Here is a 72,089-nt window from a genome sequence, read left to right on the forward strand (position 1 = left end):
CAGAGGAATACTGATTTAAATGACAATAAATTTCTCATCTGAAATCATGGAGGCAAGAGGAAGTGGCACAACGGTTTCAAGGAATGAAAGAAAAGGACTGTCAACCATGAACTCTAAGTCCTACAAATTATGTTACTTAGTGAAGAGGATGGGAGTTTATACACAAAAAGCTCTGTTAACAACAGAGGGGAGAATGGTTACTGGAAGAATATAAGGGGTAAATTTGTTTTCATGTCAACTAAAATATTTTTCCTTTTTCACTTTTTGATTATTATTGTTTCTGTATTGTTTTAGAAGGAAAATTGGATGTCCTTTAATACTGGCCAATCCCAAATATTTCACTTGAAACAGTGAAACAGTATATGCTTCACTTCCCTGTGTATGGAATTTTTGACTCAAGCTGAATTAAGAATGTGTGTATCTCCTTGGGGCACCATAGGAAGCATTTTTTAAAAATCCTTGAACTTTTGCTTTGGCCTAGGATTGCCTTATTAGACCAATTTTATATGAAAAAGAGAAGCATTGGGTTGTGAGAGTTACTCATAATGATGACACCAAATTCTTATCTAGATTAGCTCTTTGCAACTCAGCAGGAGTAGGTATATGGTAACTGAAGATCCAAAAATGTTGGTTCTTCTGCTACCCCCAGTGCAAAAACCTTAACAGTTGGGCCTGTAGGGAGGAAGGCAGACTATCTTGCAGAGCCTCAGATAATGGAAGGAGGAAGAAAGGGGAACATAATAGATGGGTAAGACCGGTGGTTCTGCCATTTGAAAAAATAGATAAAATTGCTCAATCAATATCTGGATTCTGTTACCGAAAGTTTCTAAAGCACTTACATTTTACTTAAGAATTCTTATTACTTTTAATATTCCTCATAGTCCTTAAGTAGATTTGCCCTGTATGATTGTTCTCATTCCTCAGATGAGAAGATCATTGTACAGAATTTACATGGGACAGTTAGGTCTGGCATCTAGAACTTGAAGCTATTTTAGTATCTTATCTACTGTACTATAGACCTTTGCTATAGATTTAAATCTTGTAACTTAAATGATCTCCATCTTCCTAGTCCCTGGCCAGCAAGGGTACTGCAAATAGGCTTTGTAACACAGTGGTAAGGAGTTAGTTCTGTCATGACTAAATGGATCTTGCAAAGAATCATTGAAGAGAGGCCCTTTTTACTCAGGAAACCACAGCTTGAAGGCTCAAAGCTGTGAAAGATAAATTAACCTTCCCTCAGACTTCATCCAACTGCCAAGCAAACTGGAAGTAATTATTTTATGTGGGATGCTTATTGCCATTACAGTGGCATGGACTTGATTTCACCATTTAGCAGACCCATCTGTTCTCTCTCCTTGGCAGGCTCTCTGATCACATCTCACCTGGGGCCCTGGCATTCTCAGGCCTTGGTTGTAGGGCATGTCCGAGGTTGGATGTGGGGTATATATATAGAGAGAGAGAGAGAAAGAGAAGGCCTGAGTTCCACCTCCAGTCGAGCTCCAGCTGGGGAGATGGAAATAGGAGTAAAATGATAAATATCCTTAAGAGGCATGAAAGTACCAAAATATTTTATCAAAAAATACATATTCCAAAATAATTTTTGCAATAATTCACTGGACTTACAGCACAGGCCCTGTTCTATCACTTGCTAACTCTGTCATCTTGGGCAAGTTACAAAGTCTCTATGTGCCTCAACTTTCTCAATTATAAAATGGGCATAATAGCTCTTACCTCACACAGTATTAAATGAGAATGGCATAAAGTGCTTAGCACATAATAAGCACTCAGAAAATGTTAGCTATTATGATAAAGAGTTAAGAAGAGGGAGAGCACCTATGGGTGATCAAAAAAACCTTTCTTTCATTTGGAAACACTGCTTTGTCTTTTCTGCTGCACTCCCACACCATTTTGCAGCTCTGCCCGCCTCCTTGGTCACAGCTGATTGGTCTAAGTGTGGTCACCCAACCAAGAAAGAGCCACTTAGAGATATTCCAGAAATGTAGACCTGGGAAGCCATTATCCCCCTGGTGGCTGAAATTGTAAGAAGTAAAACTTGGGAGAAATATTGGTGAATGAGTTTCCTGCTAGGGGGATGAGAGAAAGCAGGTTGGGAGAGGCTTACGGGGCCTGCTAAGGTTGTTGGTTCTCTGTGTGATTAAAAAAAGATGGGGAGGGGTGGGGAGCATTGGTAGGTGTTTTTGAGCAGAGCCCTGGAACTTGCAAATGAGTGTTTTAGAAAGGATTGGATCTCCTCACTCAGATACAGGGAGTCTGTTTCCTAGATAATAACTGCTTTTTAATGATGCTGAAAAGTTAGTATTAACTGCAGATGCAGCACAAAATTTATAACCAGGATTTAGTAACATCAGTAATCTTTACTTCTAGCGTGGTGATAATATTTTTACTTTACAGAGAAGTTTCTGAAGTCCTGGCTAGGCCTTAACTACCATTCTGACTGCCCAAATCTATTTTTTTCAGATCAGAAAATCTCATTTCCTTATGGGGGAAATTGCCAATACTTTCTATTTACATCAGAAGGCATTTGGTGTTCTGTACCACATGGCAGCAAGAAATGAAGAACTCATATGAACTATCACTTAAGTTCTCATCTTCATAAGCAACAAATCCAGCAGTGACAAATGACTTGTTCCTGGAATTCTGATTTCTGACAGAGACCTTAAAGAGGTAGAAATGGTTACCCATTCTTCTGCTTTTGTGTGTATGGGAACCCAGATGTTGTAATAAGCCTTGGGTTCAACACCATTTCTCTATCTACCTCCTAACATTGTTGGGAAGAATAGACCTGGGAAGGCATCAGGAAATGGCCTGACTCAGAGTAAATGCTTAATTAGTATTTGGAATTAGTATTATTTTTAGTGATAGTTTTCCAGTATTTGTCAATTTTGTCATTTTATCTAGATTACCAACCCCCTTAAGAAGGAATGATAACATATTGGCATCTGCTAAGGTCTTGGATTATTTATCCTGTCCATCCACTTTGTTTTTATTTTTCTGTATGTTTTATTATTGTGGGTTTTTTTTTTTGTGTGTGTGTATGTATGTACAATTTGATGAGTTTTACCATATCTGTAGATTCATGTAATCACTGTCACAATCAAAATTCCATCTTTTCTAGATATTCTAGTATAATATTGAATAGAAGTGGTCAAAGCAGACATCCTTGTCTTGTTTCTGATCTCAGAGGGGAAGCTTTTAGTTCTTCACTATTAAGTATGAAGTTAGCTGTGGGTTTTTTGTATATGTCCTTTGTTATGTTGAGGAAGTTCCCTTCTCTTTATGTCTGGTTTGTTGAGTGCTTTTGTCATTGGAGTGTTGGATTTTTGTCAAATGCTTCAAATGTCAAATGAGATGATCATATTGTTTTCATCTATTTTTCTATTAATTAAGTGCATTGCACTGATTTTCATATGATGAACCACCCTTGCCTTTTTGGGATAAATTCCAATTGGTCATGTGTCTGATCCTTTCTCACATGTTGCTAGTATTTTGTTCGCTAGCATTTTGTTGAAGATTTTTGCATCTATGTTTGTAAGGGATATTGGTCTTTAGTTTTTGTTTTGTTTTGTTTTGCTTGTGATGTATTTGTCTAGTTTTGATATCAGAATAATACTGAACACATATGAGTTGGGAAATGTCCTTTTCTATTTTATTTTCTGAATGAGTTTGTGAAGGGTTGGTGTTACTTCTTTACAAATACGGTTGAATTCACCAGTGAAGTCATTTGGTCTTGATCTTTTCTTTATGGGATGTGTTTTTTTAAAAATTTATTTTAATTGCCAATTCAATCTTCTTACTTGTTATAGGTCAATTCATATTTTATATTTCTTCTTGAGTCATTTTTAGTAGTTTGTGTCCTTCTACATATTTTTTTTTTTAAAGATTTATTTATTTATTTCTCTCCCCTCTCCCCACCACCCCGGTTGTGTGTTCTCTGTGTCTATTTGCTGCATCTTCTTTGTCCGCTTCTGTTGTTGTCAGTGGCATGGCAATCTGTGTTTCTTTTTGTTGTGTCAGCTCTCCATGTGTGCGGCGCCATTCTTGGGCAGGCTGCACTTTCTTTCACGCTGGGTGGCTCTCCTTTCGGGGCGCACTCCTTGCACGTGGGGCTCCCCTATGCGGGGACACCCCTGCGTGGCAGGGCACTCCTTGCGTGCATCAGCACTGCACGTGGGCCAGCTCCACATGGGTCAAGGAGGCCCAGGGTTTGAACTGCAGACCTCCCATGTGGTAGACGAACGCCCTAACCACTGGGCCAAGTCTGCTGCCCTCCTTCTACATATTTGATCATTTTGTTTAATTTATATAATTTGTTGGTATATAATTATTAATATTATTTCTTTATAATCCTTTTTATTTCTACAAAATAGTTAACAATGTCCCCTCCTTCATTCATAATTTTAGTAATTTGAGTCTTCTCTCACTTTTTTTGGTCAATATAGTAAAGGTTTGCCAATTTGTTTGATATTTCTGAAGAAGCAATTTTGGCTTTGTTTATTTTCTCTATTATTTCTGTATTCTCTATTTTATTTGTTTCCACTGTAATCTTTATTATTTCCTTCCTTCTGCTTACTTTAGGTTTTATTTACTCCTCTTTATCTGATTACTTAAGGTGAAATGTTAGGTATTGATTTAAGATATATTTTTTTAATATAGGTACTTAGAGCTATAAGTTTCCCTTCAAGCACTGCTGTAGTTTCATCTCATAAGTTTTGGTGTGTTTATTTTCATGTTACTTTTTTGTTTTCTAATTTTTCTTGTTATTTTTCCTTTGATCCATTGACTAGTTCGGAAAGGTATTGTTTAATTCCATATGTTTGTGAATTTTCCAAATTTTCTTCTGTTATTGATATCTATTTTCATTCTGTTTTTGTCAGAAAATATACTTTGCATTATTTCAATCCTTTTAAATTTATGGAGACTTGATTTATAGTCTAACCTATGGCATAGTCTGGACAATGTTCCAGGTGCACTTAAGAAGATTGCGTATTCTGCTGTTTTGTGTTGAGTGTTCTATACATGTCTGTTCAGTCCAATTGCTTTGTTATGTTTGTCAAGTCATCTATTTCCTTTTTGCCCTTCTACCTAGTTGTGTTATACATTATTGGAAGTCAGGTATTGACTTCTCTAACTATTACTGTTTAATTTTCTATTTCTCCTTGTAAGGCTATCATTTTTTTGCTTTATGGATTTGAGACTCTATTGGTAGAGGCATAAACAGTTGATTCTCTTTATTTGTGGTGATTATGTCCATAAATTCCCTGTGAACTCTAAATTAGCAAATACCATACCAGCCTTGTTTGTCCTGATTTGGAAAATTTTCACCAGTCCATGCATGCCTGTTAATGATTGTTGTAGCACTACCACAGTAAATAGTGCCTCAAACAGTGGAGTTTCTGAGAACTCTAAAGACATCTAGACCCTATAAGTAGGGCAGACAATCTCAGGAATTTGGCACCCTGTCAGTGGGACTTGCTTTGAAATATATGCTCCCCAGTGTAACAGAGTTAGACTCAGTTATAATTTCCTGACACATGGGTCATCTGCCCCTTTTATTTGAACCTGTAATTAGCACTAAATTTGTTAATTATATGTCCCATAGACTTAAATCTTCAGTCTGTTCATATGTTGGTTGAGCATTGAATCTCAGCAGAGTTGCAACACCTTCTCTCCAGTTCACTGGACTTGCCCAGGACAACTAACAAAAGGATGATGATGGACAATGCCCATCCCCAAAATAGAGAGTGTCTATAACTGCAAGCAAGACAAGTTCCATCCATCTGCCCCATGGGATCTAAGCACCCACTCATTTAGAAACAGGGTAGGCATCACCATACCAAAATTCTCAAGATAGGGGAATGAACAATGGACTAAAGCAGACTTTTCATTATTCTATTATAGACTTATTTTTATTCTAGCAATGGAAGAACTTGCATCATTAATGTGAAGGCAGTGTCCACCAGAGGTTCTGAGGGATGGAGAAGGAAGAACAGGTGTAATATGGGGCATTTGGAATAGTACTGCATGACATTGCAAAACAAATACAGGCCATTATACATTTTTTCAAAACCTATACAATTGTGTGGGGCTAAGTGTGAACTATAATGCAAACAATGGTTCATGGTTAGTAGCAATACTTTAATATGTGGTCAATTTTAACAAATGTACCACACTAATGAAAGATGTTGTTAATGTGGGAAAGTGTGTGTGTGTTTGGGGTATATAGGAATCACCTACATGTATATATATATATTTTTTTTTTTAAAGAGTTATTATTTATTTATCTCCTCTTCCTCACTCCCCCCTGCCATTGTCTGCTCTTTGTATCCATTCTCTGTGTGTTCTTCTGTGTCCACTCACATTCTTGTCAGCAGCACTGGGAATCTATGTCTCTTTTTGTTGCATCATCTTGCTGATCAGCTCTCTGTGTATGTGGTGCCACTCCTGGGCAGGCTGTGCTTTTTTTGCATGGAGCAGCTCTCCTTTTGGGGTGCACTCCTTGTGCATGGGGCTTCCCTATGTGAGGTACACCCCTGTGTGGCAGGGCACTCCTTGTGCACATCAGCACTGCACGTGGGCCATCTCACCACATGGGTCAGGAGGCCCTGGGTTTGAACACTGAACCTCCTATATGGTAGACAGACACTCTATTAATTGAGCCAAATCTGCTTCCCAGTCACCTATATTTTTGATGTAACATTTATGTAATCTAAAGCTTCTTTAAAAATAATAAATAAATAAATAAATAAATAAATAAATAAATAAAGGTAAGTTTGGAAATATGGAATCTTCAAATAAAGAGTATTGGCTGTATATTTATAATTGTATCTTCCTGATAGAGTGACTCTTTTATTGTTAAAATTCCCTTTTTGTCTCTAATAAAAATTTTTGTCTTAAGGTTTATTTTATCTGATGCTAAATAGAGACTCCAGCTCTCTTTTGATTACAGTTTGCATGGTGTATTTTTTCCATCCTTTTATTTTCAACCTAGTTGTACCTTTGAATCTGAAATGTGTCTTGTAGATAGTCTTGTAGATAGCATATAGTTGGAGCTTTAAAAAATAATACATTCTGCCTATCTCTTCCTTTTTGATTGGAGTGTTTAATCTATTTACATTTAATGTAATTATTGAAAAAGTAGGATTTACATCTATTTCCTTTATATATATTAAGTCTTACTTTGGTCCTCTATTTCTGCATTACTGCCTTCTTTTGTATTAATATTTTCTAGTGTACCCTTTTGAATCTCTTCTTTTTCTTTAAATAATTTAAAATTATTTTCCTGCTTATTGCTCTGATAACTCTTATAAGGCAGGTCTACTAGTGATCATTTCTCTCAGTTTTTGCTTATCTAGGAAAGTATTTATTACTCTTTCCTTTCTAATGTATAGTTTTGCTGGATATGGAATTCCTGGTTCACAGTCCCTTTTTTCAGAATTTTATCCTATTTAGAGAGAAAGAAAGGAGAAGAAAGGAATTTGAAGAAATAACATCAGAATACTTCCAAAATTAGATGAAAAACAGTGATCTACGCATCCAAGAATCTCAACAAATTCCAAGCAAGATGTACTCAAAGAAATCCACAATTAGACACATCATAATAATACTGTCAAAAGAAAAAAGAACCTTGAAAACAAAGGATAAGTATCTCTGAATATACGAGGGATGCCAAAAAAAATGAACAGCTCATTTTTCCTCAGAAACCATGGTGGCTAGAAGGTAGTGGGATGGCATATTCAAAGCATCAGCTTCTTGAATATTCATTTATGCTTACCACTAAATTTTGGAGTTTTCCAGTCATTTCTTCAAAAAAAATTTCTTTACAGTCCTCTTTATCATCTCCTTCTTGGATTCTGGAGACATGAATGTTAGCACTTTTGATATTTTCCCACAGTTCTCTGCAACACTATGATATCCACTCCCCAATATTTTATCTCTCTCTTGTATGATTTGGTGTTTCTATTGATCTGTCTTCAAGTTCGCTGATTCTTTATCATGTCATCTGTATTCTGCTATTGAGCCCATCCAGTGAATTTTTTTATTTCAGTTATTGCTCAGCTCCAATGTTTCTGTTTAGTTCTTTAAAAAAGAATAGTTTTTTGATCTTCTAGAGCTTTTAAGTATCTTTTGTATTTTTCATTTTTCTGCTGAAACTTTCTATTTTTGTGTTTTAACATTATTCATTCTTACTTCTTGATGCATGGTTGTATTAGCTGCTTTAAAGTCTATGTCTAATAAGCCCAACATCTATGTCATCTCTGAGTTGGTGTCTTTCATTCTTTTCCCTTTCCAAAGGTAGAGATTTTCCTGTTTGTTTGTTTTTTTTGTATGTCAATTACTTTTGAATTGTACCCTGTATTATTCTATTAGGTTATGACACTATTCCTCTTATTTATATCATCAGAAGAATGTTTATTTGTTCATTATGTTCAGGTTTCAAGTTCCTACCTGCTTTCTCTGAGCTATTGTTCCAATGTGAGTTCAGTTTTCAAAGCCTTTTTAGAAACATTTTGATCTATTCCATGTGTGTGCCATTCAGGTGCCAGTTTTGTACCTGGCCAGTGGCCCACCTCATATTTAAGTTCTTAAAGTCTTTAGTATGTTGTTTGGGATGAGACCCAAGTGTGCATATTGCAGGGGTGAGTACAGGAAGACATATACAACTTTATAATCTCAATTTCTTGAGCTCTTTACTCTCTGTGACTTCCCAGACACTATTCTGCTCAACAGAATCTTCTTTCCTGGTCTTCTGGCTAGAAATCTGTGGCTTAATTTCTCTTTTCTGCCATGCCTTTCCCACAATTGTGTCTGCCCCTGGGGCTAAGTGGAAAGAGCACATACACAGAAATACAGCAATGGGCTCTTTTAACCCAGTGGTCCTGGGGCCAGTTTCTGTAGTTGGAAGGAAGGGGTCCCTTGCCTCTGGTATTAGGCACCTGTCCAGCTTCTGCTGCCTTCACCACCACAAACACCACCACTGTAGGAATGTTCAGGGCTGGAGTAAGAGCAAATGGATACAGGGGAAGAGAAAATATGATTTCCCTCATTTTCTCTTATCCAGCGATTTCTGCCTTCCTCATTCATTGGACCAGAAATAGAGTTCTCTTGGAGACCTTATGTCTGTTCTCATATGCAGTTCTGAATTTCAGGCTGCCTATGAATCTAGGGTAGAAGATACTGGAGAGGTTAGGGGAAGGGAGCCCACTACCAGTATAGTGATGCTTAGAGTTCTGGTTTCCTTTCCTAATCTACTTACTGCCATTCACTCTTCAGAGTCACAACTAGCTGCTCCATGCTTTTTGTTCAGGGTCTTTAGTTTAGCTGAATAGGAGAAACAGTGGAGTGTGCTTACTCTGTTTTGAACAGAACTGAACCCTTTTCTCTATTTTGCAAAGGAAAAAGATCTTTTGAGGCTTTAGCTAATTCTAGTACTTTATTTAATTGTGAAAATTGCAAAGAATGATGGCAAATTGCATGGGCTCTGGAGCCATATGCTTATGCTTAGGTTCAAATCTTGGTTTCACCACATTCTATATCAGCAACCTTTGACGAGTCACTTGATTTATATACCCAAAGGGGACATTTTTTTATAATAATAGAAGCTACATCACAGGATGCTAATATTATATGAGTTAATATTTATAAGGCATTAGAACTGTGCCCAGAACATAGTTAATCTAAGTATTTGTCATATAAAATAATGTCTGTTTGATTCATATATGTGTTTTTGACAAAAGATGTGTCTTTTCTGTATTTCCCAGTTCACTTTATGTCTAACATTGCTTTGGTCATAGAAGACCACAGAGCAGAGTAAAAAGATGATGGACATTAGAATCAGGATCACCTGAATTTAAATCAAGTATAAATTGCTCTCAATGTCAGTCACATTTTGAAAGTAATGTAAATGTTCCCTCTTACTTAATTTAAAGAAAATGTGTATAATATAATGTCTGAAATCCAGCATTCTTGATTATTAGTCTATGCTTCTCTTCTCATCCTTTCATCCATCAATTCATTCCTTCATTTATTCATTTCTTCATTTGTTCATAACATGATTATTAAGTACCTTCTTTGTGTCAGGCCATGTGCTAGGGGCCAGGGAAAAGATGTACAAAATTGGCATGATTCCTGCCCTCAAGGAACTTAACATTAATCAAGGAATCATTTAACATATAATTACAAACCATGATGGGATGTTGAAAAAAATGTGCATGGTGCTTTATCAACATATAACAAAGGGGTCTAACCCAGTTGGGGGATGTGGGGGAGGATGGTGGCCAATGATTGCTTAAACTGGGCTCTGAATGGAGACTAGAAACTAACATGGCAAACTGGTGAGGCAGAGAGGAGTAGAGGAAGGGAGAAGGTCTCTGGTAGAGAGAACAGCATGTGCAATGGCCCTGTGGTGGGATGAGAGTGACATGTTCAGAACTAATGCGGTTGAGTAGGTAGCTAGTGCAGGGAGTTCAGAGGAGAATGGCACTAGAGAGGATAAAGAGAGATGGAGAGGTTGTTCCAGACTGCTGAACTTTGTGAAGGACTGTACTGTAAGAACAAGGGGGGCAACAGAAGGAATTTAAATGGAGGGTGGGGTGGGAAGGGGCAATGATGGATTAAGGTTTACATGGGAAAATAATGCTTATGACTGCTGTCACACAGGGAATGGTTTGTGGCCTACAGTCATTCTCCAAGCGTAGGTTTGCTTCAACTGAATGTCCTCCATGCTTTCATCCTCTAGATTTTGAAGGGATACCACCAACCTGTCAAAGACAGAAGTAAAAAAGCTGGTGTCAGCAATTAGAAATATTGTTGGTGAAGACATCCACTGCTTAATGTTCTCCCCACATCTTCCGGATGTATTTTTTTTGGTTCAGGCATATAATCTTCCTCTGGAAGCTAAAATAAAAAACTGTGGGAAAAGTGGGTATATCTCAAGTGGTTGAGCACCTGCTTCCCATGTACAATGTCCTGGGTTCAATCCCCGGTACCTCCTAAAAACAAACAAACAAACAAACAAACAGACTCCCATTGTGAGAAGATGTAGTTCAGTGGTTGAGTACCTGCATCCTATGTATGAGGTCCTGGGTTCAATCCCTGGTACCTCCTGAAAACAATTACAACAGCAACAAAACCCTAAGGGTTATGAGTTTTCTCTGTGGTGGAAAAGACAAAACAGACCCACTAAGAGAGGTACAAGTAGGAGAGAGGATTCCTAACTAGGGTTGAGTCTCTGGAGCAAGTCAATCCTGAAACCTCTTCCACTCCTGCCTTTTCTATGGTTTGGCTTTCCTGGGCCAACAAATTCCCCCTTGTGTTAAAGCCACATTTTACTTTGTGCATTAATTAATTTAACTCAAAGTTCAGTTGGAGTCACCCTCTCCTTTGGATCTGAGTAAAATTTTGTGCAAACCCACCGTTCAGAGGAAAAGGTTAACATTTTCCTCTTGGGGATTCATGTTTGTATGTGTGTATGGATGGAGGGAACAGGGTAGGGGAAAGAAGGGGGAGTGTGAGCGTTCCCTACTGCCTGAGTTGCTCTTATTGAATGCTCAGCCATATTCAGTTCTCTTCTCTGGTCACTGTTCTCTTTCCTCTGCCTCCCAGATCAAGAACACAGTCTCTTTACCCTAAACCATTCTCACTAGGCAAATCTTGCTCAAAGCCTGAGGCAGCTGAGATACAGACATTTATGACTGCAAACAACTGAAAAGTAGGCATTGGGCATCCAATCTACTTAAAATAGTCCAAGAATTTCCCATGGCCACTCTTCACTATATCCTTTGCCTCCCATGGTGCTGTTCCAGCTCGTCACCTTTGCTACTTTGTCCAGCTGTCCAGCCCTAAATGCCTATTAATATCCTATATAGGGAAGGTTGGCTGGCTTTTTTTCTTTTTTTTGAGGGGTGAGGGACTGGGGATTGAACCCAGGACCTTCCATGTGGAGGGTGGAAGCTCATCTGCTTGAGCTACATCTGCTCCCCTTGGCTGGCTTCTTATTTCACTGTTTCCGTACAGACCCTCCCAACCAAGAGAAGTCTAGCAAGGCATAGCCCTTACAAATACAGTCTCCTCCTTGAGGAAAATTCCTCCAGGTTTTCACCCTATTATACTATCTGGCTTATCTCTTTATCATCTCCTTTTCTTTCTATCATTTATCTCACCACTACTATATCCTTTCAATGCGGCAATCAAACAAACAAACAAAACTCCTGGCATTGATTCCAATGATGAATACATAACTTTGAAACAATCATTTTCACTCAGCAACTTGGATTTGGAAAAAGGTCCCAGCTCCCCCCGCCCTACCTCCACCCGATAGAGTCATTACCTTTTGGTTCATGCAACTTGCCTCCTTTCTCCCTCTCCCCAAGTCCAGTAAAAACTTTGGCAAAAAAGAAAGATGAAAGAGAAAACTGTCTGGGCTCTAGCTCTTCTCTTGCCGATTTCTTTCAGGTCTCATGTTACTTGAATGAAGGTTCTCTGCTGATGGAAACTTCTGTGTTCACTCTTTGACATAAGTTCCCTTTCTTCTCCTTCCCTGAGAAAAGTTTTGGAGGTTTGGTGTGCTATCTCTGCCCTGACATGGAGCTGACTTCGAGGAATAAACCCTGCGGTTGCTGGCCTCGTCTCCTCTGTCCGTTTGTAGGCAGTGGGCATCTTGAATGAGGAAACACAAACACTGACTGGTAATCTTTTGTCCCAGGCATTTTTTTCTCCTCCTGGGACAAAGAAGAAGGAAATGTGAGGAGGGCAGAGCAGTGAAGTGGGCCTATTGTGGCATAAACACAGCTCTTACTAATGACAGTGGTTGGGTGGCTTTTCCTAATCACAGCCAGGAAGAAGGAATGTTTGTGGGAGTCAGAATAAGGCCATTTCTGCTTCCCTTTAAAAAGTCAACTTTAAAATGCAAGCACTATGCATTATTTTTGTATACCATACAATTCCTAGAGCCTAGATTCCCCATGTCAGACCCTAAAAACTGTCGAAGTTGATATAAAAAGTGAAAAGATGCCAGGTGCCCCCAATAATGTTAATTATAATAATCATTATTAATAAAATTATCAATAAATATTACTATTTATTGAATTCTTAACGACATCCCAGGTACAGGGTTGTTTTACATGGAATGCTTCACTGAATCTTTCCAACGATCCTATCAATTAGACACTATCATTATCTCCATTTTTGGAGACAGAGATGTCTCTTCAGTGGCAGAGATGCCATTTAAACCCAGCAATATGTAGTGGAGGCAGAATTTGAATCCAGACCAAGCCCATACTTCATGTGCCCAATCATACACTGTATTTATACATTGGGAAGGTGGTATTGGCTCTTGGTGGTTATCATGCAGCTACCCATGAGAAATTCGTGTCTAGGCACAAGAGAAACAAAGGGAAATTTTTTTCTGCTTTGGATGTTGTTTGTTTTCCTGCAGCCACCTGAGATTTCTTTGGATGGCTTCAGCCTGTGATGCCAGGTAGACTTAAGGAGTTCAGATGCCCTGAGAGGTACCTTTGAAGCAAATGTGAGAGTGCAGAGACTGTGCTCCTTATCCCTCCCACTGCAAAAGTGCTTTAAAGAACAGGAAAGCTGAAGCTTTGCCATGCAATGTAGAAACACAAAGTAGAGAGTTACAGAATGTTCTAGAGTTTGGATTTTCAATATAAACTAAAAAGCTTGATATCTACTCACTCTAGAGGGAACTCATCACTCCCTCATTTAGCCCACAATACGGAGCTACTACCATGGGTCAGGACTGACAGCCTGGACTTGACCCCTGGTGCTTATAGTTTAGTGTGGGTAGATAGATGGAAACATAGACAAATAAATGCAATAGATTCAGGTGATGGTAAATCAGTGTCACCTAGAGAGTAAAGCATGTAATGGGATAGATGGAGGCTGCTGGACCAGGTCATCTGAGAAGACCTCTTTGAGAGGGGGAATTTGAGCTGAGACCTTTTAAAGACAAAAAGAGTCAGGACCTGAAGAGGAGGAAACCAGAAATATTAAAGGCGTTGAGGCATGGGTGAGCTTGGCTTGTTTGAGAAACTGAACTTTTGCATCTTTCTCTAGTGCCATTGAAGAGTACTGGGTAAGAACAAGGGTGGCATGAGGTGACGTTGGAAAAAGACACTGTGGCCAGATAAAATAAGTCTTTGGGGGGCATTGAGGGCTATTTGGGTTTATTTTAAGTGCAATAGGCTATCACTGAAGGTTTTATGGCAGGGGACTGACAAGATCCAATTTACGGTTTTAAACCATCATGCCAGCTGCTGTTTGGAGAGTAGATGGTTGGTTAGCAACCTCTGAGGCAGGGAGACCATTAGGAGGTCTTCAGGCTCAGTCAGATGAGACACAAAGGACACTTGAGACAGGGAATTGGCGCAGAAATACAGAAGAGGGGACAGGTATAACATCTGCCTTTTTTTAAATTGGGTTCTTTAGTTTTCTTCTTATTGAATTTTGAGAGTCCTTTATTCTGTATATAAGTCCTTGATGAAATACATTATTGCAAATATTTTCTCCCAACCTATAGCTTTTCTTTCAGTTTTTTTAGGAGTGGCCTTTCAAAGCAGAGGTTTATAATTTTGAAAAAGTCCAATTTATCAATTTTCCCTCTTCCAAATTGTGCTTTTGGCATCATATATAAGAATTCTGTTTATCTCAGGAGTGCAAAGATTTTCTCCTGTGTTTTCTTCTAGAAGTTCTATAGTTTTAGGTTTTATACTTGAGTCTACAATCTTTGATATAATTTGAGCTAATTGTGTACTGGTGTGAGGTATAGATTGAATTCATTTTTGTTTTTTGTTTTTTTTTTTCATCTTAATAACCACTAGGTCAAGCAGCATTTGTCAAGAAGACCAGCCTTTATTCACTGAATTGACTTTGCACCTTTCTGGGAAATCAGTTGTCCATACATATGGGGGTTCATTTCTTGATTTTTTCATTCCGTGATTTACCTGTCTATCTTTATGCCCATATCGTACTCTTTGACACTTCTAGCTTTATACGAGCATTGAAGGCAGGTAGTGTTAGTCCTTCATCTTTGTTCTCCATTTTCCAATAAATTTTACAACCAGCTTGTCAATGTCTACAAGAAAGTGTGCTAGATTTTGACTGAGATTGCATTGAATTATTGATCATTTTGGGGAGATTTGCATCTTAACAGTACTTAGTCTTTCAATCCATGAACATTTATTTAGGTCTCCTTTAATTTCTCTCAACAACCTTCTGCAGTTTTCAACACACATGCCTCATGCATCTTCTGTCAAATTTATTCTTAAGTATTTCACATTTTTTATGCTATTGTGCATGGTATTGTTTTTAAATTTTAGGGCTTCCCTCATTTTTCTCCCATCTCTCAGAGGCCACTGTCCTTTGTTGCCTGATGTCCAATGTCTTAAAAACCATTGTTTCACATATTTTCTCTGTATTTGTAGTAGTTTTGGGAGTAAGTGTCCCTGTTATTTCATCTTGGCTGGGAACAAAAGCCCTGGAGATTAATTTTTCTTTTTAAGGGGTACCAGGGAATGAACCTGGGATCTTGTATATGGGAAACAGGAGCTCAACCACTTGAGCTATATCCGCTCCCCCTGGACATTAATTTTTATTGAATGACTTATAAGGACAAAAAAGGTTACTAATAGTATGTAAACCCTTTGGAGTTCAGAAATCTCCTGAAATAACTTAGCCTAGCAGGCAAGGGCATATTAATTACATATTCATTGCAAAAGATTAAGAACACTTCATTTTTTAAATGTTCAAAGTTTAAGGTACAAGGTATGTGAGTTTAACAGTAGTATTTGAATACTGATTGACTCATCTTTTAGAAATCTGTGGGTTACACTTGATGCAATATCAGAGGAAGGATTCATAATACACAGGACAATTACCGATGACAGGCCATTTATGGTGCTAATGGAACAAATGATGATTCTGTAAAGGCTTAGAACAGATGGGCAGTTATTTCTGTTTCTACAAAATTGACACTTGAGATAAGAGTAAACTCATTTTCTTCTAACAATGGGATTTTGTTTATGATGCAGGAAAACTCATGCCTCATAAAGATTAGGAGTTATTCTGTTATTACCTTAGAAGGTATAGAAGAATCCCAGACAAATGATAGTGGCTTTAATTGATGTTTACTAAATGAATGATTACCTGTCAATTACAGGAATAGTAAACTGGTAGCTTATATGTAGTGTCCTTTCTGCCTACAGCATGTTCTTTAAAATCAGGCAATTTCACATAAAAATCCAGATTCTCAGTTTCACTGTGATCAGGGGAGCTGGTGCATTCCAGTTTGCTACAGACCTCACCACTCCCTATTACTTGTCACCTTTTGTTCATTTACATTAGTTGGCTGGTCAGTTCCCTATCCTATCTAATTTTTAAAAAATTGAAATATTCTCCTAATAAAGATAATGCCTAGAATATTGTAAGCAGTGAAAATACATCATTGAAACAGAATGCTCTCAGAAGCCCTTTAAACTTATTATGTCTATCTTGTGGTGATTTTAAAGGGTGGCTAAAATCTCTGACATGCCTTCCAATAAAAGAAAGGATCTATGCCCTCTCCTCTTTTCCCCTTCCCTTGAATCTGGGCAGGCTTGTGATTCAGTTGCAACAGAATGTAGCAGAAGTGACACTGCATGACTTGCCTAGTCTGGGTAATACTAGGTAATGCAACTTCTACCTTGATACTCACTTTCAGAACTCAGAAATGCCTTTTGAGAAGTTCAACATCCCGAGGCTGCCATATTGTGGGGGAACCCAGACCACCTGGACCAACCGCTTATAGGTCTTCTGAATATATGAGTACCCAGACAACAGCCACCATCAACTGCCAGGTGTGTGAGTGAAGATGCCGCCACGTGTTTCAGACTCCAGCCATCAGATCATCCTCAGCCATCAAGAACTCCCAGCTGGAGCCCTCAACATTATGGAGTAGGGACAAGCCATTCCCTCTTGCTCTGCCATGATTTTAACCCACAAAAGGTGTAAGCCTAATAAAATGATTGCTTTAAGCTGCTAAATTGGAGGATGATATTTTAGGCAGCAGTACTCATTGGAATATACCTGTTTAAAAAATGATTTGTAGCTATAAACACTGCTCTGAATCTGAGTTCTTCATCTGTAAAATAGGGATAATAGTTTCTATAGATCAGATGAACACAAGTGAGTAATATGTTGATCCCAATACCTGCAGGTGGTAGATTCTTGCTTTTAAAAAGAACTGAAACAAAGATAATTTATCTCTATGAAAAGGAGATCTTATTATAGAAATTTAGAAGGGATACTAGTAGTAAAATGATTTTGTCTTATTCTGTTGGTTGTTTTTTTCTTTTTCTTTTTCTCCCAAATCCCAGCCCTTAGTTACTAGATGGAACTGGTGCAGGAGAAATTATTTGGATTCTGAGTGAAAAACCTGATTAAATGGAAATGCCTATATAAAGGCAATGTTCTAGGCAAGCTGGGGAAAGGACAAAAGCATGATTTCTTTTGGCCTTTAATCAGCTGCAATTGGGACCTGGAGGCTTTTCAGTTAATTGAAAAAGTTGGTTAATTGCAGGAATCAAAAAATTTGATACCTTAGCTACTGAAACTATTTTAAATTAACACACTCACATGTCCCTCCATGCATATGTAAATATGCACTTTACTCTAGGCTCAAGGGCCTTTCTTTTGGTATGGGTCTCCTAATAAGAGTTTCATATTGCTTTTGTTGCATTCAATCATGCCTGTGAAACCTTGGCTATGATTTTTACTTTGGTTTCTCTAAAGAGGAGTGAGAACTTAATGGAACTCAAGAAGGAATTGAGGGCAGACTTCTCTTGAAAATTATTTTTGCAGCTTTTTACAGGCTTCTCACCGACTCCTAATTAGATGGCCATTTTTTTAGTCATTCACCACTTATTGATTCCTTTGGAAACACTTAGCTTAGTTTTACACCTCTTCTCTTTTTTTACTCATATTACATAAATAGATACACCTATTAGCCATGGAAGCTCCCTCACGTTATGTCTTTCCATGTATATTGTGGTTAAGTGCCATAAAAGGGTTATAGATAACGTGCAGTGGGATGCAGGGCAAGGAGTTATAGCTTTCCATCCTGATGTTGGAAAGACGTCAACAAGACTTACTGAAATAAGAAGTTCTTTACTGGTTCTGGAAGGATGGTAGAGCTGGGAAAGGAAGCGATACAGAGGAGGACACCTTGCAGATAGGAATTTGTGTGCAAAGATGGAGGCAGCCAAGGTCAGGGCATATTTGGTAAGTTATGCATATGCAAATTTCCCAGGGGTGAGATGTGCCTATAGGGAAAGGGATCCTTCCTGGGACATTCCAAACTCAGGCCGGTGGTTGAGACACCCATTCAGTTTAGCAGTGGTCCCAGATGAAAATGTCCTGATTTGAACAATAAATTACATGGTCACCCTACCTATGGGAAAGGAATAGAAAGGATGAAATGCCAGGTAAGGTTTTTCCACTCTAGAAGCAGTTGGGAGTCATGGAAGATTTGGGAGTTGAGAGACTTGGAACTGATTATTAGAAGGACTTACTAGGTGACACCCTGAAGATTACATGATGGGGGAAAGAAAAGAGGGTTAGAGGAGGAGAGAAAGAGGTTTTTCAAAGATATTTCAGGATACAGTCAGGAAAAAGGTGGGGGGTTGAGGCAATTCAGGTGAAGGTATGGACAGGAGCAATGTTGAGAATTTAATGTTGAAGCAATAATGTCGTTCACAGGTAAGGTGGATCAGAAATGGATGGGGGGCGGGGAGGGCGCAGCATTTCCTGTCCTTTCCCTTCAGTCACTTGGAGGCATGGGTCAATAGTTAATCCAGGCGCTTCTGGAATGGAAAGAATCAGAATTAGGTCTTGCAGCCCTTCCAGCTTGGAGAGCAGCCTTGTGTGTGCTTTTCTGCCATTGAGAATAAATCTCCTTCCAGGTCCCATATATTGATCGAGGGCAAGATGGTGTCGATTTAAGTGCACACTCAACACCTCTCTCACACACACAAACAACAACAACAAAAAAAACAGTTGCTGTGGGGATCAGATCCTGCCCCAGTGAGCTGTTTTGGGAGCCCACAGAGCAGGAGGCTTCAGGGTATGGATCTGAAGAGAGCTTGACAAAGAGATAAATTGTTCAAGGTAAAACCCTGAGTTTCTAGCCCCTGAGGCTGGAAACTGCAGAACCAAGTGCTAAATCCCACCCTTGAGGCAATAAGCCTCTCTGAGCCCTTACCCCGAAGGCCACCCAGAGGGCGGGAGCATTCTCCTAGCGTTCTCTGAGAGTGGGAGGGTTCTCTGAGAGTGGGAAGGGAAGAGAGGGGTTTCCTTTCTGTGGGTCTGTTTACCTGAATCTCCTTAGAGCCTTGAGGAGCATACCATCTGACTTAAGGTGGCAGCAGGAAGGAGAGGTGAATCTGCTGAGGCAACCTGATTTACCTAGCCCACCTGGGAGAGAGGAACCTGGCCTGGGAGAGGGTAGGGTCAGGCAATTGACTAGTCCATGTTGAAAACTAACAAATATCAACTCCCCTAAGGGAGGCGGACAGTAGGAAGCACTTAATAAGTTTCCAAGAGCATATTTAGGGCCTTGTGGGAGGATGGGGTGGCTTAGTAGAGGGATGAGTGTCTTTTTTTTTGCAGTGAAAGTCAGCAGGGTCCCATTTGAATTTCAAAAGCAAACTCAACCTGACCCAGACATGTGAGGGGAATTCCCTCCTACAACACTATTGATTCCCGCTGCCCTGGGAGAGAAAGCAATAAGAAGAGAAAGGGCACCCGGACAGACCTGCCTGAGGGAAAGTGACTGGATAGCTTTCTGAAGAGGTAACTGACCCAAAGAGAAAATTTAGCTCAGTGGAGGAGTTTCCACCTTGAATACACAAAGTCCCTAGTTTGACTCCTGACTCCTCTTAGAGCAGTGATCCACTGGGATATCAAACACCCAGCTGAAACTTTAGGTCAGGGAAAACATAGACATTATATTTCTGCTACCTTCTCTAGCGTCTCTTATTTTTCCTTAAATAAAGATTACTTTAAAAAAGAAATTTAGCTTAGTTTACTCACTAAAACTTACTTCAAAACCTGCAGAGGGAAGGCTGCAAGGTAATTGATGAACATCAGCAGCCCGAGACACACCAGGCACCTGAGAAGGAAGGCTGTTCTTCCTTAGTGTTTGTTTAACTGCTTACTTGTGTGTTTGTTTTGTTTTCTTGTTTTTCTTTCCTCTTTCTCCCCCACCCACCCCCTTTTTCTTTTCTTTTTTTTTTTTAAATGTGATGGTGCTGGCTTGTCTCTTGTTTGCTGTGTCTCCTCCTCCATGATTTCCCCGTTTCTGTGTACACCAATTTTGTCTACCAAGGCTATCTCTTTTCCATCCTTTATCTTCCTATCTTCCGCCTTCAGTTGTTATTCTTACATCCCACCTCTCTGTTTAGTCCTCAATTTTTCAGGTTTATATTTCTAACTCTTCTATTCTGTTTTCTTTCTTTCATTAACTTTTTTTTTCTTTTGTCCCTTTCTCTTTCTCTCTTTCCTCATCATTCTGGCCTTTTAATTCATTCTATATATTTTGTCTATTTGGATTCCCATTTCATTGTAGGTACCCCACATTATTATTCCTATTATTCTACACTGCTTACATGAGTTAAATACACATTTGCCTATGTCTTTTATGGTTCATTTTCTAAGGTTTACTATTATTATTATTATTATTATACTTTTTATTTTCTTATCCCTTTCACTCTTTCTGGCCTAATCTTTTTCCTTCAAGGGAACACAGAAATCAGCAAAATAGAACAAGAAGAACAAAATGTGAAAGAGAAAACTTAACACACACACACACAAACAGCAGCTAAATAAAGCCCTAGAGTAAAGAGAGAAACTAATCAACAGAATACACCCATCAAGATAAAAAGATGACCAAATAGCAACAAAAAATTATAAACCATACCAAGAACAGGAAGGCATGGCCCAGTCCAATGAACAAACTAAAAACCAGGGAAAGATGCAGAGCATCTAATAACTAATCAAAGTTGTCAAAACAAATATCATGGAACAACTTAATGAAGTGAAGGAAGAGATTAAAGATACTATGAAAATACTGGGAGAACATACTGAAGAAATTGTAAACATACATAAAAAATAACAGATATGATGGTGATGATAGGCACAATCCAAGCAGTCAAGAATGCAGTGGAAGCACATAATAGCACAAAACAGGAAAGAGAGAGAGAGCTGGAGGAGAGTGTAAGAACAACAACAACCACAAAAAAGAGAAATAAAAAAAAATATGACAAACATATACCCAAAGAAAATATGGGTAATGTAATTTCTTGAGGGTAGCAACATTGAATGTTAATGGATTAACTTCACCAGTCAAGAGGTACAGATTGGCAGAATGGATAAGGAAATATGACCCATCTATATGTTGTCTACAAGAAACCCACCTTAGACCCAGGGATACAAGGAGGCTGAAAGTGAATGGCTGGAAAACAATCTTACAAGCAAACAATAATGAAAAATGGGCAGGAGTAGCTGTACTAATATCAGGCAAAATAGACTTTAAATGCAAAACTATTCTAAGAGACAAAAACACACTACATATTAATAAAAAGAGTAGTCTTTAAAGAAGAAAGAACAGTCATAAACATTTATGTACCTAACCAGGGAGCCTCAAAATACATGAGGTAAGCACTAGAAAAACTAAGTGGAGAAATAGATGTCCATACTATTATAGTGGGGTCTTTAATACAGCATTATCACCATTAGACAGAACATCTCAACAGAGAATCAATAAAGAAACAAAGACTTTGAAAAATACTTTAGAGGATCTGGACCTAATAGACACATACAGAACACTACACCCAAATACAGTGGGATATACATTCTTCTCAAGCGCACACGGATCATTCTCTAAGAGACCACATGCTAGGTCACAGAAACATTCTCAATGAACTCAGAAAGATTGAAATTGTACAAAGTAATTTCTCTGACCACAATGGAATGAAACTGGAAATCAATAAGGGCCAAAGAACCAGATTAGGCACAAAGATATGGAAGTTAAACAACATAACTCTTAGACAAACAGTGGGTCAAGAAGGAAACTGCAAAAGAAATCAGTAACTACCTTGAAATGAATGAAAATGACAGCACAATATATCAAAACCTATGGGATTCATAAAAAGCTGTACTGAGAGGGAAATTCATAGCCATAAATACACATATCAAAAAAAGAGGAAAGAGCTGAAATGGAAGACCTAAAGGCACATCTGAAGGAATTAGAAAAAGAACAACAAACTAACACAAAGGAAGTAGAAAGAAGGAAATACAGATTAGCACAGAACTAAATGAAATGGAAATTAAGAAAGCACTAGAAAAAATAAAATCAAAAGCTCATTCTTTGAAAAGCTCAATAAAATTGACAAACCCTTAGCTAGACTAACAAAGAAAAAAAGAGAGAAGATGCAAATACACAAAATAAGAAATGAGGAAGGGGATATCACCACTGACCCCACAGCAATAAAGAGTATCATAAGAGGATACTTTGAAAAATTACATGCCAACAAGAAGGACAATTAAGAGGAAATGGACAAATTCCTAGAAACACATTAGTAGCCTCTACTGACAAAAGAAGAAATCGATGAACTCAGCAGACCAATCACAAGTAAAGAGATAGAATGAGTTATCAAAATCCTCCCAACAAAGAGGAGCCCAGGACCAGATGGCTTCACAGATGAATTGTACCAAACATTCTGGAAAGAACTAACACCAGCCCTGCTTAAACTCTTCTAAAAAATACAAGAAGAAGGAACATTGCCTAACTCATTCTCTGATGTCAACATTATTCTAGTACTATGCCAAACAAAGAGGCCACAGGAATTAAACCTAGATGCTAAAATCCTCAACAAAATACATGCTAACCATTTCAACAACACATCAAATGAATTATACACCATGACCAAGTGGGTTTCATCCCAGGTATGCAAGAACAGTTCAACATAAGAAAATCAATGTAATACACCACATAAAAAGATAGAAAGAAAAAAAATCACATGATCATCTCTATAGATGCAGAAAAAGCATTTGACAAAATATAGCATGGTTTCCTGATAAAAACACTGCAAAAGATAGGAATAGAAGGAAACTTTCTGAATATGATAAAGGGTATATATGAAAAACCCACAGTTAACATCATATACAAAGGTGAAATCCTAAAAGCTTTTCCCTCTGAGATCAGGAACAAGACAAGGATGTCCACTATCACTGCTTTTATTTAACATTGTGTTAGAAGTACTTGCTTGTGTGTTTAGGCAAGAAACAGATGTAAAAGACATCCAAATTGGAAAGGAAGAAGTAAAAACTTCACTATCTGCAGATGATATGATCCTATAACTAGAAAGCCCTGAAAAATCTCCAACAAAACCTCTAGAGTGGATAAACAAGTTCAGTAAAGTGGCAGGATATGAGAACAATAGGAAAAAAAATCAGTAGCATTTCTGTACACCGATAATGAGCAATCTGAGTAGGAAATTTAGAAAAATATACCATTTATAATAGTAACTAAAAGAATCAAATACCTAGGAATAAATTTAAGTAAAGATATAAATGACTTATATGCAAAAAACTACACAACACTCTTAAATGAAATCAAAGAAGACTTAAATAAATGGAAGAATATTCCTTGTTCATGGATAGGAAGACTAAATATCATTAAGATGTCTATCCTACCAATATTAATCTACAGATTTAATGCAATCTCTATAAAAATCAACATAACATTTTTTACTGAATTGGAAAACTACGAAATTTACTTGAAGTGCAGAAGGCCCCAAATAGCCAAAGATATATTGAAAAAGAAAAATGAAATTGGAGGAATCACATTACCTGACTTTAAAACATACTACAAAACTACAGTGATCAAACTGCATGGTATTGGCACAAGGTTAGACGCACTGACCAGTGGAAATGAATCGAAAGTTTTGATATAGAACCTCACATATACAGTCATCTGATATTTGACAAGGCCAAGAAGCACACTCAACTGGGAGAGAATGGCCTCTTCAAAACTGGTGCTTGGAAAACTGGATATCCATATCAAAAAGAATGAGAGAGGAACATCATCTCACACCTTACACAAAAATCAACTCAAGATGGATCAAATACAAGAGCCAAGACCTGAAAGACCTTGGAAAATAATGTAGGGAAGCATCTACAGGAACTTGTAATAGGAAACAGGTTCATGAACTTCACACACAAAGTATGAGCAGTGAAAGAAAAAATAGATAAATGGGAGCACCTCAAAATTAAAGCATTTTGCACCTCAAAGGAGTTTGTCAAGAAAGTGAAAAGACAGCCTAACCAATGGAAGAAATTATTTGGTAACCATTTATCTGATAGGAGCCTAGTATCCAGTATGTATAAAGAAACCCTATATCTCAAAAATAAAAAGACAAGCCATTTTAAAAAATGGGCAAGTAATTTGAAGAGATGCTTCTCCAAAGAAGAAATTCAAATGGCTAAAAAACACATGAAAAGATGCTCAACATCATTAGCTATTAGGGAAATGCAAATCAAAACTACAGTAAGTTACCATCTTACACCCATTAGATTGGCAGCCATTAAAAAAACAGGACTGCAAGTGTTGGGGAGGATGTGGAGGAATGGGAATACTCATCCACTGCTGATGGGAATGCAGAATGGTCCAGCCATTGTGGAGGATAGTTTGGTGGCTCCTCAAAAAACTAACTATAGATCTGCCATGCGACCCAGCAATTCCACTGCTTGTTATGTACCCAGAAGAACTGAAAGCAGACACACGAACAGGTATATGCACACCAAAGTTTATAGCAACATTATTCACTACTGCCAAAAGCTGGAATCAACCCAAATGCCCATCAACTGATGAATGGATAAACAAAATGTGGTATATTTATACAATGGAATACTACTGAGCTATAAGAAGGAATACAGTACTAACACATGGGATAACATGGATGACTCTTGAGGACCTTATGTTGAATGAAGCAAGCCAGGCATTGAAGGACAAATATTACATGACCTCTTTGATATGAATTAAGCAACTTGAGCTGACCCAGAGAGCTAGAGTATGGAACATAAGTTTATAAGAAATAGAAAGGGAGAAGGTTGTGAGCCAATGCCCATATGGGCAAAATCTATGATAAGGTAGAAGTGAGTAGTTGTGTAGTGAAGGACTATGATAGGGGTGTAGTGATACATTGGATTAGGTGCTGCAAGCTTGACAGGGGGTAGGGTGGGTTGGACAGTCCACGGAACTGGGGAGGGTGGGTTGGAGAGTCCATGGAACTGGGGAGAGGACTGGGGGAGAGAGCAGGTGAACACTGGGGATTGGCAGGTATGTGGTTGAAACAACAATGTTGGGAAAGTTCTTTTGGCAATATGACAGGGAAGGGTTACTGGTTGGGGGGGCACTTGGGATGGGGTACCCCTGTGGCAGTCTTCTAGGGAATGTGCAAGTGATTATTTTGTTATAGTGTGTTGTATCTGTGGGTGGAGACTACATGGTGATGTGAGGGGGAGTTGGGCTTCCTTCTTGGGGAAGCCTGATATGTTCTCAAACAGTGGAGATGATGTCTCTTGAGAGAATGGGTGGTTCCTAATGGGGGAGGACAGACTAGTGTGTCAAGCTCTCAGCATTTTGGAAGTGTCTATGAATCTTGTCCTTCAAGGAGTGAAGCCTGGTGGTCACTGTGGGCCCTGGGGAGTGGGGGAGGGAGAAATGGAACAGATGGAAGAGGTAGTATGTAGAGGGCAATGTAGGTGTTCTGCATGATCCTGCAATGAGGGATACAGAACATGTTATATTTTATAGAAAATTTTATAAAAGTGTATGCTCTAAAGTATAAACCATAATGTAAACTATTGACTATGGTTGGTAGCTATGTATCAATATTTGTGCACTGGTTGTGGCAAGTGTACCATCCACATGTAAAAAGTTTGTTGATTCAAGAGCAGGGAAGGGGAGAGGATGTTGGGTGTATGGGAGTCCCCCCTATTCTGTATACTGTGACCTAAATCTTCTTTGAAGACAAAATGAAAAAAAAAAGTAGGACACTGGAGAAGAAATGGAAGAAAATCCCACTGTACGCACAGGACAACAGATATTACAGTGATGAAAGGCAAAATGCCAAAAAATTTTTTAAAAAATATTTTTCATTATTCTTTTAATATCCCAATATTTTTTACTTTTAGTTTCAGTTTTTCTAAATTATTATATATTTTCTTCCTTATGGTTAGACCTGTCATTGTTGTTTCATTTTTTTCTAATAATTGTATTTGGTGATATTCTGGGCTTCATTTTTGAGGCGGTTTTGGATCAGAGGGGTTGCAGCTATAGCAGGGGATGATCATTGGTGTAGGGTGTCAGTGATAGGGGATGCATGGGAGAAGGTTCTTCTGGGCATCCATATAGAGTATATGGATATGTTCAGCTATTTGTAGGGCATTGCCCTAGTGGGTAGAGATTCACAAAACAATTAAAAGAATATTGAATTCCCATCCTGGGGAGCTCTGCCACATTCTCTAATGGAACAGCAACAATCACCTAAGTACAGGGGCATTGGCTAGTGTTCATTGATGGACTCTTGATACTTACAACTATCCTTATGAGTCTTTGACCTTGAAGTTGCAATGTAGCCTGGTGTTGTAGGGTGCCTAAAAGTTGCCTCCTGGGGGCCTCCCTGTTGCTCAAATGTGACCTTTTTCTGAACCAAACTCAGCATGTAAATGCATTACCTTCCCTCCAGCATGAGATATGATTCCCGCGGATGAGCCTTCCTGGTACTGAGGGATTACTAGCAAACACCAGTGAGCAATGCCACTGGAAAAAGACCTTGAATAAAAGAGGGAAAGGGTAAAGACAAATTAGTTTATAGGGCTAGGAGACTTCAATATGGGTCGGGTGGTCTTCCCAGAGGTAACGCTTATGCATATATCAGCAAGATCGCATAGACAGCCCAAGTAGATACTACCCCAAATGGTGGGGCTCCTCAGGGCTCTGGAGACACCCAGGTCTTACAGTCATGGCAGATAGCTCTGGTGGTTGGTTTCTGCCAGTGGACACTACTCCGGAGTTTATGCTCCCTGGTATGACAGAGTTGGACTCAGATATGACTTCTCTACACATGTCACTTCTGTCCCCTTTATTTGAACCTATAGTTGGTGCTGGAGTTGGTAGGTGTATGTCCAAGAGACTTGAATCTCTGGCAGTCCAAGTGCCAGCTGGGCCCTGAGGCTCAGCAGAGTTACAACACATACTCTCAAGTTTACTGGACTCACCCAGGACAACTAACAAGAACTAAGAGAGCCTACAACTGCAAGCAGGAGACTCCCATTCATCAGCCATATGGGACTGAAGGTCCCCCCCTCCTCAACTGGAGGTGGAGTGTGCATCACTATCCCAGAATCCTCAGGATTGGGGAATAAAATATGGACTAGAGTGGAGTTACTGGTATTCAACTGTAGACTTACTGTGATTCTAACAATGGAGTAAATTATATCATTGATGTGGAGACAGTGGCCCCTGGAGGTGCTGAAGTCAGGGAGAGGAACAGAGGTGTAATACAGGGGGCAATTTCAGGACTTGGAATTGTCCTGAGTGACATTGCAGTGGCAGATCAGGGTCATTATATATCTGGCCATAACCTACAGAACTGAGTGGGAGAGTGTGTAAGCTATAATGTAAACTATAATTCATGATTGGTGGCAAATGCGTTCATCAACTGCAATGAATGTACCACACTAATGAAAGAAGTTGTTGAGGTGGAGAAGGGTGAGAGGTGTGGGGAGTGGGGTATATGGGAGTCCTTTTTTTTTTTTATGTAACATTGTATGCAATCTAAGTATCTTTTTTAAATACATAAAAAATATATTTTAAAAAAAGTCCCTTTTTTTCCCACATACATTTTGGGAGATGAAAAGAAGCAAATTAGTCTTGAGGGTTCACCTCCATTCTGGATTCGCTTTCTTACCTCTAGTTCCTCATTCAATAATTGAGAAAATGTAGATCTTTTTAGGTGATTTGGGAAAGGAAGGGGAGGTGACCAGAAAAAAAAAATCCTCAGGTCAAATACTTGCCGAAGTAATTTCTTTTTATCTTCTACTTCTTGCAACTGCCTTTGAAGCTGAGTTTTTATCTTGGTATCTGGAAAAACATTTGGATAATACTGTTTCTTATGGAGATGTAGGGTACTTTACATGAAACACAGTGCAATACACCCCATTCCTCTTTAAACCACTCAACACACCTTTAGTGTACATCTTCCCCGGTGCTTTTCACACTTTTAGAGAGACTGGAATGAAATGGAATCTTCCTGGAGAAATGTCCCGGTGGGGGGCTCTTTCTCTGTTTCTCTCTAAGAGATGGGGTTTGTGGTGGCTTTGTGTCAGCATGGGGGCAATTACTGGTCAGGATCTTTCTGATGCAGGTGTGCAGTTCCTCTCTATTCTTTTATTTTTTTTCAAGCAGTGATTTTATTTTTTAAGAAGGTACCTGGGATTGAACCTGGGACCTCGTACATGTGAAGCAGACACTCAACCAACTGAGCCAAACTGGCTCCACAGTTCTCTTTTCTTTCAATGCCAGTTTACAACCAGCTGGCCTAGAGCTCTGCAGTGTTGGGCCAGTGTTAGCCCTTGTCAGAGAGTTAAATGTTTTCAGGTGATTTTCAAGCATGTAGATGTCTATTTGGATGCAAGTGTTTGGATATTATGTGGGTTAACTAACATGGAAATCTGGTTCCTAACTGTAGGATGGAAATTACTAAACTTCCATCTATGGGAACAGGATTTTTCACCATTGTAGAAACACAAGAAGTGTGTCATGAAGGTGCTGGTTCTCCCAACAAATATTCATCCACCTTCTCATGTCAAGGAATATTCTAGGTCTTGGAGATATAGCACTGAACACAGAGACAAGCATCCCTGCCCCTATGGAGCTTATGTTTTAATGTGTGTGTGTGTGTGAGAGAGAGAGAGAGAGAGAGAGAAAGAGAGGGAAAGGGAGAGGGAGAGGGAGAGGGAGAGAGGGAGGGAGGGAGAGAGAGAGAATAAACAATATAGAAAAAAAATATATATATACATATATCATAGTAGAGGGTGATAAGTGTGTATTAGCCAGCAAAGGGGTGCTGATGCAAAGTACCAGAAATCTGTTGGATTTTATAAAAAGGTATTTATTTGGGGTAGATGCTTACAGTTACCAGGTCATAAAGTGTAAGCTACTTCCCTCACCAAAGTCTGTTGCCACATGTTGGAGCAAGATGGCTGCCAATGTCTGCAAAGCTTCAGGCTCCCTCTTCCTTTCTTCGCTCCATTGTTCCAGCATCGTCCAAGATCAGTTCTAGGCTTGGATAAGCCTCGTCTCTCTCCTGGGGCTTGTTCTTCTCTGGGCTCAGCTGCTCTGTTCTCTCCACAAGGTCAGTTGTAGACCATGAGGTGAATGACTTGTTTCTCTTCTCAGGGCTCCTGCTATGTCTAATGAATCTGCTTCTCTGTGTATTTACTTCCCAGGGCTTGAGCATTAAACTCTGACCTCCCTTCTCTGCAGTGCAGTTTCTTTTTTGGTGGGTGGGACTCAACATCTTACTGTGGCCCAATCAAAGACTTAATCATTATTTATTGAATGAAAAGTGAAACCTCTGAATCCAATACAATCTAGTATGCCCAGACCAGTTCACAAACAATCCAATATCTATTTTTGGAACTCATAAACAATATCAAACAGCTACAAAGTGTTAATGAAAAAAAAAAGCAGATGGGGGGAAAGGAAATGCTAGGGGTGAGGGAGTTTGAAATAGGGAATTGAAGGAAAGTCTCATGATAAAGAGACATTCTAGTAAATACTAAAAGGAAGTAAGAGACCAAGCCATGTGGATATCTAGTGGAAGGATACTCCAGGCAAGGGCACAGCTAATACCAAGGCCCCAAGATGACATGTTCAAGGACCAGCAAACACACCATTGTGTCTGGAATGGACAATTCATCTACACATTTCCTCTGTATAGTAGAGAAGGCCTAAAGTTTGACTTAACATAGTCCATATTAGTGGCTCCACTAACCTGTGGATTCTCATCAACCCTGGGGAGCACTGGGAAAATACATGTGCCAGCACTCCACCTAAGTGATTGCATTTCAGTTGGGTTGGGGTGGTGCCTCAAGCATCATTTCTGCAGACAGCTTTCCAGATAGTTTGGGTCACCTGCATATCTGGGGATCAGCTTTCCAGATGCAATCCATCATGATCTTCACATTTATCCTTGTGAGAGCATCTATGGATTCTTTCTTCAAGACACTGAAACACTGACTCCAACCGGTTAGTGTTGGGTTGAATGGTTTTGTCAGCAGGGCAAAAGCACAGTAATAATATGCTACTTGTTTTGTGTGTTACTGCCAAGAATTTCAACAAAACGTGGGATTTATAATAATTTAAAATTGCACTGTGGACTTGTGCTTTGCTCTACTTCCAGAGAATTGGTCTCTGTCTTCAGCAGGTTCTAGTTGTTCTACTCCACATCACCCTGAAGCCAAGGAAGGATTAAATAAGTTAATTCTAGGCAGGGGCAAGTTATAAATGGGCTTCAGGAACCACTAGGAACCAGGAACTTGACTACAACTCAGAATATTCTGCTCTTATGTTTGCTGCTCTCTGCCTGTTGGCTTCACACTCCATCATTTCCACCTCCACAATTCTTTAACTTTACACTTGAGAGCTTCTGCCTTGAGAGAGGATCTGAATTCTATCTTCTGAGTCTCAAATCTAAAAAGTTTCCAGATGGTCTGATGCCTCCCAGTTAATGAATCAGGCATGACCAGTGCTATGTAAAAACACGGCAGCACTTCTGGTAGCCATGTCAATGGGTACAAGTGACAATCCCCAGGAGAGGGATGGGGTGGGGCATGGGTGAACAGTTCCTTAGATGTTTACTCCAGAGCTAAAACCAGATGAGGCCTTGAATTTTTTCTTTTGATATTGATTTAGAGCCATGGTAATCCAAGACCAAAGTCCTTAAAACTGGATAAAGGGCCCTACCAGATATGGTTCTGTATTGTTACATGACAGCTTCATTGCTGACATCCCTTCCCTGTGCTCACCCCCTTGGGCTACACTGATCTTTGAAACTTCTGTTCCCATGACTGGAAAAGTCCTGCCCTAGACATTTATGTGGCTAGCTACCTCATAGCCTTCAGGTCTTTGCTGAAATATTTTTTCAGTGAGTCTTTCCCTACTCACCTTAATTCAAATTGTACTTGCCCCCACCCTAGAACTTCCAATCCACCCTGGTATTTTTATCCATAGTACTCATTGTTATATTACACACTATGGCTTACTTATGCTTTATTGTCTTTTCTTCACCTATAATATCAGCTCCATGAAGCTGGGGGTTTGATTCACTGTTGAATCTCCAGCATCTGAGACAGTGCCTGGCACATAGGAGGCACTCGATAAATAGTGAGTGACTAGTCACATTAATGTATATTTTCTTGGATACCCTCCCATGGTCATACTTCTCTATGATTTTCCATGATTAGGAACCCAAGGGTAGCAAGCCCCACCTGAGCCTCCTTTGGATTGAATCCAATGATGATTCCAGAAAACAAACAGAAGAGCAGAGAGACTGGTGCTGACATAGCAGCTGCTGAGTTGGGAAGGTGGCAGCATCTGTATTATTCAAACACAGCAGCATCCCTGGGGAGAGGGTAACCCTGAGGCTCTGTAGGTCTTTTCAATATCTTGGATTAAATGAACTGTGAAATATTTGTTTTATTAGAAGAGCTTGGGTTTGTTTCTGAGGCCTTAAATTGTGTCTGTTCTGGGCCGCTGATAGATAGCAGAGTGAAGCGTGCACAGTATTTAGAGAACTCAGAGGCACCTCCCTCATCATCTGAAGCCTATTTTCAGGCCCCCTCTCATTTCTCCTCCCAGACTAGCAATATGATGTTGGCATTGGGAAAGGATGAGCTACAGTCAGTAAAGTCTCGGGGAGAGGAGCAGCCTCACATAGTACCAAGTGGAGAGGAACTCAAATTCTTTTTGCCTGGATGACTGAGGTCTTTGGAATTTCAGGTAGGGATAAGTGTATTAAATAAGGAAAGGGCAGGGGGCAAAGAAAAGTCCATTTCTAAAGCTAAAAGAAATTAGAAAAGTTTTATGGGACTTGGAAGAGAAGCCTCTCATATGTACAATTCCAGGGCATCTCCTCCTAAGTAGGTTCCTCTTAAGTCACCTTTTCCACCTGAGTGGAAGAAAACTGAGGGCCTCCGAGGATCAGGAGGGGACCCCTGCACTCTGGTTTGGGAAAGATAAAGCTCAAATCCTATGATGTATACCCTTAGTGAATGGATTGGGAGCCTCTACTTTCTTAGCTATGAACATTGAACTTCATCCTTCCTGCTATTAATCTGTAATGGTTTATGTGTATGTGTGTGTGTGTGAATGCACGTATGTGTTATGTGTGAATGTATGTGTATAGGTGCAAATGCATTGTGTATGTACATGGATGTGTGTGTGCATGGAGTGTGTGTGAATGTATGTGGTAGGCATGTGTGTAAATGCATTGGAAAAGTTTAGGATGATATACTCTTCAAATAGTTAAAAAAGCTTAACTCAGGGGAGGGATGTAATAATGTGGAAAGATAAAATAAAGGGGAAGATAGAGTTTAATGTTTAACCTTACTTACACCATTCTAAAATGTTCAAAAAATTTTTTTGCTTCCAACGTGTATTTATGCATTAATTGTGTAGTTAAAAAAAATTGCAAAAAAAAGGTTGTTATCAACAACTGAAATCACTGACCTGTGGCAGCTCCATGACAAATTGACTGATGTTTCCTTTTCTGCTGTACTCCATTTCCTGCCCACCCTGAATGACCACAATGGTGGTGGCTTGGAATCTGATCACACTGTGTGGGATTCAATTTCTTTAATGCCACCCTCCTACTATCCTACATAGGTGTGATTTTTTTAAAAAATCACATTGGCTTTTATACCTAGAATGCATCCCTCCCAAGCCCTAGCTACTGTCAAAATTTGCTCATGCTGTAAGACCTATCTTGACTAAACTGCTTACGTGAAGCTTTTCCTCATTTGTTCATCATTCACCCATGCATGCATCCATCCAACCATGAGTGCCTACTGATGTCAAACACTGTGTGAGGTGTTAGGTAATATAGGCATAATATAGACATCATCTTTGCCTTCTTAAAGCTAACATTATGAATAGAAGAGGTACAAAGTATATTATTAAGCAAATGAATGAAGATAGAATTTAAAATTGTACTGAATACTAGGAAGAAAATAAACATGGTGTCCTGACAGAGAATAGAGAAATGATACCCAAATTAAATTGGATGGTCAGAGATGGCTTTATCCTAAGACATAAGAATGGAAAAAATTAGAAACATATTGAACGTTGAGGGAGGGAAAGTGATGGGATAGTTCCAGGCAAGGGAAACAATAGATACATGATCACTTCTGCTTCTGAAGTCCTACATGACATTTTTTCTTACCACATATTTGCTTATCACATTGTTCATTGTATTTATCATCATTTCCCTGCTCATAAGCTCTATTCGCAAGCTATTCTCCATTGTTCAGTCGCCTATCATGCACTAGTAACTCAACGGACTGAATCAAGAATCCACAGACTGCATAATAGGAAAAAGGATTTCCCTCATATTGTCCCCCAAACGTCTTGAATTTCCTTGATTTCTTCTCAAGAGAAACTAAACGTTTCAGGGATTTTTTCCAAAATGACCTTCAGGACTGAATATTGAGATAGTTTTGATTTTTCAAGTCTCTTCTCTGATTGATCTTTACCCTATAAATACGCCATTATCTACAAATTCAAATTCTTGTTGGATAGAAACAATCCTTATGCTAAAACCTATTTTAAACTCATTTTAAAATCTTATTAAAGGGAAAACACTTTCTTTTGTGTTCTCTTGGGGCCTGTGGCCTTTGTGTGTGTGTGTGTGTGGGGGTGTTGGTTAGAAAGCATAATTTGATAGACCTTTAGTATTGTATGTTGACTATAGAATATAACCAGCCTCTGATCACCTTTCTATGCCTCTATATTGAGCTGGTGCTATTGTCCCAACTTAATGAGTTTATTGTCAGCCATCTTGATTTCCCCCCAAGATCTAGGCTTGAGGCATGGGAGAGTTTAATTTTCTGAATTAATAACTAAGGTTATGGCTCTCTCTCTCTCAGTCTTAGCATCTTCAAGACTAAGGCCCTAGAAATAACAATTTCAGTTTCAGAAAACTTGAGGGCCAAAGTAAAGTGGAAAAAACCTTGCCATTTCTAGAAAGTCATATATTCTTAGAGTTAGAAGGAACCTTCAAAATCATTTATGTCACTCTCCCACCCAATTCTAGAACTCCTTTATAACAGCCTTAAAAAATGTCCATCTGTCTCATTTATACATGAATACTTTCCTTGATGAAGAACTTAGTACCTTTTAAGAGAGACCATTCTGTTTCTTAATTATCTTTGGTTATTAGAAATTATTCTTCATGCCATTTGCTGCCGATAAACTTCAATGAGACAAAACTTACATTTATAACATATTCCCAGTGATCCTATGTATGCTCATTGGAAGGGTAAATACATGTCTTACCTATGGCTTAATAAGAACTAGACTGGGCTTTGAATCATGGCTCCACAAATTAGGTGAGTGTGGGCAAATTTTTAATTCTTGTGCCTCAATTCCATCCTCTAGTAACTATCTCACTAAGCAACTGTGAGAATTGCATACAAAATATGTGCGAACATACCTAACGTACGCCCAATGCATCATAGGTACTCAAAGAATATTTTTTCCTGTCCTTTTTTCTTCTCTCATGACTACTCAAAGAACTTAGGATAACCATATAGTTATGGAATGACTTGGCTACAAGTAAAGAACACCCAAATAATATTGGCTTAAATCATAATTATTTAACAGGAGGCTCAACAGTAGGTAGCCTTAAGCTTAATCTGACAGTTCAATAATTTCATCAAGGATCCAGGCTTTCTCTACCTCTGTTCCACCATTCTTAGAGTTGTTGGCTTTATTCCCTATGCTTTCTGCATCACAGCTGTAAGATGGCTGCCATAGTTCCAGGCATCACATAAGAATTCAAGTCAGGAATAAGGAGGGAAGGGTGCTTTCCTGCAAGCTTTCCTTTCCCTCATACCCCTCTTCTCAGGAAGCAAAATGGAATTGCCTAAAGTCTCTCTACAGACTCTTGCTTGTCTTTCATTGGCCAGAACGGGGTGAAATGCCTGTTCCTCAGTGCAAGGCGAGCTGGGAAAGTGACATAGGCAAGGAAAAAGGAGATTGGGGAAAGCGACATATTAGCCAACAAATAGCAGCTGTCATAGCAGCCCTTGTTGTCTTTCCAAGATCAGCACTTTTCCAGATTTATCACTCCTGATGACCTCAGAAGCTCTGAGACTGTCTTGATCTGCATACTTCTTTGCTGTTTTGGTCTCCTTCCCTGGGTTAATTTCATTCAGAACCAGGCAACAGCTTACCACTCAGGGTTCCACTAGGAGAGAACCACTATGAATTTATGGATCGTGCGATTTATTGTAGGGATTAGATCTTATGAAATCTCAGAGGAGCTGGAAAACTAAGGTCTGAAAAGGGATGTAGGAGAATCAGAGTAAAGTCACTAACAAGCTCTCTGGAAGGCCTAGCACAGGAGGATGTTAGAACTTGCAGGGAAATCTGGGAAGTCAAGCATGTCCAGCTGCCAGAGTAGGATCACAAAAGAGACCAAGTGAAGAAGCTTCTGGAAAGCTGTTGTGTTTGCATCTAGAGGTGAACCAAGGTCACTGTTTGTGGCCAGCCAGGCCAGTGGTCAGGATGAAGAGCTGTGCATGGTAAAAAGCAATGACAAAGTGGGACCCTTTGGCATCTCTTTTTATGTCTCTCTTTTCATCTAACCATTATGAATCTCAGAGAATAAGGTCAGTATGATCTGAATGGGCTCAGTTTAGCTTCTCCAAACCTGAAGGTGTCAAGGGGTAAAAGTATAGAGATGTACATCCAAATGTATTTTGGCTATTGTAAGGTTTTGCACATTTTCATTACAGTGAGAAGCACTTTTATGGAGAGAAGATTGTATCATATGATGGAAATAGGGCCTATCCTGAAAGTAAAAATAGGATTATATGAGTTATTCTATATTATGACCTAATATTAATCCTGTAGGATTAATAACCTATATGAACATAGATTGCTTTTAGGAAATCCACTAGGGAAGAAGAAGCAGAATTTAGATTGTAAGGATAAAGAAAGGAGAAGATGGAATATTGAAGCAGAAACTGTGCTCTCAGTCATATTTCTACATTAACCACTCAAATCTCCCGTCTTATTATTTAATTCTTTAACCTCTGTTTCAAAAACCCATGACAGCTGCAGAGTGTCCTTAAGTGTATTTTTCCTCTGGAATTAGACTTTCTATCTTTGTCTTGACTGGTACATCAGTAAATGTTTAGTAGTATGTTAACTGTTATCTTTTGTGTACTAAAGAATAGTATAGCTTAGAATAATTAAATCATGGGATGTCTCCTCTACCTATCTTAGTGCTGTTACTCTTTTCATCTATGTGATAAAAGCCAGGCATACATTAATCCACATCAAATTGCCTCATGATAACTTGAAAAATTACAAGAGAATATTATCTATTCTTGAAAATAAGTTAAATTTGTCCTTTCCCATAAATAAGATTTTTTTTTTCTATTTACAAAGCAGACAGAAGATCAGTGCGTAGGGTCATTTTTCTATTCCATTATGGAACACATAAGATATATTTATTGTCTTTAAGATCTGTTCTTTAGGGCCAATTTGTCAAAAGGGCAGTCTGACCTGTGTCTTTTCTGCATGGCAAACTGAATGCCAAACAAATGTCTCCTTCATTCCAAAGACACTATTGTATTCCATTTAGGCAGAAGATGATCCTGGTTTAACTTAACAGCAGGGACTTGCTTGACCAGAGTACCTTCTGATGGCAAGTTTATTTCTCATACGTTTGCAGAGAAGGTAAGTTTTGATATCAGTCCTAGTTAAAGCACTAGTTCCAACCTGACTTCCAATTATTATGTCCAAGTGGGAACATTCAAGTGCTGGGATTTCCTTATAAAAGTGGTAACTCTAGAAAAGTCACATTTTTTAAAAACACAGCTTAAGAGTATATAGAAAAGCCGGCATTATAAATTCCATATCACTCTGGACACTGGGAAATAAGCAGATGGAATACATTGGAAAGGCTGAGGACACAGATGTCTTCTTGGCTTGGGTTCAGAGTGAAAGAAGCAGCCCATTTTGTAGCTGAGTGTGTGATAGGAAACATCCAGATACACAGAGGCTGAAAAAACAAGTGCACACGTTATAATGAATTGATTTTCAAGATAATTATTACAACATTTAAGCAACAAGTTGTTGTTTTGGAGCATTCTCTTCTTACTGATGATTCAAACCCATGTTTGGGTGGAAAAAGTTTTTCAGTTGTGGCTGAGCTATACCCAGGGTCCTTAGATCTTCCACTCATAGTAGCATTGTGATTGTTTTGGCCAAAAGAAAATTTACCCTGCTGAAACCCTAAGCCCTCTGATCACTAAAAATATTGTTTCCATGATATGTAATAAACTGGGAATGGATGTTTACTGTGTAAGCCTTTCCTTAAAAAGTTAAAGTAAAATCAGCTGCTATAGTGTTTAAGAGTCATATTTCTAAGGGAGAAACCATGAAAAGTAATTAACTTCTATTATTTAGTTCTTGTGATAAAATTTATGCATACTTATTGCAGAAAATGTAAGGAATTACAGGCAAAAAGAAAAAGTTGAAATTGCCATAAAATCTTTGATTCGGGAAATACTCAGTTAATATTTTATAATAAAACTTTCCAGTCATGAAAGGAATTGCAGTGCATTTTTTCATATTCTGGCTGTTTCTTCCAGCAATATGTTACAGAGGTTGTCCTCTGTCAGTAAATACAGATGTAAATTGCCAATTTTAATGGCTGACTATATTTTATCTAATCTATAACATTTCTAATGTATCCACCATCTGTGGACATTATGATTGTTCTATCTATCTATCTATCTATCTATCTATCTATCTATCTATCTATCTATCTTACCTATCATCCATCTATCTCTATAAAATCCATCCATCCATCTATCTTAAATAATGTGGCAATGATTATTCTTGCACATACATCTTTGTATGCTTGCCTAATTATTTCTTTGTGTTATATTTCCAAAAGTAGAACTGCTAGATCAATGGGTCTGCACCAGTGTACATTTTGACAGTTATTGCCAAATTTTCTACCCATTATACCAAAATTTATACCCATTATACTTCCTTCGACAGAGTATGAGTATGTCTTTTCTCCATACGCTCCTTAACACTGGACATTGTCAATCCAATTAATCTTTGCCAAGCTGAAAGTCTAAAACAACCACAGCAGTAAAACACCTATTTTTATTTGTATATTTAAGAGAAATACTGAGATTGTACACCTTATTACTTGCTAATTAGTGGTTTACACAGACTATGAACTTCCAGACTATGAATTTCCATTTTTCTATTGTGTTTGCACTTTCTTTGTGTTTTCTCTCTTCCCCTCCCCTGCCCCCACCCTGCTGTTTTTTTTGTTTTTTTTTTTTTCTGTGTCCATTTGCTGTGTGATTTACTGTATCTATTTCTCTTTTTGTCTTCTCTTCTCATCTTTCTCCTCTAGAATTCACTGGGATTCAATTCTGGGAACCTCTGAAGAGGAGAGAGGTTCCCTATCACTTGCACCACCTCACTTCCTGGTCTTTGCTGCACTTCACCTTGACTCTCCCCTTTGTCCTTCTTTTGTTGCATCATCATCTTGCTGCATGACTCACTTGCGTGGGCACTGGTTCACCACACAGTCACTTGACTTGCTGCATGGGCACAGCTCACTATGTGGGCACTGGCTTGCCATGTAGGCACTGGTTCACCATGCGGGCACTCACGCAGGTACTCGGCTCACCACATGGGCGCTCGGCTAGCCACATGAGCACTTGCGTGGGCACTTGGCACGTGGGCACTGGCTCACCATGTGGGCACTTGGCTTGCCATGCAGGCACCCACATGAGCACTCGGTTCACTGCACGGGCACTCGACTCTCTGTGCAGGCCCTCAGCTCACCACACGAGCACTAGCTCGCTGCGCAGGCATGCTCTCTGTTCTTTTATTTATTTATTTATTCATTTATTTATTCAATTTATTATTTCTCTCCCCTTCACCGCCCCCCCCAGTTGTCTGCTCTCTGTGTCCATTTGCTGCACGTTCCTCTGTGACCACTTCTATTCTTATCAGTGGCAATGGGAATCTGTGTTTCTTTTTGTTGTGTCATCTTGTTGTGTCAGCTCTCCGTGTGTGCAGCGCCATTCTTTCGTGCTGGGCAGTTCTCCTTATGGGGTGCACTCCTTGCGCATGGGGCTCCCCTATGGGGGGGACACCCCTGCATGGCAGGGCACTCCTTGCATGCATCAGCACTGTGCATGGGCCAGCTCCACACGGGTCAAGGAGGCCCGGGGTTTGAACTGCGGACTTCCCATGTGGTAGGTGGATGCCCTATCCATTGGGCCAAGTCCACCTCCCTCTGTTCTTCTTTTTCACCAGGAGGCCCCAGGGCTCAAACCCAGTTCCTCCCATATGGCAGGCAAGGCCTTATCACTTGAGCCACATCTGCTTCCCTTCTTCATGGAAATTAGTTGGTCAGACATTTAGTCCTGCCTAATGCTACCTGAGAGATCAGCCACTATGTCTCCCTAGATGCATATGTAAAGTGGAAATTATTATTGCCAACCCAAGCTTAGCCGCAAAGACTATCTTCTTCGAGCATATAATTGGAAAGGAAAGGTCGGTTGGTTTTTCTTTTCCCTTCTACATTTCTGTCCATTCCTATAGTAGGCAGCCTATGAAATAGCCCCCAATGTCCCCCATCTCCTGTTATTCATGCTCTTATTTAATCCCTTCCTCTTGAGTGTGAGAAGAACTTAGTGATTTGCTTCTGATGAATAGAATATAGCAGAAATGATGGGACACCACTTCTAAGATTAGGTTAAAAAAGACTTTGGCATCCATCTTGCTTTACCTTTTTCATGCTCTACTACTATTTGTGGCTCTCTCTTGGAGCCCTGGCTACACGGCCACCCACTGCCACTATGGGGAGGTCCATGGAGTGAAAAACTGATGTCTCCAGCCAACAACCAGCAAGGACCTGGGGCCTGCAGATGATTATCCTCAGTCAGCCTTGAGACGACAGCTCCCCAGCCTACACCTTAACTGCAGCTTCACTGACACCCTAAGTCGGAGGCACTTGGGTAAGTCATGCCCACATTCCTGACCCTTCGAAAGCATCAGAAAATAATTGTTGTTTGAAGCTGTTAAATTTTGGGGGTGATTTGTTATGCAGCAATAGATAACTACTACAATTCCTGAGGTAGCCTCTTGGCAGTTACTACAAAGTCTTGTCTGTTCTGCTTCCTGCCCTGGGCTTGGCCAGGTACCACCCCTCTGGCATCACAGGTCACCACCTGGAACTCTGAGGTCTTCTTCCCATTGAACTTGGCCAACTCTCAAGAGAGGTGAGGGGAAAGACATGCTCCCCATCTACTCCCTTGTGCCTTGTTCCCACACTACCTCTTCTCAATACTTTATTGAGGGGGTTTGGGTAAATACATATAATCCAAGGGCAAATAATTGTTCTCTGAGACCCTTTAAGCTAAAAACATAATATGGAAAAGAAAATACTTTTGTAAATGCACTTGGTCTGTGCAGTTTCCTTTGCCCATTAAGATGTGAATCAGTCAGTTCTCCTTTGTTTATTACACTTTCCCCCTCCCCTTAGTTTCACCAGCACTTAAACATTAGAGAATGGGAGACCCCATGATGATCAATCTGGGTATGCAAAGACTGGTCTGAAGTTCTAAAGTACCACTCTGAAAAATCAAATTATTTGTTGTACACACCATCCCCAACCCTTCCTCCTGCAAGTAACAGGAAAGAAAGGAGGAGGCTAGTTTTCCATTTATGTCAGTCAAAGGGCTTAAGTCTTTCAAGCCCCCATTGGGCCAGGGAGTTGCCAGCTCATTTGTTTGTACTTAGTGGACTGGTTCTGCAAATGGTAGAATTAAGGAGACCTGGGATCGCATTGTTGACTCATCTATTACGGTATGTGTATTCACTTCTTTTCTTTTTGCTGAAATAGCATTTCAGCCAGCATGACCTCATCATCCTGTCTCAGGTCCTGATTTTCAAATGAGATGGGGATGTAACCAAGGGTTAAGAATTAACAAATAATTATGATTTTTGTTATATCCTATTATAAAATAGCCAAAGGTTAATATCTGAAATTATTGAAACTGGCAAGACTCACCTTACCCTTTGTATATGGCCATTTTTAACTAAAACCTGCCATTGTGGTGATTATTCCAGATGGATCTTACCTTTGTATTATATAGTCATTTCTAACCAAGAGCCACTGTTAGAATGATTATTCCAGATTGAGCTTACCCTTGTATATGAACATTTCCATTGAAATGGTAACCACTCCACCCTCTCCTGTTTGAAATCCATAAGAAAAACCTTGCAACTGCCTCCATTCTCTACCCTTCTATCCCCAGCTGCCTTGATCTCTGATGATTGTCATAACCTTGTGAATCATCCCTTTTTAACCCACTCCCATTCTCTTCAGCCCCTTAATGTTTATTAATGAAGGAAGCTGAGTCAGCACCACCCCAATTACTCATTAGCATAAACGGCTAAGCCTGGATATTATAAAACTGTCCGCATTACTGCAGTTATGGAGGCAGATTTTGGGCCCTTAGGCTGCTGACCTCTTTTACTATACACGAGCAAATAAACTCTTTCTTTCTTTGAAAGCCTGGTGTCTCAGGAATTGGTTAATAAAGTGCATCCGGCCGTAGAACCCAGGGTTTGGTCAGTATCAAGGACTCCATTTAAGCATACTTCATGTAGACGGTCTTCCAGATTTCCAACCCACTTGTTTTCTGGAGCAGGATGCCATCTTTAGTATATGAAAGGAATATACTTTGAAATTATTCCAGAAGAGAAAAAGTGAAAAGGCTGTGTTTTCCTAAGGTATAATTGAATTTTGTCAAATTTGCGTTTAATGAGCCTATTTGTCAACATTGCCTTGTACTCTAAAGATGCTTTTATTCACTCTCATTTGTCTTAGGTTGAACTAAACAGTTGTAATTTACTAAAGCACTAAAACAGAGAAAGGAAAAGAGAAATATTTCTTAATCTTTGTTCTGTCTCTTAGGTGCTCCAAGACTGTCAATCACCTCTGGTTCTGGAAATGTTTTGGTAAAAATTAAGATACTCTGACAGCTTATATTCAAAAAATTTTTTGAGACTCTTCCCTTTGTTTCATGAACTGCCTCTTAAATAGTGTTCCTACTCTGTTGAAGAAGAAAACGATCAAATCGTGTGTGTGTGAGTTGACTAGCAAATACACATAAACGGAATAGTAGTAGGGCTTCTGTAACCAAGAGAAGTTTATGAAACATTTAATTGTTAGGAGAGTCTCAGTGTTTCAGATGGTGACCTTGACGTTTTAAAAAAAGTGAATTGATCCACTGGAACAAGTACAAAGCCAGCTTTGGTGCTAAATGTAAATTGTTAAAAATGGTACGGAATAACATCTGCCTTGTAGTATGCCTTAATCAGCACTGTGAAAAATGAAAGTTTAACGATCTACTATAGTGGCTTCTAAGTGAAGGATAAACAAAGGATGAAAGAGTTTTTTGCATGGTTTGTAACTGATGCCATGAAAAATGTCAAGAACCATCTGCCTCAAACTTATCCAAACTGTCATCAAGTATTCTAATCCAGTCAAACGAGATACAACTAGAACAACCTATGTAACTTGCTGAAGGCTTATCAAAAGAGTTGTAAATAAAAAAGAAAAAAAAACCCATCAACTGTGTAACCACAGATTGCAGCCTGTGGCTTTGAAATTCAATCCCATTTCTCTAGTCTGACAAACTGTACTAAAGAGCAAAATGGATTTTTATTGCTCTCAGCCATTTTCACTTTAGTTGCTATCAGGAGATGAATACACAGTTTCCTAATAGAATCAGAATCATGATTTATGTTTTAAAATGTTTGGACCTTACCATTCAATCCATTGTGTATGCACAGAGCCTATGCGAGAATCTGAGTATGGAGTTTCAGTCAGTAAGAGATCACACCCAAGTAGGACTTGATTTTCATAGCCTGAAATTCCACACATTATTATTTTTTTAATCAAAGCTTCTCTTTGTGCTAATTACTAAATCGACTTTTCATAATCTACTCATTAAGAGTATGGAGTTTGGAATCAGACTGATGGGGTTTAAATCCTAGATCTATCACTTAATGGCTGAGTAATTTTAGGCAAGTTGCTTAACTTCCCTGGACTTTTTTACCTTCTCTGGAAGACTGTGATAATTATAATTACCTAGATCACAGGTGGGTATGAGTTTATGCCTGTGAAATTCTTGAAACTTTGAGGCAGATTATGGCAGGGACAGGAAATCTCATTAAATATCTACATGCTCCCTCCATTTTCCAGTCTCCTTTGCAGCTAGACTGGGGACATGTGACCAGTTCTGGCCAATAGGCCATGAATAGAAGGGATGTATGTCATTTCTGAGCCAAGATAGTTAACTGCCAATGTGTCAACTCTAGCTTTCTTCTCCCCCAGGGCATGGATGGGCATTTCCTGCAGGGATAGATGCTCCCTCCCCTAACGGAGGATGATGCAGAAGTAGTTAGCACAAAGGAAAAATAGGAATGACCAATATAAATATGAAAAGAGTCTCACTCCCAAAGTAATCAAAATAATGAAAATTAAGTAAGAAGCCTATATTATTTTTTCAACTATGAGATTTACTAAAGAAAACAGCACCCGATGCAGGTAAGAAAGTGGGGAAATGGGGAAAGGTCATTCTTACTAACTGCTGGTAAAAGGATATCTTGCTATATTTCTCATGATATGGACAAAAAGTATCAAAAGCCTTAAAAAATGTGCTTGTCTTTGAGCCAGGGATTTTACTTTTAGAATTCTTTGCAAAGATGGTTGATTTTGTTTTAAAATAGTAAAAACAAACAAAACAACCCACAACAATAGGAAACAATCTACTAGTAAATGTCCATCATTAGTGGATTGGTTAAGAAAAATTATGGTATATATGAGAATATTGCATTAACTTTAAATGAAACATACATAAACTTACTGACATGAATAGGTCCACAATATAGTTAAATGAAAAGATGCTTTAAAACATTACAAACTGTATTTTCCCATTAATATTTGCATTCCCTAATGTGTCTAATTACATTTGCATACATATTATGTTATATATATATTTATTTTTCACTTAAATTAATTAGATGTATTTAATTGCATATCTTTACAGAAGTTTCATATATCAAAATGTTACCAGCTGTTATATTTGGGTGGTTTTAGGTAGTAGGATTGTGAATGATATTTATTTTTACCCTCATTGTCAGAATCCTCTTCATTGTGTGTGTGCTACTTTTACAATAAGAAAAAAAGCTATTTCAAAAACAAAAAAGAGGAAAAAACACTGTTTGGGAATGGTCTTAATGTGACATGGATAAGGGATCTTCCAACAGCCTCTTCCTATGTGTAATGGGTGCAGTTTTTTACAATAAATTCTTTATGTGAGGAGATGAGCTGCATCAACCTCTTTTTCGGCTTATGTAAATTATTTTTCATTAAAGAACACTGCCTATCAGTATTTTTGCCTTTTTAGTTTTATCTACCCTTTCTCTAAAAGTAATTGCTCTTCTAATTTTATAATAAATCAGAAGTGGTTTCACAGAATATGACAGAAAAGAGTAAGATGTGTGTTGATACTTTACAAGCTAGAGACTGGAAATCTCTTGACTCAAACAGTTAGGACAGAGGATTCTTCGTTTTGTTTTTGTTTAACATAATTATAGCTACCATTCCTCGAGTGCTTCCTATTTGACAGGTCTGTTGTAAGCATTTTTTTTTTTTGGTACAGTTTCTTCTTTCATCCTTACCACAACTCTATGAATTGAGTCCTGTTGTTATTTCCATTTTAGAGATGAGGAAATAAAGATGAGGAAACTGAGGTTCAACACCTAAAAGTGGCAGAGTCATTGATTTGCTTGATAGTTGAGAGACGGTTGGATTCCAGGTGGTGGGAGAGCTTGATGAATGGAAAGGGATCAGGGTCAGAGATTAGATGATTGCGGCCATATTGCTGCTAATTCTTGGGCAAGTTCCTTCCCCTTGGGTGGAAGTAAATAGGATAAATAGAACACACATGCATATTTACACTCTTTCTTATATGCCACTCACTTGAGAGCAAAGGAATAAAAACAATATATTTATATGTGTGTGTATATATGACTTTATCTGTAATTATGTCTGAATCCACAAAGGCAGACAATAGGAGAAGAGTGGAAGTAGGTGAGAGGTGCCAAGGCATCTTTGAAAGATTGAAAGCAGAAAACAGAGTAGTAATTAACTTAGCAGAGCAGAGAGAACTGAAACCTAAGTGCTAGTCTATAAGGAGATGATGCAAGAATATTGACTCTGGAGCTTAACCTAAAAATTCAGAGATTGGAGGCAGCCCAAAAATCATGTTTATCTATTTCATTGTTTTTCTTAGAATATTTTAATCCATTTTGTAGAATTCTTACATTCCAATGCTTGGTTTTATGATTGTATTCCTTTTTCTTGCTTTTTCATTTTTGTTTCAACTTAAAAACCTTCTGGGGTTTTTAAATAACAAAATTATCATATTTCAAGAATTTCAAATAATACATAAATGTGGAAATAAAAAAAAAGGAAACTCTTTCACACACATCCATCTGATTCTCTAGCTGTGCCACCCAAGAGGGTATCCATTAGCTGTGTGTTGCTATTTAAATTTAACTTAATTAAAATGTACTAAAATTAAAATTTCATTTCCTAAATTGCACTAGTCATATATCTAGTGTTCAATAGTCACGCATGGCTCGTGGCTACCATATTGAACAATGCAGAAATAGAACATTTCTTTCCACAGAAAATATATTGCATAGTATTGCTCTAGAGTTATTCACTGTTAAGTCTATTGTATAAAATTTCAAAAACGTTTCAATTGCACAGAGAAATAGCAATGCATCATATTATATATGCTTGCGGTTTTACACAAATAGTTCAGCTGTTTCTAAGGAAAGGCAGCATTGCCTGTTCCATCTCTTCTTATTCTCAGCTCAACTTCCTGGGAGAAAATATTTTAGCAAATTAAAGTTTATGCTTTGTAACAAATTAAATAATGAAGAAACACAATAAAAACACCCTTCCCCATCCTCAGTCCTGTACTGTAGAGACAAAACTTATTTTGTTTTTATTTCTTTTTGTTGCTATGGAAATAGCCATGTCAATAAAACTCCTTTTCTTGATTTATCAATATCTATTAACTCCTCAATAGGGAAGGTAAAGATTAAGCTTGCCCATATGGATCTCTCCCCTTATATACTCCTCCTACGGTTTGAAATTTATGTCATTGCATTCTACTAATTGCCTTTGTAACTGAATAATATTCTCTAACCTTTGTATCATATTTCTTCAGCTTTCCCTTGACTTGTAAAATTGGGATCTCAGCCCCTCCACCTTTTCTCTATCTCTTCCTCCCATTTCCTCCCATTTCCAGGTCCCACGTTCTGCCAGCCACACTTTTGCCCATACATTGCATATTCTGTCTGTCCACACCACAACTGCCTTTTCTATACTTTCTTTTGGACTCCAAAAGTTCAAAGCCAATGAACAACATTTGCCTGAAACAAAATACCTGGCTTGAGCTAAAGGCACTCTAAGACCCCTACTAGTCTGAATATTCTACAGTCCACTTAGCTAGATTGGATGTGGGACCATCTGATATAAACCTGACTCACATTAGCGGGGAGTGGATGCGTGTGTGTGTGTAAGTGCAGGCATGCCCATGTACAGCCCCGTAGGCATGAGCGATGTTCTTCTAATCGTGTCAGGCGGGAGTTGCATGTTTAGGGGCGTGGGGGGGTGGAGTCCCTGGGAGACAGGCTACAGCAGCGTAACTTTGATCCCTTTGATTGTATACAGGCTTGGCATCCTAGATCTTTGTTCAGACGCTGGCTCCCAGGCATGGCCCCAGGCTATGGATACTGCTTAGCTTTCTGATCTTCCAGAGTATAAAAGATTTCCTTGACTGAGGTAGAAGCATATAGACTAAAATGCACAGAGAGCAAACTTTCAATCCCAGAGATCTACGTGAACATCTGGAGACATCTATATCATATACTCCATGGACGTGGGCACAGGTTATTCATAATTTCAATGGTGATATTGGATTGCCTTTAATATATGCTAGTTGAAAGGGGAACTAACCAAAAGCTAATATTGGAGCTTGCTCTCAGGCTGCTGGGAAGCCCCCAAGAATCTCATTGGCAGTCTCTTTTGAAGATCAGTTCTCTATGTCCATTAAAGCACGATTAAATTAGTTTGTGGGAGCTGCTTTTAGCATTGGCACTATTACATTATGCATGATTCCTGACTGCACATCGCATGAACAAACTAAGCTGAGCTCCATTAGGGATTTTTTAGGGCCGTGCTTAACTTGGAAATGGAGTGATTTTGTGTAGGTTAATGTATAGCAGTGATGCTATCTGTCCTTAAAAAAATACCCTCTTATGTTTGACATCCATAGAGAAGCACTCTTTGGGGATTATGGCTCATTTTAAAAAGATAAATTATGTAGATTGTGTGATTAGAAAGCAGTAAGCCCTATAATAGAACATTGGAATGCAGGAAAGATAGCTTTTCCCACTACCCCCCACCTTGGGGAGGTCGGGGTACCTTTTTCAGTGTGTTTGCCGGTGGAAGAACTTCCCCTCATGGAGAATCAGTCAACAAGTCAAGGCAGGGCCAAATTTTGGGCAAGTGAACCAGAGAATGGGGAGGTTTAGGGAACTTAGATCATCCTTTCCACTAGAGAACCACAATCATCTTTCTATTCTTTCCAGAGCCAAGTAAGGTACCTGGGGTAGTACAAGTATCTGTGGTATATACTTACTTAATTGAACTTATTACACCCTCCTTGCTTTACAGAGAAGGTGGGTTAGTTACGGTACAAATATTTAGCTCAAAACACTTTTACCAAGACGTACCTAAGGGCAAGTACCAAGCAAATCTGACACAGTCCCTGCCTTCTAGGAGCTGTAAGTTTCTTAGGGGAGTGGACTATGCACAGCTAATCCTCAGGTAATGTAGCACGGGGGCATCTGGAAATATGGAAGCAGGTACTCCAGCTACATCTGGGAATATGGAAGAGGGCCCTTGAGCTTCTTCAGGGGCTGACACCAGTGGTTAGCCAGGTGAAGGAGTTGGCAGAAGAGCAGCCACACAGGAGGAAAGCCTTGAGGACGGGCACAAAGAGATGAGCCAGCATGGAGTGGACAAGAGCCTACTTGAGCAGGAGGTGAGGTGTTAGAACAGGAGAGGCAGGTATCCCACAGATGGGGGGAAACCTGCTGCAGGTGAAGGAGTGGGCCTTGTCCAGGGATGCCAGATGATCACCGGCAGAAGCAGGACTCCAATCCTCTTCTCTTGATGCCTCAGGCCAAGGAGATTTTTCCCTGCAATGTCCACCTGTGCCACTCTGTGAGCCTCTTCCTTCACTTCAATCCTGGAGCCTCTCTTTGGTTATGTTTATTGGGAGAGATTCTACTGCAGACCTTCCTTTCTCTTAGAATTTAAAAATTACAGTAATCATATATTCTAATTTTTTAAGGACTGAAGTGTCTAAAATTTTATAAATAAAATCTCCCCTCTTGCCTGCTCTCCCATTCCCATGCTGCTAATAGCTTCTCATGCAACTTACCGGATGCTGTCTATGTGTGTAAGTACAGGGTGTGAATGGCATCAGAAAATTCACACTGTTCTGCAACTCTCCTTGGTTTGATTGGTAATAAAACTCTATGTCTTTCCATGTCTGTACAGCTCTGCCTCAATTTTTAAAATTGCTGCACAGTATTTCATTGTATGGATTTCCCCAAACTTATTTAACCAGTCCCCTGTCGTTGAACATTTAGTTGATTCTCTTATTTGCCAATTATGATATACGTAAGCATACATGTTATATTATATGCATGTGTGTATATATATATAGTAATAAAAGTATGAAAAGATGGGCTAGATACACTCACAAGTCATGAGCATGGTTGTCTCAAAAGAAGTTGGGTAAAGGGGTACGGGGGGACAGCATGAGTGATTTCCTCTTTATCTTAAGTGATTTATTTCTTATAAAACATGCATATACTTGTGTGTACATATGTAGACATATACATCAAGTAAAGCAAGTACACTGATAGTTATTATGCTATCTTTTAAATAATTTTTGCATTTTTTAATTCCACACTTTAAATTAAAAAATGCAAATGCACAAAATAAAAATGACAAAAATAAAATCAATAGAAATGTATATACACACCGAACAGGTTGACATTTTCATCCTATAATATGCAGCATTTTATTTCCTTTGTTAGACACTTGAAGAAACCATCCATCAAAATTCAACAGAAATTCCTGTACTTTCTTCTCAGGTTTGACCCAGGAATAATAGAGATCACTTAAGGTACTAGTCTATTTGACTCTATGAGACCAATAGGAAGGAAGGGACAGTAAGGAGGCAGGGAAATAAGTTGTCCCTCTTTTCTCCACACTCTGGTTCCTCCTTGCAGCCCTTCTGGAAAATTCAGTGTGCCAAGCAAACATACTCTCTGAGGGACCTTCTGTGTTACCTTGTGACTCATTATGAGGTAGTGGCCACAATGGAAGCCCACCTCCTTGAATGCTTTGCATCACCTCCCTTTTCATCACCTTCACCTCTGTGAGCTTGTACCTCCTAAATAAAACATCAGCACTTTAATCTTTGCTCTGTATTTGCTTTCTGAATACTCAACACATTCCCATGACCCTCACATGGCTTGTGATGGAGCATTCACATGGAACCTGGGAAATTTTGGTCTGAAGTGTATCTAGGGTCAAGGCAAAGTGGTTTAGGCAAATGCAGATGAAATTGTGGAACCAGTTATCCTAGGTTCCAGTCTTGGCTCTAGAACTTATTAATTGTGTGATCTTTAATCTTCTTCATCAGTCCGATGGAAATAATATGACCTGCCTTCCTTCTCTTGAAATGTCATCCTCAAGATCAAGAGAGATAAGGTCTGAGAAAGTAATGCATAAGCCAGAAATTAGCATACAAATGATAACTATCATTGTCCAATGTGAATTTGGTTCAGTGAACTCTGCTGCCCTTTCTTGTAATACAAGTAATACAAGTTCTGTATACAATTGTGAAAATTTCAAATAGGTTATGTGTGTTTTTGTTGCTTATATAAATGATATTCTACTAGAGCAGGAGTTTCCAAACCAGGGTCTGTAGGCCAAATTCTCACCTCAGCCCTGTTTTGTAAATAACACTTTATTGGAGTTCAGCATGCCAATCTTTTACATAATATCTATGGCTGTTTTCAACAAGAGTGGAGTTGAGTAAATTGCAGTTGTGACGGACACTATCAGGCCCACAAATGTTAAAATATTTACTGTCTGACCCTTTATAGAGAGAGCTTGCCAATGCCTTTACTAGAGAAAATGCTGGATGTCTTGTCCTTTTCGGTTAGCACTATATATCAGTGTGGTGATCTTCAAATTTTATGGTATCTATGAGATTACATTATCATTTTAATTTTTTAATTTCATTTCTTGTCATTTCCATTTTGGTATATATTTCATAAGGTACATAATTTATTAGCATAGTCAGGCCTATACATAATTTATAAATAAGTATACTCAGAGATAATTATATTAGGGGTGAGCAGTCTAAAGTATTTAAAAACAACTGAGATCTAGCCATGTTGCTATCGTATAGTTCTTGCTATTTTCCTGAACTCCTGCACGGTTGACATTATTGGCCTATACCACAGTGTGTGTACGTATCCATTCTTTTGATAAGGTTTGGGTTGCTCCCAGGTTTTACCCTTACAAACCATGATGCAGTGAACACATATGATTCACTTTCTCCTTTACCTTTTGTTAAAGCCTGGTGTCCAAAACTGATTGTGACCTGGTCCCAGCTGAAGAACCGCATACAGCCAGTAAAATCCAGACTCAGACACAACTGGTCCATTGCTACATTATTCTTGGCTCATTGTAGATGTGCTTTTTCTGCCTTAATGACAAACGGATTGTACTGAAAATTTTCATGAGTTTCCAAAGACAAAGGGGGATAAAGGTCTCAGAGACTCCACAAATCTAGGAATCTCTAGGAAGGGAAAAAAACCCACAAACTAATTTGAGGTCTCAGACTCCCCCACTTTGCATCTGTTTCCAGCAGGGCTCTGACATTGGCCAGGGCTTTCTTCCCGGTACTCTGGAGGGTGCCCCGCCTCCCCCCACCCGATACTGGCTCTTCTGCCCTCTAATTAGACTGCACCTTTCCTCACCTTGTGTATCTTTGATTTTGTGCAGCAACCTGGAAGCTCTGCAAACCTGTACTCTGCGTTGAATTATTAAAGCAGGTGAGTATTTGTACATTTATTTATTTATTTTTCTCTTTCTCTTTCAGTATTTGTACATTTAAAAGCAAGATTCCTTTATCAACTTTCCCCTCTGATATGGAAAACGATGTCTTTCAACCATCAGATTCCTGCAAGGATAGTCTTCTTATTCTCTCCCTCTTGCTCTCCCTCTCTCTCTGCAGTTTCTCCATTCCTTAGCCTGCTTCTCTCTCTCTCCCTCCCTCCCTCCCTCCCTTTCTCTCTCTCTCTCTCTCTCTCTCTCTCCCCCCCCACCTTAATATCATTTACTGGGCTGTGAGCCAAGGAACATTCTGTGGCCTGTAGGAACTGATCACATCAGATATGTGCATTTTGTTGCTTCTTTTTCCTTGTCTTTCATTTCAATTTTAGGCTGATTTGGCCGAAGTCATTTCCATCCTTGGCAACAAAAGTGAAATACTCATTTAACTTGTAGGGCTAATTCTTTAGCTACCATGAAACTATAAATTTCGTTAAGGCTTGTTTTATTTACCATTGGTACTCTACAGCTAGTATATAGTGAATGTTCAATAACACTTATTGAATGGATGAATGAATGAACAATCAAATGCTGAGAGGAGGGATCTATAACACAGCAACTGAGACCATTCCATATTAGAATACAGAAAAAGATTCTAAAAGTTTTATAGTTGAGAGATTCCTCAACTACAAAACTTGGATACTAAAGTGTAGAGAGATTTGGGGACATTCCTTCACTGTCCAGATTTATTTTGATGTTATTTAGTTGCTAAAAAGCTGGGGCAGTTATTATACACAGTTTTTATTTCAGAGTTGAATTTAGAATAAGAAAAGTCATCATGCCATTTTGATTCAGAACACCAGACTTTGAGTCCCAAGTCCCCCATTTACTATGAGTTTTTGGACATAACACTTTACTGTGTTGAGCTTCAGTTTGATCATCTCTAAGACAAACAAAGAAAAACAGAGTGTTTCCCTAACAGATCAGTTATTATTATTAAATGAAATAATTACTCTAAACTTGCATAATTGTAATTTCTGAATAAATGCAAGTTCCTTTCTCCATTTTTCCTTCTTTTTCCTTAGCCAAGATGATTCAGTTGTGAAAGTCCTAACAGGACCTCTTTAAAGGATGTTTTTATGGCACAGACTAAAGTGAGTGCTGAATAGCTAAGTTACATGTTTGGAGCAGCAGACTTTGAATTAAAAGAGTTGCACTTTGATTATGGATTTTGACAGAGAGATTTCTAAGAGTTGGATTATTTTGCTTATTAACAAGAACAGTACTGTTTTTCATTGTATTAACATTGTAGATACATAGAGTTTATTGGACCAAATTCATGTTTGGCAGTGCTGGTTATCATTTGCGTGCTACTTTATGGTTATGCACTACTTTCTTAGACCTTATCTCTCTTGAACCTGATGATGACATTTCAAGATAAGGAAGGCAGGTCATATTATTTCCATCAGACTGGTAAAAGAGATTAAAGGTTATGGAGTTAATAAGTTCTAGAGCTAGTATTGGAATCTAGGACAACTGGTTCCACAATTCCAACTGTATTTGCCCAAACCACATTGCTTAGGTCCTAGAAATACTTCAGACCACAATTTCCAATTCTCCAAATGCACTCTACATAGCCAACATGAGGGTCATGGGAATGCAGAAGGCAAGAGGCAAAGCAAGGATTAGAGTGCTGATGCTATTTTAGGAGGTGCAAGCTCACAGAGGTGAAGGTGAGGAAAGGGAAGTGATGCAAAGCATTTGAGGAGGTGGGCTCCCATCCTGACCACTACTTCATGATGAGCCACAAGATAACACAGCAGGTCCCTCAGTGAATATGTTTGCTTGGCACACTTGATTTTCCAGAAGGGCTGCAAGGAGGAACCTGAGAATGGAGAAAAGGGGACAATTATTATCCTAACTCCTTATTGTCTCTTGTTTCCTATTGATCATAATAAGCTGACTGCTCTTCCACCCAGTTCCAGGTGACCTCATCTGCCCCCTGTGTGTCTATAAAAATATATTCCTGGGTGTTGATTGTTACACTGCTCACGTATGCTCAATTAGTTGAACAGAGTTCAAGGGTGGACTTTTTTCCTCTCTGGCCACCAGAAGAGTTTTGCAGAAATGGTAAAACCAACCACAGTTCTCCTGTTCCCAAGGGAATTGGAAAAAAAAAAAGACTTTTGAGGCCCTTGTTGAAGTCAATAGAAAACCAAGAACAGTTCAAATATTAAACTCTTGTACTGTGTGTGAAGGGTCTTCCGTGCATTCTTTCACTCAGTCATCACTCTTATGAAATAGGCACCTGAATTTTCAAGATGAGCAATTTAGGCTTAGAAACAATGAGTATTTTGAGAAAATCAACCAAAAGAATACTTTGTCAAGCTCAAATCTGTGCCCAGGTTATATGCCTTCAAAACTAGATTTCCTAATTACTGTGTTAACACTATTCAGTAGTTTTCCAATTTCATCAATTCTAAAACACAACTGACTGAAGACAAGCCATTATTTTATGCATGAAAGGCATTTAGAAAAAACACTGCCAATTAAACTGAGGCACTGCTTTCTATAGTCAGAATTATTTTTTTTAACTTATTGAGAGATTTCTTTTAAGCTCATTTAGATGAATCTTGATCAAGCATAGAAAGGAAAATGTAAGTAGAATAGATTGGTTAGGGTATTCCAGTATCTTCTTTACTGTAGATTAGACTTTCATCTGGGTTGTGGAGTTCTGCATGCTTTATACCACTAAGCACCTTGATGATAAACCATTGTTTGAAATAATCTGCTGTCTCCAGGATTTTCTGGAAAGTCCTTGGCATCCATTCTGCACAACTTTATGCCCTTGTACAGGCAATGACAACTGCATCATGATTGCCACCAGAGCAACAGCAACTATAATATTCCTGCCTCTAAGATATAAAGGTGAAAAATATGCATTTTGGAATCTATGAAATATGTACATTTTATCCCTGGTCATAATCAAAATGTTTTTTTTCCATCTAAAATAGACTGCTTTCCTCCATGACCTAGGGGATTTCTCCTAGCCAATTGGGTTTAATTGGAAAAAATGTAAGAAATCTTCCTGTTTCAGGGTTTCAGTAATCCCAGCAATAATACTAATGAATTGGATTATTTTATAGGAAATCCACCCCCCTTCACTCTTTGCAAACTATACGATTTAACTATGTTTGAGAAAGTTTTCCACTAAAACTCTTGGGCTTTTAACTTATAAGAGCCTTAAGTACAATTCATCATCTTATCTAATCTGATATCCAAGGATAGCTTTGTTAAAGCAAAGTCAAGTATTGGCAATCCCCCAGAAACCTCTGAAGAATGCATAAAAGAAAAATGATTTAAAGATGAAAGATTTAAGCAGAAGTCTGAAACCTTTTTAAAAACTGACAAACGGACCCCTTCCTGAATCTGCTAGTGTAAGCTTTGGAATATGAATAGAAAAGCAGACCCTGGGAGCAGAGATGGATCTTGGGCCATCATCTTGTCTATTGCAAGAGCTGTATGTAGCACCCTGGTCAGATAATCATATACTGTGCTGATTTCTGAAGGTTTCTATTGAAGAACAGGTTCTGTAACCTGTGACACTCAGTGTCTCACCTCCTCTAGAAGAAATGTTCTCAGTTTTTGTTGATAGTATTTATCCTTGTCCTCAGTGGATATGGAGAAGGATGGCCCTGTCTCCCATGTAGCAGAGGGGTAGGGGTTAAAAGTGTGGTTCCAGAGCCAGGTTTGAACTTCAGTTTTTCCACTTATTAGCTGTGTGACTTTGGGTTATCTCTGTCATGCCCCTGTGCCTCTGTTAGTCATCTATAAAATGAAGATAATAATTGTGTCTACTTCGTGGTATCCTTATGGGGATTAAATGTGAAAACTTGTTAATCCCCAACATATAATAGTTACCAGGCATCTGATGGGTACTTTATAAGTGGTTTTTAAAAATTAAACAAAAATGACAACTGTTTTTATTAAATCAAGTTCTTGGAAATAGGATAAATTGAATTGGAGTCCCTTATTATGTCACCTAGCCATTGCTATCTTCAGTTTCAAAGGAAGAACAATGAACCACAGTAGACACCATGACTGCTCTTCCCTCAGGCATTCATTCCTAACTTTGAAGATACACTGGAATACTTTTCTTGAATTCTGAAAGTGGACTTGAGCATTTTCTGGATTGCTGTGTATCCCATTCTGGGTGTGGATACAACATTCATGTGCTGCCCTCTTTTTGATTGACATTAAAGTTTGCTTCTTTCTTCATGGGGAGATAGAACTTACAGGGTCTTCCACCTAAGGCAACTTGGGCATTTATTTTGAAGAAATTTTGCCTTGCACTTAAGTACAGGATTTCAAGGCTCTTCTCTCCAGTGTCCTGTTCTTAGCATGACTCTAGCCCAGTCTAAGAGCTGCTTCTGTCTCTCTCGTTATCTTCAGGTAAAGTCCTTTTCTGGACTTTTCAATTTGGATTCCTAACGGCAGGAATCTTAATATCCCAGGATGCTTTCTTTTTCAGTCAAGCTACTTCTTAGGTTACCAGCCACCCTTAGGTTGAGTTCTCACTGCCACCCCAATTCAGGACCACCCATGAAAAGTGCATGAATAGAGGTCTCAGTTATACTAGTTAGAGCATAAGAGGTACACATTGCTCTGGCAGGCAAATAGATGTGTATGTCAACTTTTTCCTTCTATGAAAGCAAAACTCAACAAACCATGGAAAGCACATGTCTGTATCTTACAAGTTTCCTATTCCAAACTCTAAAATATCAACCCAGATTTGCTAGTAGAATGTGATCTCCATCAGAGCTTGGACCTATGACTGAGTTGGCCTTGTTTGCCTATGTCCCAGTGACTTTCACATTGTCCAGTCCATGATAAACCTACATTCAATCTGAATGAGTGAATTTGTTGTCTCATTGGATGGAACTTACGTTTTAAATTAAAATATTCTCAGCCAAATGGTGTGGTCACTGTAATTACACCAAGCTATTTTAAAGAAAGAACGAAGGGAAGAGGAGGGATGGAAGGAATAGAGAACTCAGGTTCTCTAAGTAGCCAAGTTCAGGATGACTTACTGCTTGTTCATATTGTTGGCTTAATTCTAGAATAGTCCAACACCTTGTCTTAGAAACTGCCAAGAAATTAGATGCCAGTTGGAAAACCCATTGGATATAAATAGAAATGAGCATTTGAAATGTCCTTGGATCTTTTTCTCTCTCTTAAAAATTGTAATTGTACTGATTGCCTATTAAAATTTAAAAAAAAAAACAGTAAGAAATGTAGTGGGACTTCCAGGAAGATGGCATCAGAGTAGGTAAGCAGGGATCACTCTCTCACAAAAACCATGGAGGAAGGGCAAAAAGCTATCCAAGAGAGCTGCTCTGGGGATCTGCAGACAAGGATAGTGTTGCACATCATCCAGGAGGGAGGGGGCTGAGACACAAAGAGGCCAAATGAAAACCACGAGTTACTTGTGCCTGTGGCTGGAAATAGAATATAAACCCCACCCTCCAGGCAAATAGCCTCAGTAAAACCTCTGACTCACTCCAGTCAACTGAGAGGGAAAAGAATGTCTTCCTTCCTGGGAGGAAGAGGAGTCTGGCAGAGAATGGAGAGTGGTTACTCTTCAGTGAGTTTGACCAGCAGAGCCCGCACTGAATCTTGGCTGCAGCCAGCCCAGCAAATGCAGGTTGAATGAGATCTATCTGCAGGGGACCTGAAGGGCAGATAGGTGACAATAGGCACCCAGCAAACTCAGAAAGAAAGAGGTATAAGGGTGAGGGGAGATAAGGAAGGCAGAACAAAGGGAAAAAAAAAAAAGACCATAGCCCAGCCAGGGCTGAAGAAGCCCCAGAAAGAGGGGAGGAGGGTTCTGATCAGCAGGCTATCACACCCATTCACCTTGGGAGAGGAGAACTAAGTTAGTGAGCGGGTAGATGGATAAGCACCTAACAGCCCAGAAGAGAAGGAAGCCAGGAGAGATCGCCCGGGCAAACTGTTAGAAGCCCAACTTGCCTGAGGGAAAAGAGGGTGGGGAGAGCCAGATAAGTTAACAGATAAATTCTCAGAAGTCTATGCACCACTCTTGTGTAGCAGGTGTAGCTCATTCTGGAGGAACACCTGCCTCACATATACTAGGTCTCTGGTTTAACCCTGGTACCTCCTCTGAGAAGGGATCCAGAGATTGTCAGACACCCAGCTGGCACCTCATGACAGGGAACTTATAGACTGAGGGGTTTTTTTTAGATTTTTAAAATCTGTTTCATATTTTTAAAAAATTAATTATTGAAATTCTTTATTTTAGTCTATAAAACCAGGTACCTTACCTGTGGAGGGCAGGCTGCAGAGTGACTGATTGATGAGCACTGGGAGCCTCAGATGGGGCCCTAAAAGGGAAGCCTGTTTTTTTCTTTTCTTTCTTTATTTCCTTTTTTAAAATTTTTTTCTTTGCTTTCTTTTTTTCTCCTTAGTTTCTTTATTTCTTTTCTTCATTTCATTTTTCTCTCTTAGGCTGCTTTTCTTTCATTCACCTTCTCTTGTTCGGTCTTCATTTTTTCCCCCTTCTCTTCTCATCTTTCCAGGCTTTTATTTTATTCTATTTTTTTTTCTTGTTCGATTTTTTATTCCACTTTTTTATGCTTATTCTCTGGTATGTTTTATGATTTTTCATACTTTTATTACTTATTTTTTCCTTGTTCTTTTATGGTTCCTTGTCTATCATTTTAAAAAATTATTACTATATTCTTTTTCTCTTTTTTCTCATTCTTTTTCCATAGTCTCAGTATTTTTTCAAGGGAACACAGACAACTACAAAGATATAGAATAAGTGGAACTAAGTGTCAAAGTGGAACCTTAAGACAAAACAAAACAAAATAAAACCCTAGAGTAGAAAGTTAGCCATCTGGGGAAAAAAAAAAAAAACAGCCAAGATAAGCAGATGCCTAGACACCAGCAAAAAATTACAAGCCATACTAAGAAACAGGAAGATATGGCCCAGTTTCATGAACAAACTAAAAATCAGGAGGAGATGCCAAATGTGGAACAAATAAGCAAAGATATCCAAACAAATATCATGAATCAACCTAATGAAGTGAAGGAAAAGATAAAGGATATTAAGAAGATACTGGGGGAACATATAGATGAAATCATCAACATGTATAAAAAGATTACAGATCTGATGGTGATGAATGGCACAATGCAAGCTATCAAAAAAATGGCATATAACAGCAGATTAGAAACTGGCATAGGAAAGAATTAGTGATGTTGAAGATAGTACATCTGAAATTGCACAGATAGTGGAACAGATAGAAAAAATTCAGCAGGGACTAAGGGAATTGAATGACAACACAAAACAAACAAACATATGCATTATAGACATCCCAAAGGAAGAAGAAAAGGGAAACGGGGTAGAAAGAGTGTTGGAGGAAAGAATGGCTGAAAATTTCCCTAATCTTTTGAGGGATGTGGATGTATATGTCCAGGAAGAACAGCACACTTCAAACAGTATAAATCCTAATAGGCCTTCCCTGAGACATATATTTATCAAACTGTCAAATACTCAAAACAAAGAGAGAATACTGAAAGCAGCAAGAGAAAAGAATTCCATCATATTAAAGGGAAGCTTGATAACTTTAAATGCTGACTTCTCATCTGAAACCATGGAGGCTAGAAGGCAGTGGTATGACATAGTTAGGTTGTTAAAAGAAAAAAAAAAACTGCCAACCAAGAATTCTGTATCCAGCAAAGCTGGAATTCAAAATATTAACAGATAAACAGAAATTAAGAGAGTTTGTCAACAATAAACCTGCCCTTCAAGAAATACTAAAGGGAGTTCTTCAGGCTGAAAGGAAAATACAGGAGAGAGAGGGTTGGAGGAGAGTGGGGAAAGGCAGATTATTAGTAAGGATAACTAAAAAGATAAAAAGAGAAATAAACACAAAATATGACATATAAATCAAAAGAAAAAATGGCTAATGTAAGTACTGCCTTGAAATTCATAACATTGAATGTAAATGAATTAAAGTCACCAATCAAAAGACACAGATTGGCAGAATAGATAAGGAAATATCACCCATCTATATGCCATCTTCAAGAAATACACCTTAGACTCAAGGACACAATGAGGTTTCAAGGGAATGGTTGGAAAATGATTTTATATGCAAACAATAACCAAAAAAGGACAGGAGTAACTAAACTAATAGCAGACAAAATAGAGTTTTTAAATGCAAAACTATTGTAAGAGACAAAGAAGGACACTATATATTAATAAAATGGGTAATTTATCAAGAAGAAAATTGTAAATATTTATGCACCTAACTAGGGTGCCCCAAAATACATGCAGCAAATATTGGAAAAACTAAGTGGAGAGAAAGATGCCTCTGCAAATTTACTGGGAGAGTTTAATTTGCCATTGTCACCATTAGACAGAACATCTTGACAGAGGGTCAATAAAGAAAAAGAGACCTTGAATAATTCATTAGAGGATCTAGACCCAATAGACATACAAAGAATATTACATCCAAATACAGAAGGATATACATACTTCTCCACTGCACATGGATCATTCTCCAGATGACATGCTAGGCCACACAACAAGTCTCAATAAATTCAGAAAGACTAAAATTATACAAATTAAATTTCTCTGACCACAATGAAATGAAGCTGGAAATTAGTAAGTGGTAGACAACCAGAACAGACACAAAGATATGAAAGTTAAACAACACACTTTTAAACAATCAGTGGGTCAAGGAGGAAATTGCAAAAAAATAAGGAATTACATTGAAATGAATGAAAATGAGAACAAAACATATCAAAACTTATGGGATGCAGCAAAAGAGGTGCTGAGAGGGAAATTTATAGCCATGAATGTCTGTACTAAAAAAGAAGAAAGAGCTAAAATCAAAGACCTAACTGCACACCTGGAGGAACTAGAAAAAGAACAACAAGCTAATTCCAAAGCAAACAGAAAGAAGGAAATAACAAAGCTTAGAATAGAACTAAATGAAATTGAGAATTTTAAAAAACACTAGAAAAAAATTAACAAAAGCTGGTTCTTTGAAAAGATTAATAAAATTGACAAACCCTTAGCTAGATTAACAAAGAGAAAAAGAGAGAAGATGCAAATAATAAAATAAAAAACTAGAGATGGATTATTACCACTGATCTGAAAGAAATAGAGTGTCATAAGGAGGATATTGTAAAAAATTATATGCCAACAAGATGGATAATTTAGATGAAATGGGCATATTTCTAGAGGCACACAAGCAGCCCACACTGACAAAAGAAGAAACTGATGAACTCAACAGACCAATCACAAGTAACAAGATTGTATTAGTCATCAAAAACCTCCCAGCTAAGAAAAACCCAGGACCAGATGATTGCACAGGTGAATTCTATCAATCTTTCCAGAAAGAACTAATCCTGCTTAACTTTTCCAAAAAATAGAAGTGGAAGGAACATTACCTAACTCATTCTTTGACTCCAAAAATGACCCTAATACCATAGTCACATAAAAATGTCACAAGTAAAGAAAACTATATACCAATCCCTCTAATGAACTTGAGTGTTAAAATCCTCAATGAAATACTTGCTGTATTAGTCTGCCAAAGGGATACCGATGAAAAACCAGAAATCTGTTGGCTTTTATAAAGGGTATTTATTTGGGGTAAAAGCTTACAGTTACAAGGTCCTAAAGAATCCAAGTCAAGGTTGCTTTCTCATCAAAGTCAGTTGCCATGTGTTGAAGCAACATGGTCACTGATCTCGACCTGATCTTTCCTTCCTGGGCTTCCTCTTCCTCTTAAGTTTCTGTGGGGGTCATCTGTAAGCTATCAGGAAAATGACTCATCTCTCTCCAGGGCCCCAGGATGAAAAATAACAGAGCTCTCTTTCTTCCCCTCTGTCTTCTTGAGTGAGTGTTTGTATAGGCCTACCAAGGGGGCCAGGACTCAACCTGAGTAACACCTTACTGCTGTGGTCTAATCAAAGCCCTAATCTATTTTTTTTCTATCTGGTTGCATCATTGTCTTTTTGGTGTGTCACTTTACCATGCGGGGGCCTGTGCCTCTCTGCACAGTGTGGGGACATGCGCCTCACTGTGCTGGTCTGGGGCACTTTTTTTCTTTTTCTACCAGGGGGACCCATGGATAAAAGCCAGGTCCTCCATATGGTAAATGGGAGCTCAGTTGCTGGAGCCACAGTCACTTCCCCAAAGCCCTAATCTTAACAGGTAATTTAGTCAAAGACATCTCAGCTGAATCCAATATAATCAAAGGTTATCACACTTAGAAGAATAGATTCATTAACAAACATAATCTTTTTCTTTTTGGGATTCATAAATAATCTCAAACTACCACACTTCCCAATCATATGCAACTACACAGTAAATGAGTTATATACCATGATCAAGTAGGTTTCATCCCTGATGTGCAGTCATGGTTAAACATAAGAAAATCAATCAATGTAATTCACCACATTAACCAATTGAAAGAAAAAATCACATGATCACCTCTATTGATGTAGAAAAAGCACTTGACAAAATACAGCATCGTTTTTGATAAATGTACTTCAAAAGATAGGAATAGAAGGAAACTACTTCTAAATGATAAAGGGTATATATGAAAAAACTCATAGATAAGATCATATTCAATGGTGAAATGCTAAAGGATTTCCCTCTAAGGTCTGGTACAAGACAAGGATGCCCACTATCACCACTCTTATTTAACATTGTGCTAGAAGTACTTGCTTGTGCAGTTAGGCAAGAAAAAGATATAAAAAGTATCCAAATTGGAAAGGAAGAAGTAAAAACTTCACTATTTGCAGATGACATGATCCATAAATAGAAAGCCCTGAAAAAACTACAACAATGCTTCTAGAGCAGATAAACAAGTTCAGTAAAGTGGCAGGATATAAGAACAACAGGCAAAAATCAGTAGCATTTATGTACACCAGTAATGAGCAATCTGAGTAGGAAAATCAAGAAAAAAAATTCATTTATAACAGCACCTAAAAGAATCAAATACCTAGGAATAAACTTAACTAAATATGTGAAGGACTTATACGCAGACACTACACAATGTTGTTAAAGGAAATCAAAGAAGACATAAATAATTAGAAGACTATTTCCTGTTCATGGATTAGAAAACTAAACATCTTTAAGATGACTGTCCTACCCAAATTTACTTACATAATTAATGCAATCCCAATAAAAATCACAACAGTACTTTTCATTCAATTGGAAAAGCTAATTATGAAATTTGTTTGGAAGGGCAAGGGGCCCCAAATAGTCAAAAACCTATTGAAAGAGAAAAAATTAGAGAAATCATGCTACCTTACTTTAATGCATACTACAAAGCTACAGTGGTCAAAACTGCATGGTATTGGGAAAAGGACAGACATACTGACCAATGGAACCAAATTGAGAATTCTGACTCAGAACCTCACATATACGGTCAACTGATATCTGACAAGGACACCAAGTCCACTCAATTGGGACAGAATGGCCTACTCAGCAAATGGTGCTGGGAGAACTGGATATCCATATCCAAAAGAATGAGAAAGGATCGCCATCTCATGATCTATATAAAAATTAACTCAGGATGGATCAAAGATCTACATATAAGAGCCACGACCCTAAAGCTCCTGGAAGATAATGTAGGGATGCATCTATGAGATCTTGTAATAGGAAATGGTTTCATAAACTTTACACCCAAAGCTTGAGCAATGAGAAAAAAGATAAATTGGACCTCCTCAAAATTAAAAACTTTTGCACTTCAAAGAAGTTCATCAAGAAAGTGAAAAGGTATTCTACTCAAAGGGAGAAAATATTTGATAAAAATTTATCCCATTAGGTACTAGTATTCAGCATAAGTAATGAAACCCTACATCTCAAAAAGAAAAAGAAAAACAACCATTTAAAAAGGGGGCAAGAGATTTGAATAGAAAGTTATCCAAAGAGGAAATACAAATGGCTAAAAAGCACATGAAGAGATGCTCAATATCACTAGGAATTAGGGAAATGTGAATCAAAGTGACAATGAGATATCATCTTATACCTATTAGACTGGCAGTTATTAAAAAAATAGAGAACTGCAAGTATTGGAAAGGATGTGGTGTAAAGGAAACACTCATCCACAGCTAGTGAGAATGTAGAATGGTGCAGGAATTGTGGAGGACACTTTGTCAGTTCTTCAGGAAGCAAACTATAGAACTGCCATATGATCCAGCAATCCCACTACTGGGTATATTCCCAGAAAAATTGAAAGCAGAGGTGCATATATACAAACCAATGTTCATAGTGGCCTTATTCACTATTGCCAAAAGTTGGAAGTAACCCAAGTGTCCATTAACAGATGAATGGATAAGCATATTGTAGTATATACATACAATGGAATATTACTCAACTATAAGAAAGAAGTAAGTATTGACATATGAGACAACATGAATTGTGAAGACCTTATGTTGAGTGAAGTAAACCAGTCACTAAAGTAAAAATATTACATGACTTCTCTGATATGACCTAAGGAAATTGAGCAGACTCAATTTGAGCAGAGCTAGAGTCTGGAAGATAGGTTATCAGGAGACAGAAAGGGAGTAGAGTATAGTAAACCAATGCTCAATATGGGCAAAACGTACAATACGGTAGAAGGGAGTGGTTTGGCAGTGGATGGGCATGATAGTGGTGCAGGGATGTGAGTGAGGTCAATGGTGCTGGAATGTGAGGGTTAGCAGGGTTGGGGGTTTGGGTTGGAATATCCATGGAACTGGGGAAAGGGCTTGAGGAAGGAATAGGTGAACTCAAGGGATTTGTAGGTCTGTAGTTAAAACTACAATGGTGGGAATATTCTTTTAGCAAACAAGGCAGGGGAGGTTTGTTGGTGGAGGGCGCTGCAGATGGGAGCATATTTGGGAAAGGGTGCACCTGGAGTATGATTCTGTGGAATATGAAAGTATTCATATTGTCATAGGATGTTATCATAGTGGGTGGAGGTCCACACTATCTACAAGAAAATATTAAACGTCCATCCTGGGGAGTGTTGCAATGCTCTCAAATAGGGGGGCAAGAATTTCTTGAGGACATAGGCAGTGCCTAATAAAAGAAGACAGACCAATATGTCAAGCCCTCAATATTAATGCATGCAACTATGAACCTTATTCTTCTAAAATTGCAACTTAGTGGTTACCATGGGTTCTGAGGGTTGGGGGAGGGAAGAATGGATGGAGCATTGCGCATTTTTAGGACACTGAAATTGTTCTGCATGATCTTGCAATGATGGATACAGGCATTTTGTTAGAACCTATGAAAGTGTGTGGTACAGAATGTACACCATAATTTAAACCATTGACCATGGTTAGTGGCAATGCTTCAATATTTGCTCATCAATTGTGACAAATGTGGCATACTCCTGTAAGACATTATTAATAGGGGAAAATGTGAGAGGGGGAGAGGGTAGGGTATATGGGAATCCCCTATATTTTTTATGTGACTTTTCTGTAGCCTAAAGCTTCTTGGAAGCTAAAGTGAAAAAACAAGATACTGGGGGAACACACAGAAAAATTATCACTGTACATAAAAGATAACTGATCTTATGGGGATTAAAGCCACAATGCAAAAAAAATAATTTTTAAATATTTATTTATTTTTATTTCATATTTTTTATTATTTTATTTTTGGCTTTGCTTTTGGGAGAGTTTTGGATTGCAGAAAAGTCACAAATGTGGCAGGGGAGGATCACTGGTATGGGATACAGTGGGGGATGTATGAGAGGGGTATGCCTGGAACATGCCTCTATGGAATATGAATGTGTTCAAGTGGTCATGGGGTGTTTTCTAGGGTGGAGACCCACACAATAACTGAAAGAATATTAAATTCCCATCCTGGGGAGTCCTGCTACATTTTCTAAGACTGGCAAGAATCCCTATAATACATGGGCAATGCCTAGCAAAGGAGGACAGACTAATACTCTAGGCCTGTGATATTAATGCTTGTACTTTTGATCCTTGTTCTTGTGAAACTGAAACTTGACCCAGTATTATATGTCACGTAAGAGTTACTTCCTGAGAGCCCCCTTGTTGCTCAAATGTGGTTTCTTTCTAAGCCAAACTCAGCATATAAACTCACTACCTTCTACCTGGTGTGGGACATGGCTCCTGGGGATGAGCCTCCCTGGCACCAAGGGATTATTACCAAGCACCAACTAGTGATGCATTTTGAAAAAGACTTTTATCAAAAGGGGGAAATACTAAATATCAATGAGTTTTTATGGCTAAGAGATTCCAAAGTGTGTCAGAAGGATATTTCAGAGGTTACACTAATGCACATCTTAGGAGGCTCTCACTGACTGTCACAGTAAACAGTGCCTCAAGCAGGGAGCTTCCTGAGGGCTCTAGAGACATCTGGACACTATAGACAGGACAGACAACCCCAGGGATTCAGCATCCTGTCAGTGGGCTTTACCTTGGAGTATATGGTAACCTATCCCCACAATGTATTGGACTTGGACTCATTATAATTTTCCTACACATGGTTCTTACACCCCTGCTATCTGAACCTATAATTAGCACTATACCCATTAATTATGTGTCCGAGATACTTATATTTTCTGGCTGTTCATATGCTGGTTGAGTCCTGAATCTCAGTAGATATGTAGCCAACACCTACTCTCCAGTTCATTGGATTTGTCCAGGACAACTAACAAAAGGATGATGATGTACAATATCCATTTCCGCCACCCCCCCAAAACAACAACAACAACAACAACAGAGTATCTGTAACTGCAAGCAAGACATTTTCACCCATCTGGCCCATGGGAACTAAGCCCCTCTCAACTGAAAGCCAAGGGGGCATCACCATCCCAAAATCCTCAAGACTGAGGAATGAACAAACCTAAGAGGGGAATGCAACTATGGACTAAAGTATCATTATTATTCTAGTAATGGAAGAACTTGTAACATTGGTATAAAGGCAGTGGCCACCAGAGGTTCTGAGGGGAGAGAGAGAGAATAGGTATAACATGGAGCATTTTTGGGACATTGAATTGTTGTGCATGACATTGCAATGATGGATACAGGCCATTATACATTTTGCAAAAACCAATAAAACTGTGCAAAGTGTAAACTACCATGTAAACAATAGACCATGGTTACTAGCAACACTTCAATATGTGTTTATGAGTAGTAACAAATGTACAACACTAAGGAAAGATGTTACCAATGGGGAAAATGTGGGAGGGGGAGGGGATGAGGTATATGGGGATCCCCTATGTTTCTGATGTAACATTTATGTAATCTAAGCCTCTTTCATAATAAAATTAAATTAAATTCAAAAAAAGAAATTCAGCATAATGAAAGTTCCCTTTCCTTTTTTTGCCTTTGCACGCTAGCTCAACCTTCAAACATAGCTTTGATGGACATTCAGTGTCTTTACTTCCAGAACACTCTTCTGTGAATATAAACACAAATACAGGTGTGCATGTGTGTTAATATGTGTATTCACATATATATATACACATACGCGTATATAAAGAAACTGGCATTTATATTAGATATCAATCTCGGGCCACAAACTCAGGAGGTGTGCAAGATAGATCCAATTCTTTATTTTCAATAAATGAACATAATTTAACTCTGAACTCCCAACCTCATAACGTGGTAGGGAGTTCAACTTCAAATTTAGGTTCTCAGATCCCAAGACTTGTGCCAAGATCTCAAGTCTTATGAAGCACCATGTCATCATGAAAGGTCCTTGGGTCTCCTGTCCACATTGCCCCTTTCTCCATACATGTCCTTCCAGAAAGCCTTGGCAAAACCTACACTGGTACCAAGGACCCTTGCATGGGCAAAGGGAATAGTAAAAATTTCAGGGTGGAAACATCATTTATCATCAAAAATTTTGCTCTATTTGTGTTTGTATGTATTTTTTGAGAACTGGAAATGAGGATATCAAGGCATTTATCTGTGTAAAAAAGAATTATAGTAAGCCCACAAAGCAATCCCACTGTTAACGATGAAGCTGCATTGGTCATTCTAACCTCCTTTCTTTTTGGTAGTCAATTATCAGACTTCAATAAGCACCAGGAGAAATCTGGATAGGCCTCCTATCTGGTTCAGGCTCCACTCACATGAAGTTCTTCTCAAAGGAATCCTTTTCCAAGTCTGCTGTTTTTATTCCCCCTTCCCTTGTGGAATGTAATTTGGTGCTAGCCATGCTCAGAACTAAGCTTCATAATTCAATAGAAGCATAATAATTTCCATCATGGGGTGGATCATTATTTGGATTGTGAGAGGGGCACTGTCCACCTTATAAAGCTACCCCTGGTGTCTTCTCATTATAACTTTCTCCTCTTCCTCATTATTTCAGGTGTGTATTGATCAGATTTTTTTCTATTTTGTTTTCCTTCTGTTTGTTCTGCACTTTGTCCTTGTTCTCCTAACTGCTGACAGAAGCTCATCCCACTCCACTGCAAGGGATGGAGTCCCTTAATGAAATAACTAGCGATAAGGACTCGGGATCCTTACACCCTGTCAATAACTATTTTTGAAGTTTAAAGGAGAAGCATGAACCTTATGAGCTTCTTTGAACCAGCTTGCTTTGCAACTTAAGCTTATCAGTTTACACAGTATGTTTGAGGCACTGAGGGAGGGGGAGGCCTGACCCATTTCACGTTCTATACGCAATGTGAGTTTCAACCAATTTCTGAGGCTTCAGCTAAGTCAAGGAACTTTTAGAACTCCAGGACTTACAAAGTACATTGCAGTCCAGGAACATTCATCATGTTATCTTATCTGATAGTGCCATTTCCCCCTTCTGTTCCTGAAAATAGAAAAGTCAGTGCATTTGGATGATGTGCCCTTGGCACTGTAGCATAAGGAATCTTGGAGAAGTTCTCTTGGCCAAGTTGACATGTGTCGTTGCAGTTTAAGAAGTCAGCTTTATCTTTCAACTCCCAAAATTTCTATCAATTTGAAGTGCAGCTGCTATCTGAAATCTCAATACCCATTTAGATAAATAACATGCCAACATCTAAAACTTAGAAGCTGGCTATCAGCGAAATGCTGTGCTAAGAGGTAAGGATGAAAATGTAAGAAATTGGAATGCTCATCTCTTTAGCATGCCATTCCTATGGTATTTTATTATTCTCCATTCTAATCATTTCTATGATCACAAGATACAAGGTTAAGGAATTTTTTTTTATTTTTATTTTTATTGATTATGTAAAAATATTACATTAAAAAAATATGAGGTCCCATTCAACCCTACCACCCCCACCCCACCACTCCCTCCCCAGCAACCCTCACTCCCATCATCATGACTCATCCATTGCACCTGGTAAGTACATCTCTGGACAGCTCTGCACCCCATGGTCAATGGTCTACATCATGGCCCATACTCCCACATTCCATCCAGTGGGCCCTGGGAGGATTTACAATGTCCGGTGATTGCCCCTGAAGCACTATCCAGGGCAACTCTAAGTCCCAAAGGTGCCTCCACCTCTCATCTCTTCCTGCCATTCCCCATACCCATCAGCCACCATGTCCACTTTTCCCACTCCAATGCCACCTTTTCTCTGTGGACCTTGGATTGGTTGTGTCCGTTGCACCTCTATGTCAAGAGGAGGCTCAGATTCCACATGGATACTGGATGCAATCCTCTTGCTTTCAGTTGTAGGCCCTCTAGACTCCATGGTGTGGTGGTTGTCCTTCTTCAACTCCATCTTAGCTGAGTGAAGTGAGGTTAAGGAATTTTGACATATTTATAGCTTATGTGATTCTGAAGGCTCCAAGATGATATGTTTCACCCCCCAAACCTTTCAACCTGTGACATCAGAAACTCATGATCATCAACATCATGTCCTGTATCCTGGTCTCCAAGTGTTCTCTTCAGGCTTTTGCTCGGAGACATGATCCTTAGAATATACTGCTTCTCCGACTGTTTCTCAAGTGATCGCTTTTTCCCCTCTTGGACTAGAGTCTGGAGTTAGAACATTTTTTCTCCTTTTTCATTATTGCTCTTTCTGGACTGTTTTTCCTCTCCCCTTTTCTGCAAACTCCAATTCTTTGAGATGTGTGCTATCAGCTATCAGACTGTCTCCCATTACTCTTTGTTACAGTAATCTATTGATGCCCCAGCTTTCCAGCCCCATTCTTTACTGATGACTTAAACAGCTCTGTATGTCTCTCCAGAGTCACATCTTTATTATTTTTGGTGAATCCAAAATCCACATGGATGATCCATCCAACCAATTGGCAGCTCACTTTCTTGTCTCTCTCCTTTCAAAGGTCTCTTATTTGTTTCAGTCATCATTTCTGTTGTATTTCCCTTGACCTTGAAGCTTATTCTCATTCCAGGACTTCGGCATTTATCTGAGATATTTTCCTCCAGATCTTTCACACTTGTTTCTTCAGTGAGTCAAGTCTCTGTTCAATTGACAGTTCCTTGGAAGAGCCTTTTGGATGGCTCCATCTAAAATAACCATCCAACCCAAACTTTCACCCCTTCTTGCCCTGCTTTATCTTTTTCATGCTTCTCATTACTATTAAACAGTACATTATATAGGGAAGGATTTCCAGGTCTCTCCCACTAGAATGTATGCCCCATAAACACAGGATTTTGTCTGCCTGTTTACCACCACATTTCTTGCACCTAAACTCTGTGGACTCATACTGGGTCCTAAATAGATATTTTAAGAATGGAATAATGAGTAGATTATATGTGTTTATAGCTGTGTACCAATTCTCCCTGCACACTCTCAGGTCATTTAGTAAATTATCACACCATCTCAATATTCATATGGTAACTATGATATATTAAGAACATTCCTGGGAATAATTTCCATCAGAATTTTTATATCTCCCCACTTGAAATTTTTCTGATGTGTTCTAATTAATCAAATCACATTCATAGCTTATCCTGAATTGCTGTGTAGATTCCTCTTGGGAACAATTTTAAACATACAAGCTAGCTCTTTATCACATTTCTTGTATAAGTTTTGATCATTCTTTTCTATACTGGATAAGAGAAATTACATGGATGTCAAGGGTGAGAGAACATGGGTCATGTTGTGTGAATGAGAAGATTTATTGCTTGCTTAATTCTCGAGGAAATAACTTTAGCTCCTTCTTAAACTATGGGTCAACAGTTTTTCCTGTGTTTATATAGCAGCTTTATTCATAGGTCTGATACTTGGCCCCTTCCGGGGAGTTCTGGGATCCTGCATCAGAAAATCGCTCTGCTTTGTGTATAAAGATGATCTGCTGACCTGCCCCACCAGGAGGCCTGCTCCTGGGCTTTCTCACCAGAGGTGCAGACTTTTCTTCTAAATTATATACTAATTCTTTTCTGATTTCTCTTCTGAATTTGTAAGACATATGGCAGTATCTAGAGACATAGACCGATGCCAGAGAAAAAACTTATCCCTTGCCCAAACCAGACTCACCTTTATATGAACTTTGGTCTCGTTCATTCCTTTTCCTAAACAATTCTTTAGCACACTCCCAAAGTTAGGAAGCAGGAATGAGGCCCTTCCCTAGGGTCATTGCCTTTGAAAACTTAAATTTTATATTTGGAGAAAACCACAGGATCTCTGAACTTGATTAAGAAGGCCCTTCTCTGAGCTTTGTTGTAGTCAGTATTCAATAAATGCTAAAGGACTGATTGGCTGAAAAATGGAACACAATAGAGATTAGAAAAGGATTCATTCTTCTCACTGGTTGAGAATATTTTTATATTCCTGGACATCTTTGTTGGTAAAAGTTTTTTTAAAAAATTTGGACTAGGAACCTGTCTGCCTTAAACAATAATCTCCAGCCTAATGAAGAACAGGCTCTTATACAAGAGTGATAGGGAAAATGTGTGCATATTAATACCTCTTTCTCTCATCATGCTTCTTTCTCCCCACATGATTATGTTGACAAGAAGGAGTGTGTTCCTGAGAAAAGTGACCAGAGAAGATGAAGTGCCAGGCTGAATATGTTTTTGGCAGAAGCTGATTGGTATGACAAGTACTGAACATGAGATACTTAAGAAAAGGATTTTAAAAGATTGCTGTGTAGTCTTCATTTTATATTTTCCAAGTTTGCACTACTAACAACAATTATTCTCATTTTTTGCAATACTGTTATCTTACAGAAAGCAATTTTTTTGTCCTTTGGGGCCCAGTTTAATCTAGTTAGCATAAGGTGACCCATCACTGAAGTCATACCCCGAGGGGTGGTCGTTCAGGGTGGCTCTGGAGGTTCAAATGATTAAGGAAGAGCTGACTTCCTATCTGGGGGATACCAGAAGGCTTCCTGGAAGGGACCGCATTTTACCCAGGCCTTGGAAGGACAAGCAAAAGGTGGGTCAACAAAAGACAAGGGTCAGAGCTTCCAGATGGA

The sequence above is a fragment of the Dasypus novemcinctus genome, chromosome 18 (genome assembly GCF_030445035.2).
Source record: "Dasypus novemcinctus isolate mDasNov1 chromosome 18, mDasNov1.1.hap2, whole genome shotgun sequence".
Classification (NCBI taxonomy): Eukaryota; Metazoa; Chordata; class Mammalia; order Cingulata; family Dasypodidae; genus Dasypus; species Dasypus novemcinctus.